Consider the following 72089-nt stretch of genomic DNA (forward strand, 5'->3'; position numbering starts at 1 on the left):
CTGTCACAAATTAAAATTCCGAGATGGTAGAAAGTTTACCCATAACACAAGGATTCCAAATATCAAGTTTCGTCGCAAATGGGCAATTCTAAGGCTATTTTTGAAGCGATTTACAGTTTCGCTGTGAAACCGTCTCAATTTCATTCAAATGCTCATAACTCAACGAAAATTCGAAACGAATACATGGTCATGATCCTCATAATACCAATTAGCCATTTACAATGTCAATTTCTCAAGGCAAAGTCATTTGGGGGAAAAGCCCCAAATTTTCGACTAATTAGGGTCGAAAACCCTAATTTTGTCGATCCCATTTGATCAAATACGGAAGATAAACGCAAGATTGATACACATACCTCGATTAGTCATGGTAAATGCAAGCTTTTAGATCAAATTTTGACGGAAATGGTTGGAATTTGAGAGAGAAATTGAGGAATTATGTTTCGAATAAATGAAATGAACCCTCTGTTTCATCGGGTTTTTATGCAGAAAAGACGCGCCCAGGAAGAGACGCAGCAGGTGCTGTGCCTCTTCCAAGGGACGCAGCTCTTGCTGCGCCTCTTCCTCAGCCTCCCTTCATACGAATTTTCGAAAATTCGTTATGAGTTCGTTATTTTGTGGGCCCATCTTTGGTGCGCCTCTTCCTTGATGCCATATCGCATATTTGGTCCGTTTGACGTATATTCTTCGCCCGGATACACATATTCCAAGCCAACATCAAATTATCTGTGATACCCGCCCTTTTAGGGACCCTTTGACCAGTATTGACTGACCTTGGGAGCGGGAATAGTTCTTAGAAGTGCGTGCCAAAACCATCTTGGGTTACGAGTTATGAGTGGTACTCGATAGAGTAGAGGCTACTCGATCGAGTAGCGTGGTTACTCGATCGATTAGGGGGTCACTCGATCGAGTATGTGGGGTACTCGATCGAGTATCGGGTTTTCAGCAAGGGTTTTTAATCGCGTTTTGTTAAATCCGCAAATCATTTCCGCCCCTTTCCTTCTATCCTTTGGTCGCCTCTTTCCCTTCCCTTCACCATAAAACCTCCATGGAAGCCCTTTTGAAGGCCCTTGTGCCTTAGGAGAGCATAGCTTGAGTCGGGTAGCGGTCTTTTGTCGGGTTTCTCCTTGTAAGGTATGTTGTCATCATCATCCATATTCTTGTCTTTGCAATTAGGGTTTGCTTGATAGTAATAGATGATTGTGTTGTGGTTATAGGCTTTGCTTGATTGCTGGATATGTCATGTGTTGGCATGGATTGGTTGCAATTGCTTAAAGGTAGGTTCGCCTACTCAGTTTCTGTAGATAGTCTAGTGTGTCGATCGTTGTGTTGTTGTTGTGGTGTTTGTGTGGCAGCGTGTATACGGTTGTTGATTGATTCAGACGGTTGTTGATGTTGTATTGTGATTGTGATTGTTTGTCTCTGGTTCTCGAGATGCGTTCTCGGCTGAGTGGAGTCACTTGCGGGAGTGGCATCACGCCCTAGTTTCGCCCTTCGTGGAACCCGCCACGGAAGGGGATGTGCACATTAATGGGACAGGGTTATCGCTCGGTATGATGAGCGGGGATTTGGTGGGTACGGCTGCGGTCCCCCACTGGCAGGGCTGGTCCAGTGGACAGTCGAAGACGGAGATTGATCGGTGTGGGTGTGCTTGTGTGTGGCTGATTATGTTGTATTGTATTGTTAGGTGTTGTTGGCTTTGTTGTATCTTATCTCAGTACTGACCTTGTGTGGTTGTCTTGTTGTTTTATGTGTCTGCCGTGATCCCTTATGGTGAGCAGTCAGTCTTAGAAGGTGTTGATATCGTTGATAGCTGAAGTCCGGGCAGGGATGAGTCTTCACGAGATTTGATAGTTATAGCAAGTAGTCTTGAGTTGTATCTTTTATATCATCAGTTGGTTTTAAATCACTTGTAATATAACATAATAGTTCTTTTATCGACATTTGATTATTGCTGTCCTCGGGTAACCGAGATGGTAATGCCCTTATATGCTAAGGAAGGCCTAGTTAAGGCTCCTCTGGATATGGGGGTGTTACAAAGTGGTATCAGAGCGGCGATTTTGGAACCTGTAACAAATGAACTTAATGAACGTAGTGAGTCTAATAAAATGAACCTGGTGTATGTATAATGGGAGCCCCGCTGATGCTAGATTTTGGGTGAGTAGGCGCCCTCATTTCAAAGTCTTGGCCCCATGGTACTTAAGCCAGTCACAGGGTATGGGAATGTGGAGTTCTAGTGTGTGTGTATGTGACGCGTGTGCTAATTGTGTCGGAGCTACCTCTGGTTGAGTCTTTGTTAGAGTTAATAGGGGTGTGATAGCTGTATTTGGGTCGTGCATGGTAATCGTTGGTGGAATTAGTGAGTAAAGGTGGTGTTAATGCGTGGAAATGTGAAAGTGTATGCTATAATAGAAAAGTGAACATGTTGGTGTTGGCTTTAAGTTGATAATAACGGTAGCCATGTATGAGTTTATGAGCCCTACTGTAATTACAACGATGATAGTTATGGAATTGTTGAGTTATAATATGAAACATAGCATATAGTAATGCGTATATGCCTTGTTTATTGGTTGAAAATTTTTCCGCTGCGTGACAATTGCTTTGTGTAAGATGATTTTCTTATGATCGAATTTGGAACATGATAGATTAACTTGTTATGAAGAGTACGCATTTATATGCTATATAAAAGAATGAATTAATGTTAATCATATATTTCAAGTTGAAGTGAACACGAGCTTGGTAGTAATGTGGTAAAATGAGTTTAAGTGTAGTATGATGACGTGATTATGCTTATGAATGACTCGGTAGCAGGTAAACCGAGTTGGGTAATTAGTGTAGCGTAATGTGACATAAGCCTTGATTGTTGGGACGATATGATGTGCTTGAGTAATAATAGTAATACGTGAACGAGTATGATAACTAGTGGCGGATTCCGAACTTAATTTGGACTCGACACGTGATGTTGTTTTTGCAGGAATCTTCAAGTTACTTCGTATTTCTGACCGAGTACTTAACTATACTTGACCGAGTGCGAGTGCTTACTAGACCGAGTAGACCTCACTTGATCTAGTTAGGAAGCTATGACGTCGGGATGTGGAAAAATTTCTGCAGATACTCGACGAAATAGCTCCTACTCGATCGAGTAGGGTGGTACTCGATCGAGTACCATAGACACTCGATCGAGTAGGTTACTGTACAGTGATTCTTACGGGTTTCTTAAAACCCCTATCCTTTCTAATCCCTCTCATTCTTTCTCCTTTATTCGAACCCTAGGCTCTAAGATTCCTCTCAAAAGCTCTTCTCATCTTGTGTTGGTAGTGATTCTTGGGGTTGTTTTGCTTGTTTATTTTCGTTCTTTTACTCTCTTACTCAATCAAGGTATGATCTTTCCTCTATTTACATGTTTTATTGCTTTAAATTTGTTGGAATGAAGGTGTAATCTGAAAATTTTCGATTCATATGAACAAATTATTGCTTTTAAATTGTTGTAATATGATTCACATGCTTTATTTCTATGAATGTTGGTGATTAATTGCTGTAAAATAGGCTAGAAATTGCCAATTTGGGGGCCGAATTTCTAGGGTTTACAAAAATCAAAATCGATTTAGGGATGTTTTTACATGTTATATGATGAAATTGAGTACTATACATTGTTTATATCATGTTGAGGAATGAATTTTGATGATTTTCACCTTGAAAGTTGCCTTAAAACTCCGTCTTAAAAGTGCCCCAAATTGAAATTTGTCTTCCATATTTGAAATTTGATGTTGGATATGAATGTTTAGGTAAGGGATAAGCTTCTATATGATAGTAGTGATGTTGATCGATGGGGAATATGTCAAAATTGTTACAGCTGTAAAGACCGTCTGACAAGCCTAATTGAATTGTTTAGTGTCTAATAGCGAAAGTTGATGATGATGTGTTCTAAATTACTTTTCTATGAGCATGAACAAGAACCTCACATGTTATTAAGAGTGTGTATGGAGTAACATTGCATCATGCTAGGATGTTAGAATTGGTTGGGTATGTGTGTTCACCATGATAAACTTTTCACAACTAGTGAACATGAGTAGCTATAAACTGAATGTGCATATCAAGTTTGGGAAGTACTGGTGAAAGTGTGTACTTAGTTTTGCATCCAAGTTCAATTGCGTGAATTGTATGCTTTACGTGTTTATACAAGTTTGTGTAAATCATATGCTGAAACAGATGCCGAGACCGAACGTAGGGACCCGTCAGAGTAAACGGGGGAGGGTGACACAGCCTGAGATTGGGGAGGGGAGTGGACCCGTGGTACCCGCGGTACCGGAGTACCCTTTAGTAGTGTTTGTAGATTTCAAACAAAGAGAGCGTTTTGTAGCTTTGCAAAAACGCAAAATGAGGCCGACGAGGTGTGTAGACACTACACTTTTGGAGGATTTGGGAATAGAGACGGATGTCCGTCACATATTCGAGACTTTGGGTTTTACGGGGTTGTATAGGCTGAGGAAACATTCCTACCCTTTTCTTACCTTGGAGTTTATGAGCTCCTTTAGCTATGACCCAGCTGCCCAGACCGTTGAGTTTCGGTTGATGAACACCAGTTTCTTGCTTTCTATGGACCAATTTGCTTCTCACCTTGGGTTGGCCAAGCCTCCCAAGGATTCTATCACTGATATCCCAGCTGAGTGCGGTGTTTGCCGCCTAATGCCTTGTCTGACCGGAAAACCAGCCCCTACCTCAAGCAACATGCTGATTAATGATGTTCAGCATGTCACATTGAGGATCTTTCTTCGTTCTCTCTCGAACCTTCTTTACGATAGACCGGATATCAGTAAACTGAACAACCATGAGGTGTTGCTTCTAATGTCCAACCTCAACCTGGAGCGGGCCAGGAAAGTGGTCTTTAATGCTCCTGTCATCGTCTGCGCTAGCCTTGCTTTGATGGCTACTGCCTCTTCCCGGTACCTGAGTTGTGGCGCTATCGCCACTCAGTTGGCTGAAAAGCTAACCTCCTTTGAGGCTTCTGCGGAGTATGTGCCTCTGGCTACACCGGTGCCTACGATGGACCGTGACTACTATCTCGACCTGAAATGGTTGAGGACTTAAGCCGACGGTAGCCTAGCCTGGAGAGTGTGGGGGATGAGTTGGATGGGGATTCCGGCTCCTGAGCACCTTCCACCGATCGAGCCGTTAGAGCCGGTGGTGACAGCAGTTGACTCCGACGAGGAGGAGGAGGATGATGACGTGCCCCGCCAGTTGCAGATCTACCTCATTGATGACGCGATTCTAGAGGTGATGCCCGAGCCAAAGAAGGGGGAGAACGCGGCGGTAAGGGAGGAGAGACCCAGGTTGCGGAGGGGACCCCGTCGAGTGAGGGAGAGGACCGCGGAGACTAGGCCACGGCCGGTAGCACCACAGCAGCAGCAGCATCCTTTTCCGTGCTGCCCTTACCTCGACACCCCGGAGACGCGATCTAGCTACTTGGCAGAGAGAGTGTCATCTACTTTGACACTCAGGAATATGCACGAGATGGCGTACACTCAGAGGATAGGGACCGAGGGACCGCATCCGGTTTGGTGGAGTGGAGTTGGGGACTATAGTGGGGTTTTCCACTCCTACGGGGTGGATCAGTCGACGTAGGGGACGCCTCAGTCCTTTGCTTACGGTGTCTTGACCCCATGGTACGTGAGTCCGGGAGCCGGAGCAGGAGTTGGTGCGGGCATTGGTTCATCGGGGGCGGGTACGTCGGGAGGAGATGGTGGAGGAGATGAGTTGATGGTTGAGCAGCAGCAGCAGCAGGAGGAGTGATGCTCCTAGTGTCTATCTTTGTTTATGGTCATTGGTATTAGATGTTGGTAGTGTTGTTAGATATTGGTAGTTGTTTTCGTCGAAACTTTGATCATGGACTTGTATTGTTGGCCATAAGGCCGGATTTGCTAGTTAACATTGTTGCAGGATTGATTTTGGGGGTCGGGAAGTCATCCCGACTCAAGTTATATGACGGCTATGTATATAAATGTGTTGGTTTATGACAGGTTTTCCAAGCATTTTGGCCTGTAGATACTCGACAGAGTACCCCGTACTCGATCGAGTAGCTACAGGAAAGAAATAAATGAAGCATTCTGATCTCTGGGCTACTCGATCGAGTAGCCAAGACACTTGATCGAGTAGCGGGCCACTCGATCGAGTACCACTATATACTCGATCGAGTAGCACTGTTACAGGAACATTTGAAAAATAAAAATTGTTTAATTGTTATATAACTACAAGTTGGATGTCTAACGTGGTTATTAGTGAGTAGTAACATGTTTGGACCGTTCATTTCATATGATTGGAAGTCGTGCCTAGTTTTAAAGGCGTATTTGCGTCGAATAGTGGAGTTATAATTATTCTAATTGCATTCATGTTACATCCGTTTTGTCTACAAGTTATATTTCACCGAATTCGATATACATACAAATGCAAATGATATACCTATACATGCTTGGCGGTGACTAATTGTTTGAATGGGGTCGTATACATCTTTATGATTGACTAGTTGTACGAGTAATATGAGTAATGTCAACGATAAATAACATGGTTTTGATTTATGTTACTCTGCAAGTAATAGGTAATATGAGTGGTAATTTGGTGGTGAACTTCGGGGACGAAGTTCCTTTTTAGAGGGGAAGAGTAATGTCGCAAAATAAAAAGGCTGATTTTGAAATTATGTTGTTGTTCGTTTAAAATGTTTTGTCGTTTATTTACAAAATTTTCTATTGCTTCAGTCACATTGCTTGTATGAAGTTTGTAATCGGTTACTTTAGTTCGTTGAGTAATTCATGCGTTGAAGTGAAAGTTGATTGTGTGTTTTAAAAGACGGTCATAAAGAGACAGTTGTGGTGCCATGTGTTGTAATGAAATCGCGTTGTTGAGCCACATGGGGGTATGGTCACGCGACATGTTGATATGAGATGTGTTTCGCGTTGTTGGTTGTTGCTAAGTGAAAGAGCAAGTTCGTGGTGTGTGGAGTATTTCGAGTAATATCTTGTAAGAGCTGACCTATATAGAGTGACAGTTGATGATGATGATATAGGGAAAGGGTATTTCGGGGGAATAGTGACCTGTGTCGAAGAATAGCGATGTTGTTGAGTTCTCGTGTCTTGTGCTTTGAGTTAGGTGAGTTGAACTTTGGGGACGAAGTTCTTTTTAAGGGGGGAAGACTGTGATACCCGCCCTTTTAGGGACCCTTTGACCAGCATTGACTGACCTTGGGAGCGGGAATAGTAGAGGCTACTCGATCGAGTAGCGTGGTTACTCGATCGAGTAGGGGGTCACTCGATCGAGTATGTGGGGTACTCGATCGAGTATCGGGTTTTCAGCAAGGGTTTTTAATCGCGTTTTGTTAAATCCGCAAATCATTTCCGCCTCTTTCCTTCTATCCTTTGGTCGCCTCTTTCCCTTCCCTTCACCATAAAACCTCCATGTAAACCCTTTTGAAGGCCCTTGTGCCTTAGGAGAGCATAGTTTGAGTCGGGTAGCGGTCTTTTGTCGGGTTTCTCCTTGTAAGGTATGTTGTCATCATCATCCATATTCTTGTCTTTGCAATTAGGGTTTGCTTGATAGTAATAGATGATTGTGTTGTGGTTATAGGCTTTGCTTGATTGCTGGATATGTCATGTGTTGGCATGGATTGGTTGCAGTTGCTTAAAGGTAGGTTCGCCTACTCAGTTTCTGTAGATAGTCTAGTGTGTCGATCGTTGTGTCGTTGTTGTGGTGTTTGTGTGGCAGCGTGTATACGGTTGTTGATTGATTCAGACGGTTGTTGATGTTGTATTGTGATTGTGATTGTTTGTTTCTGGTTCTCGAGATGCGTTCTCGGCTGAGTGGAGTCACTTGCGGGAGTGGTTTCACGCCCTAGTTTCGCCCTTCGTGGAACCCGCCACGGAAGGAGATGTGCACATTAATGGGACAGGGTTATCGCTCGGTATGATGAGCGGGGATTTGGTGGGTACGGCTGCGGTCCCCCACTGGCAGGGCTGGTCCAGTGGACAGTCGGAGACGGAGATTGATCGGTGTGGGTGTGCTTGTGTGTGGCTGATTATGTTGTATTGTATTGTTAGGTGTTGTTGGCTTTGTTGTATCTTATCTCAGTACTGACCTTGTGTGGTTGTCTTGTTGTTTTATGTGTCTGCCGTGATCCCTTATGGTGAGCAGTCAGTCTTAGCAGGTGTTGATATCGTTGATAGCTGGAGTCCGGGCAGGGATGAGTCTTCACGAGATTTGATAGTTATAGCAAGTAGTCTTGAGTTGTATCTTTTATATCATCAGTTCGTTTTAAATCACTTGTAATATAACATAATAGTTCTTTTATCGACATTTGATTATTGCTGTCCTCGGGTAACCGAGATGGTAATGCCCTTATATGCTAAGGAAGGCCTAGTTAAGGCTCCTCTGGATATGGGGGTGTTACATTATCGCCTTATTTTTATCCAAGACCTAGCTTGTCACAATGAGCGTTCCTTCTTTGGCAGGTATTTCGACACACCTCTATTCTGTTCCCCCAGCGAGAGTACACGGATAGACACTCCCTCTTGAGACACGGAGATCAGTTCCCTATTATGTTCCCCTAGGGAGAGTACACGGATAGACAATCCCTCTCAAGACATGGAGATCAGTTCCCGATTATGTTCCCCCAGCGAGAGTTCACGACCGACAGTCATTCCCTCTCGAAACATGGAGATCAACATCTGTTGGAGCTTGTGTCCTCCACAAATTAGTGTGATAACATTTGTAAATCTCTTACAGGTTCACAAGGGTATACTTCGTATATTTAATCAATTGATTAACATTTACCTAATAACGGTTGGCTTGCTAGAAAGTTTGACGTTATTATCATACAGATGGCGGTGATCAACTGGTCCCTAAAGGTCACACCTATAGGATGTGTTTGAGAAATGTGGTTATAGAAATATAATCACATTGATGCCCAAAATGACTAAAAAGTTAGTCAATGTGTTGATGAGATAATTATTTAATAAAATTAAATAATATTAAGTTGAGACGAATTAACTGTCAATTCGTAAATTAAATATAATAAGTTATATTTAATTAAATATATATAATGTTAGCTTGACGAATTAATGTTAATTCGTAATTAAATATAATCAGTTGTATTTAATATCAACAAGATGAATGTGTCATAGTGGTAATAGTGAGGGTACACAAACCAAGAGGTCATGGGTTCGATCCTCACTAGATGACAATTCAACATATTTTATATATTTTTGGAAAGACCAAAAATAAGGAGAATAATCTCCTTATTTGGTCGATTAGGCCGAAAATTAGGAGAGATTTATTCTTTCCTAATTGACTCCTAATTTCGGCTACTATAAGAAAGAAAGGGTGAGAATTCTTCTACCCTAATTCTTTTCTTTGACCTTGCCTCCTCTCTCATCAGAAAAACACAAAAACAACTAAATTTTACGAAAATTTTAGATCAATTTCTAGCATAATCAAAGGGCATATCTCATATCGTCTTGGGTGCAACTAATAGGCGAATATCAATTTTGATATTGTTCTTAGGCCAATTTTGCTAGGACCGAAGGTTAATTCTAAATCCTTTATACTTTGTTTATGTATTTTGTTTATGACCATTGATCATCATTGTTAAACTCGTTATAATCCTTCTAGTTTAAGGGAAGTATACAGATTATTTCCCACAAGTGGTATCAGAGCACTAGGCCACGATTTTAATCTTGATGATTTTCATAAATTTGTATGTGAACAATGAGAATTTTCGAAAAAAAAAAAATTTAGGGTTTCGAATTTTTGGTTCAGCAAAAATTTTTTTTGTGTGCCGATTTGTTTTTTTTTATCTCTGCCGTTTTTTTTTTGTTCTTTTAGTTTGATGATATTTTTCCATTTTATTTTTCATATTATAGTTTATAATCAGTTAAAATTATCATATGAAGAATTGGTAGTTTTTGATTTAATGCAGATTAAGTTAAAATTAAATGGAATCGTCATGTTTATGATAAAAAGATTGTTTTTGCTATATAGTTTTTGGCATATAAATTAATCATGTTTATTATTTCATATGCTAAATCATGTTCTAATAGCAAAGGTAAACAATTTAGTCATCAAATCTTGTTTTAGGGCATATTGCCGCAAAAGAAAAAAAAAAAAAAAAGGAGGCCGTTTTTAGGGTTTGCCGTATAAAAAAAAAAATATATATTTTTGTTTTTTTTGGTAAACCGAGAAAGGAAAAAAAGGAAAGTTTTTTTTTGCCTTATTGTCGAAAGAAAAAGATATGGAAAGTTTTTTTTTCCTTGTTTTTCCTAATTGCCGTATAAAAAAAAATAAAAGGGCTGTTATTTTTTTCAGCCGTGTGGGGCTGATATTATAAAAAAAAAAATTTATTGTTTATTTTCAGCCGAGACCAATTTTAATTGGTTTTTTTTTTTTTTTTTGGCCAATTAGTTATTGTGAATCGGTTCACAATTTAAAGATATCGAGTTATTTTAAAGCGGTTTAAAATTTAGACGGATAGAATTCATATTACAAGTTTAATATGGATTAAGTATGAAATTAATGTGATTAAATTGCGGAATTGTCACTTAATTTAATTTAAATAGGTGGTTTTGATAAATTAATCAACATAATTAATGTATTGTGTTATGTATGTTTAATTTATTTTAGTTGATGCTTTTAATTTTGTTGAATGAATCGGATGAATGAATTTTATTTACGTATTTATTTTTGCAATCGGTTGTAATTTGTAATACTTAGTGTGGCCTTAGTCAAATTATGTTTTCGTAATGAAGGAAACATGATTTTTTATGTAATTATGAGATCTCGAATCTCCTTTTATTTTAGTTTTGGGTTTTGAAATTAGAATGTAATAAATAGGTCAATTATGTAATTTTATTTATTGTAATTTCAAAGAAGACTAAAGATGGAGATTGGAGCTCACTCCCGCTACATGGATCAAGATGGAACATCAAGACAAGCTTCTCGAGTCCAAGGATGGATTCCAAACTTGTATTTATTGTTCATTTTGATAGGATAGGCCACACTAGGACTTTTACTTTTTTTTTACGTTTTTCATTTTATTGCTTTTCATTCACATGTTAGTTTATGCATCATATTCCGCCTAAAACCAAACCACCTACTACTAAAATGCATGAAAATTGACTCATATAGGTTGTATGTTAGTTTTCATGGACATGCAGATGTCACAGTCTATAAGCCATCACCTTAGTTTATTCATTCTCGCATGCTAGATTATAGTTCACTTAAAATGAATTAAAATAAAGTTGATGGGATCTTCCTCTAAAATGGAAATTGAGATTAGTCTTTATAAGGGCAAACATCTATGAATCCCTTCTTCGTCGGTAGGCCTAATATGACCCCTTCTACGTTGGGTAAGTAGTTGTGTTGACTTAGTTTACCTCAACATCATAGTCCGAAGAGTTTCTCGTGATTATGATGGACTAAAGATAGTATTTACAGAAATTTATCGACCAAGAATTCTAACGGTAGAATTAGCTAAAAGGTTAGCTTATCAATTTACAGAGAATTGAGTCTTGGGGTCATTTATATAATTCTTAAGGGAGGTCAATTGTATAAATGTTTTGAGTCTTCGCGTTATGACATTAGTTCATTAGACTTAAAATCAAAACGATGCACATGCTTATTACTTTTATTCTTCTTTCGCAGTGTAGAACACATTTATTATCAATAATACTGTTACAACAAATGGCTGGAAATAACGCAATCCCAATGCCTAGTGCCACACTAGATCGTTCATCCTGGCTAAAAGTGTTCATGGACCAAATGAATCAGTCCACGCGACTGAAGAATGATGGGTCCAACTTTGCGGATCGGGAGGCGGCACTACGGAATCTTCGCCATTTGCGACGGTAAGCTCAAGTATTTAACTGAGCCAATACCGGTCAACCCAGGCCCAAATGCAGGAGTCAACGAGTCACTCGCTTATAGTGACTTCGTTATGGAAGCGGGTGCGATAAAGAACGTACTCATCTTTACAATGGAAACCAATTTGCAGAGACGCTTCATTGCCCAAAGTGCAAACAAGATTTTCACTACGCTCACTAACGAGTTCTCAAAAGCACCGAGAATCGTTACATATGAGCATACCTGTCGCTTCTTTGATGCGAAACTCCAGGAGGGCCAACCAGTTAGCCCACACATTCTTCACATGATTGAGAATGTCGAGAAGCTGGAGACACTGAATTGTAGAATCAGTGAGAGCATTGTCATTGACCGAATGCTTCATTCTCTTCATGATGGTTTTGCCCTTTTCAGGGCGAACTACTACATGAATAACTTGAAAAAGAGTCCTCATGAGCTACACTCCCTTCTCGTACAGACCGAGAAGGATATGAAATTGAGTGGGAGCATGAAGCAGGATGTTCTCACGATTCACAACAAGAGTAAAGGTAAGGGCAAGGCTCATGGCGACCTAGCTGTAGGTAAGCCAAAGTTCAAGAAGCCAGGAAGCGGTAAGAGTGCGCCTGGTGAGACTAGTGGCTCACAGGGCAAGACAAAGAGCAAGGGCGGTGACATAGAGTGCCACCATTGTCACAAGACTGGACATTGGAGGAGGAACTGTCCCGTCTACCGTGAAGACATCAAGGCAGGCCGCGTCGTTCCTGTTGGTATGTCATCTTATATTCACATAATTGAGATTAACCATGCAAGTTTCGGAACTTGGGTACTAGATACTGGTTGTGGTTCTCATCTGTGTAATTATTTGCAGGGCCTAAAGAACATCATACCTCTCGAAAAAGGTGATGTGGACCTGCGAGTCGGGAATGGAGCACGAGTTGCTCGCGCTCGAAGGGGACATATGTAATCCAACTCCCTAGTGGTTTTGAGTTATCTTTAAATAACTGTTACTATGTACCCAGTTTATCTAAGAACATTATTTCTGTTTCCGTACTTGCTAAAGACGGTTTTACATTTTCAATAAAGGATAATAGTTGTATTTTCTCTTTTAATGAAATGATTTATGGCAAAGCAGTTTCCATGAATGGAATTTATATCTTAGATCAAACCACGGAAGTATTACACATGAATAATAAGAAATTAAAGGTTGGTGACAAAGATCAAACCTATCTATGGCATTGTCGAATGGGACACATAAATGGGAAACGCGTGAAGAAACTCGTCGATAATGGGACTATTCCCGCATTCGATTTTTCTACATATGGCACGTGTGAATCATGTCTCATTGGCAAGATGACTCGAATTTCCTTCAAAGGTGTTGGAATGCGCGCTAGTGACCTATTAGGACTCATACATACGGACGTATGTGGACCTATGTCAATTACCGCTAGAGATGGCTATAGATATTTTATCACTTTCACGGACGATTTAAGTAGATACGGATATGTCTACTTAATGAAGCATAAAAGTGAGTCCTTTGAGAAATTCAAGGAATACGAATAATAGGTACGTAACCAATCGGGTAGAAAGATTAAAGCACTCCGTTCAGATCGGGGTGGCGAATATCTTTCAAATGAGTTTGATCAACACCTGAAAGACTGTGGAATCATTTTGCAGTTAACTCCACCTGGAACACCTCAATTGAATGGTGTGTCCGAACAGACAAATCGAACCTTACTTGATATGGTTCGATCCATGATGAGTCACACGGTGGTGCCTGATTCATTATGGGGTTATGTTCTTTTGTCAGCCGCTCTTATACTTAACCGAAGTCCGTCTAAAGCTGTCGACAAGACTCCATATGAAATGTGGAAGGGAACAGTACCCAACTTGGCCTTTATTCGGGTTTGGGGCTGCGAGGCTTATGTCAAGTGGAGACACGAGGATAAGCTCGGCCCGCGATCGGTCAAGACATACTTTATAGGTTATCCAAAAGGAAGATTTGGTCATTACTTCTATTCGCCTACCGAACATCGAGTTTTTGTTGCGGCTAGTGAGACGTTCTTAGAGAAAGAATTTCTCGAGAACAAGTCGAGTAATAGAACCTTCGAGCTGTCGGAGATTCCAGAACCAACAACCGAGGAACGGATGGAGGAAGCTGTACCTCCAACTGATGATACGGTTAATATTCCTGAGGAACCTAGGAGGTCGGGTAGAGACTCTCATCCTCCGGACAGATACATTGGTATGGTCGAGGAGAATGACGTTTTACTTCTAGAAAGTAATGAACCCGCAACCTATAAAGGTGTTATGGCCTGTTCCGACTCAAAGCTATGGCTTGAAGCCATGCAATCCGAGATGGACTCCATGTATTAGAATAACGTATGGGATCTAGTTGATTTACCTAAAAAGGTAAAACCTCTACAGTGCAAATGGCTTTACAAAATAAAGCGTTCTGTAGACGCGCAACCGGATATCTATAAGGCACGACTTGTGGCAAAAGGTTTCACTCAAGTGCAAGGACTGCATTATGATGAAATTTTTGCACCTGTAGTCATGCTACGTTCCATTCGGATAATCTTAGCGATTGTCGCATTTCATGATTATGAGATTTGGCAAATGGATGTGAAAACCGCCTTCTTAAACGGTTATTTGGAGGAAGAGTTGTACATGGTGCAACCCGAAGGTTTCATAGATCCTGAACATCCTAAGAAAGTATGCAAGCTCAAGCGTTCCATTTATGGACTTAAGCAAGCTTCTCGGAGTTGGAATCATCGTTTCGACCAAGTGATAAAAGAGTATGGATTCATTCGATCGGTCGAAGAACCATGCTTATATATCAAGTCGAGTGGGAGCAAGATTGTATTCTTGATATTGTATGTCGATGACATACTCTTGATTGGGAATGACATTCCTCTCCTTTCTTCGGTTAAAGAATGGTTGAAGAACCATTTCCAGATGAAAGATCTGGGTGAGGCACAGCGCATTTTGGGAATCCGTATCTACCGAGATAGATCACGACGGACGTTATCACTTAGTCAGGAGTCTTATTTGGATAAGGTTCTTGAGAGGTTCAGCATGACCAACTCCAAGAAGGGGAACCTTCCTATGACGACTGGGATGCAGTTGAGCAAGTCTCAGTCACCCACGACTCCTAAAGGGATTGAGCACATGAGTCGTGTTCCTTATGCATCTGCAATAGGATCGATCATGTATAACATGATATGCACACGTCCAGACGTGGCATATGCATTGAGTATGACGAGTCGGTACCAAAAGACTCCAAGTGAAACACACTGGATAGCAGTAAAAAATATCCTCAAGTACCTACAGAGGACTAAGGATTGGGTATTGACTTATGGAGGCGATACTAAGCTATGCGCAACCGGTTACGCAGATGCTAGCTTCCAAACGGATCGAGATGATTTAAAATCTCAGTCCGGGTTCGTCTTCACTCTTAATGGTGCTGCGGTCAGCTGGAAGAGTTCCAAACAGAGTGTTGTAGCAGATTCTACTACTGAATCCGAGTACTATGCCGCTTCGGAGGCAACAAAGGAAGCGATATGGATGCGTCAATTCTTACAAGGGCTTTCGGTAGTTCCTAATTCGAATGACCCGATCACCATCTATTGTGACAATAGAGGTGCCATCTTCCAGGCTAAGGAGCCAAAGTCTAGCAACAAATCTAGACATGTACTTCGGAAAGCTCACCTGATCCGTGATTACGTGGAGCAAGAATAGATAGTGATTGACAAGATTGCGACGGATGATAACATCGCGGATCCTCTCACCAAACCGTTGAATTATGATAAGCATGTAGGGCATGTTAACTCCATGGGAATTAAACATGTTCCTGAGTTGTAGTACTTGATTATGGATTTGATACATTATCTTTTCATATACTATTTATAACTTCATCGTTTTATATATATAATATTTTGTTTTTCATGTGGATTGTACTGACAACATTGAACGCCACAAAGTGAACTGAATTACATTATATTTGTTTTGGTCCGTAATCGCCAATGTGAGCTGATAACTCCGGCTATTATATTGTGCAGTCGATTGATGGTGGGTTCAACGAACCATAAGTCAAACGGTTGACTGATCGATCACAGATGCGAGATTATCACGATACCTCGTAGGACAACTTTTTGTGACAACGTAATGGAGTCCTAAATGTTTAATAACATTCGGTGTCAGGTCGTGGGTAGGACATCTATTGTGTTCCTAGAGTCGATGTTTTTTACTATCAACTGTCTCTTGAGATTAAGGCAGTTTTTGGGTGACTTTGGTTTCGTTCTCACGGTCTACCGTAACTGGGGCTAAGTAGATTTTTTCTGGGTCATTTCATACTGTGCTTACATCTGCAGGATTCGAGTTGAGGAAAATATCCAACCCTTATCAGGTATAGTTATTTCTCAGGGCCACTCGAGGAGTTGTAACTGAAATGCATGGTCATGCTCGAATGTTTATTCGTTTATCAGTTAAGTTACTCTCTAGTCGGGGAAACCACTCTTGATATTGATCGCTTGTAAAATACGACCTTTGTGAATTCGGATTTGCAAATTGTTTTACATTGAGTGGGAGAAATTTTATAGGATATGAGAATCGGTTATCGCACATACATACACTTGTGAGGACAAATGGGAGTTTGTTGGAGCTTGTGTCCTCCACAAATTAGTGTGATAACATTTGTAAATCTCTTACAGGTTCACAAGGGTATACTTCGTATATTTAATCAATTGATTAACATTTACCTAATAACGGTTGGCTTGCTAGAAAGTTTGACGTTATTATCATACAGATGGCGGTGATCAACTGGTCCCTAAAGGTCACACCTATAGGATGTGTTTGAGAAATGTGGTTATAGAAATATAATCACATTGATGCCCAAAATGACTAAAAAGTTAGTCAATGTGTTGATGAGATAATTATTTAATAAAATTAAATAATATTAAGTTGAGACAATTAATTAATCTGTCAATTCGTAAATTAAATATAATAAGTTATATTTAATTAAATATATATAATGTTAGCTTGGACGAATTAATCTGTTAATTCGTAATTAAATATAATCAGTTGTATTTAATATCAACAAGATGAATGTGTCATAGTGGTAATAGTGAGGGTACACAAACCAAGAGGTCATGGGTTCGATCCTCACTAGATGACAATTCAACATATTTTATATATTTTTGGAAAGACCAAAAATAAGGAGAATAATCTCCTTATTTTGGTCGATTAGGCCGAAAATTAGGAGAGATTTATTCTTTCCTAATTGACTCTAATTTCGCTACTATAAGAAAGAAAGGGTGAGAATTCTTCTACCCTAATTCTTTTCTTTGACCTTGCCTCCTCTCTCATCAGAAAAACACAAAAACAACTAAATTTTACAGAAAATTTAAGATCGATTTCTAGCATAATCAAAGGGCATATCTCATATCGTCTTGGGTGCAACTAATAGGCGAATATCAATTTTGATATTGTTCTTAGGCCAATTTTGCTAGGACCGAAGGTTAATTCTAAATCCTTTATACTTTGTTTATGTATTTTGTTTATGACCATTGATCATCATTGTTAAACTCGTTATAATCCTTCTAGTTTAAGGGAAGTATACAGATTATTTCCCACAACATCGACCCCGAATCCTTCCGAAGTTTGTTTGAAGCCGAACACAAGCAGATTTCTCCCAGCAGTTCCAGACTGTGTCCTGCTGTCTTCTCCCAATATCGCGTTTTGTTTCCCCTGGAGTTTTCAAGGAATTTCAGGTATGGTCTCTTCTTATGGCTGGCGAGCCTCCTTACGTAGTCTAATGGACTTTAAACGACCCCCCGATAGTCGACAGACTCTAAAATGTTCCCGACGACAGGTCCTTGGCTCAGACCCCTTGAGCCGCCTCGCGTCGCCATAGTCGTCAGGTTGTAATCTTCGATTGACCTGATGGCTATACTTTGACTTTCGCCTTATCCAAGCCTCAGTCAAAGTGGGGGCTCTGTAGATACCTCATTTCTTCACCTCCCGCAAACCACCCGGTGATGATTGGGCCGCATGTTTGGTACGCGGAACGATTTGTGACAGTTCGTAAGTTTATCGTCGAGTGATCGCTCAAACACTTGTGTCTACCTCTTAATTGTTATCTACGTGCCGATACGGTTGTTTTGGCAGTAATTAGAGTACATTTGGAGTCCGGGTCATAAAACCGTCTTCATTTTCTGAAACCGAGTCAGAATGTTCTGGAATGTTCCGGATATTTCTATTCCATATTTTATAAATCTTTTAATCTTTGCCAAATAATTTTCCGTAATATTCACACAAAATATTAAGGAAAACAAGATAAATCCGTTATTCCATAACCAAAACACGGAAATCTTTCTTCCGCAGGAGGAAACCACTTGGGAAAGGACGCAGCAGGTGCTGCGCCTCTTCCCAAGTCCTTTTCTGCGTATTTTTTCGTATCTTTTCATATCTTTTCGAGATTCACTTCCAAAGTTTCTCCGAAAACCCTACTTCCTTCGTGTGATTAGTATAAATAGAGACCTTCGGTCTCACATATTTCTCACGCGAGTGTCCTCCCTTCTCTTCTCCCTTTGCATTCTAGACCACGTTCTTACTTTTTGGCGTCTACGTGCTTGAACTTTCGACCACGTAAGCTCGGATCTTTCTGAGTACCAGCCTCGTTTTGCATGACCAACCAATTTGACAAACTCCACAATAATCAACTTAATCAATCTGTTTAATTTCCTCTTACGAGGGCACTTTCGTCTACATTCGAGTCGAGCATCACTAAAACGTTAACTTAGTTCATCTCGTTTCGTCAAACATGTAAGTCTGAGGGTGTATAATCCCTATTTTATTATTGTTGTTTATTTTTTGTAATCATTAATGTAAGGTTTATGTCGAAAGTATTCTTAAAACCGATTTGTAAAACCACGTTTTAAACCCTTTTTACGAGTTACCGTAGAAGATGATGCCGAGAAAGGACGCAAAGAATCGCTGCGCCTCTTGAAGGGACGCAGCACTGCCGCGCCTCTTGAAGGGACGCAACACGCCGCGCCTCTTCGTGAGGCCGCAGATTCGCTTCCTTTCTTCTTCCTTCGTCCTTTGATGATTCGATTGTTTTATTTCTTTCTTCAATTGTTCATTGTTCATATGACGATTTAAGCATAATAATTCTAACATGTAATATATTCATCATTAACGTTTAATTCATCATAATTCTCGACTTAAATCCCTTATAATTCATATTTGCGGGTTTTCGTCATTAAAGTCAAATTCGGTTTTTTAGAGGTTCGATTCATCAATATTGAGTCTCTGGAATTCATCTTTGATATATTTCCCACCTTTTGTTCATCGTCACCATCATCAGTTCGTCATTAATAACCTATTTAACCTAATTAGTTAGTTAATTCATTAATTTGTTAATTAATCCTTATTAATCTTATAATTAGTTAGTCCTAATTAGTTTTGTTCCATGTTTATCGCTTTCATGACCATTAATCACATGTAAATAGCATATTAATCACTTTCATCCGAGTCAAATAGTATAATCAAGCATTAAATTCACCAATGAATATTAACGACTTGCAATTCCGGCTTCACAGCCAGAACTGAGCCAAGGAACAGACGCAGCAACTGCTGCGCCTCTTCCAAGGGACGCAGCTCTGCTGCGCCTGTTCCTGGTTGATTTCTTTCTCTGAACTCCTGTGTTGCCTTGACTTAATTACGTATTTAATTAACTATTATTCGTATTATCACCTTAATTTCTGTTCGTTAATTCATTTATTCCTTCTTTTCCAAATTATCCGTTTTAAAAGTATTTTCGACATAAATCAATTAACCCAATGTAATTATTGTAATTTTCTTTATTGTATTATTATTGTAATTTTCTTTATTATATTTCCTTGTATGCCTTCACATGTAATTGAACTTAAATCCCGACTTTGACATTAATTGTATGATAAATTAGTTGTTCACCGACTTAGTCTAATCTTCACATGCTAGGATTAAAACATTGGATGTTGCATTGCATGCATATAATCGACAATATATCGAGTATAGATGATTTTCCCTAATCATTAGTAGAGGCCGCTATCGAGGCGGGCGGGATTAGGTGTTCGATCAAAAGAGCTTCCGAATACGTACTCTCACCCCTTACTCCAGATCTCTTTAAACATCCGTGTTCATTGGCATCCACGAGAGTCATTCTAGACATAGAATGCTAAGGGTAACGAGTTCTTGGTGTTCATGTCACTACTTTGTGTCTTGACATGGCACGAGTATTCGAACGGTTTCCAATTTTCCACAATAAATTGGTGGCGACTCCACAAATGCAAACGCTTGTTCTCCCCCAAGCGTCGTCGTGGGCCCGCGCCCACAATAACGAATTCCCTCAAAAGTTAGGGTTTAAAAACTAGGGTAGATCTTTACTTACTAGGTGAAGGAGATGAAGAGGAAGTTGGGAAATCTTCTAATCCAAGCTTGAATCCCAAGTAGTAGGTGTTTGTGAGGGTTTAGAGAGAAGGGAGAGAGTTTGGAGAGATAAGGAGGAAGGTGGAAATGATTTTAGGGTTAGGGAAGAAAAGGGTTTAAATCTCGTACTCTGAAACGGCGTCACTAAACAACCCTAGTTTTTACCGTGTTTGGACAACAATTTTTTAAAAAAAACAGGCGATGGACTTATTCATACCGGCTCAATTTAGTAAATGGGCCACACGCAGACAAGAGAATTATAACGCGGGCTAGTCCTCCCAGCCCGCTGAAATAGTACGAGTAATCAAGTATCTACCGAAAGCCTATTAAGTACTTTATCTTTAGATCCAAGCTATTCATTAAAAATCCAAAATAACCCGGATCCCCAAACTCGATTGACCCGTTTGCCGGTTCTAAATGTTCTAACTAACCTAACTAGCCAGCACTAGTAGTGCACTACCTAAGCCAAATGTCAATTTGGCGCCAAAAACATTCAACATATGAAGTATGAACGCTCTCAAGTCTCAACTCTCAGGTTTTAAACCTTTTTCTGAGTCTTCTCCCTTTGTTTCGGGATCATCATCTTCTTATAGTTTCTATGATCTGACATTGTTTTTGCACAAACTACTTGATATTCGAAAAATCCCCTTGAAACAATTATGAGAATCGATCGAATTGAAGGTAGTTCCACTTTCATTTGAACTTAGGAAGCCATGATTGATTTTAATATTTCCTTTGCTAAAATATTAACTTTTCTTCTCTTCATTTGAATTTGCGAATGGTTTTATAGTGTATCGATACAGGATCTGGATTTTGCGTAATTTTGATTTTAAGCAACTTTATGAACTTGAATTTTGAATGTTGGAACTGTTGTAAGCCAATGGTCTGGTATTTAGATAGTGCATGCCACATGTTCGACGAAATTCCTCTGAGAGAAAACAGTATTATTTAAGGAAACTTTACCTTGATTTACTATGGTTAAAGAAAAGCTCAAGGTAGAACCCTTAGTTGATTATTGACGGAGATCATGGTGCTGAACTGAGTCGAGGCGCTGTATGTCGAATTCACCAGATAACAGATTGTTCGGGAATTTAATTTTATTGAAATCCTTCTTAAATTCTTAGAACTATAAGAAGGTGAAACTGTAGGATGCCTGACTGTTACCAACGAAAGGAAAAATAATGATCTTATCTGGATTGTCATCGTGTGTAATTGTATTTGTTATCATTGCCCTCAACTTGAATTGCTGTGCCGGCTGCCGGGACTGTAAGACTGTAATCAGTGTCTTAAAGAATCATTGCTAGCTACAAATGCACATATTTGTACATTGCGTTTTGTGCCTTGTAATATACGATGTACGGAGTATTAGTCTTTGCTCCTATGTCTATAGTTACTCTTATTAGTTTCAGAGGTCGCTATTTTTGATGCTTAGTGTTCCTTGAGCTTAAAAGTTCTGCAACTCACCCGGTGATTAGATAATTGTTAATAGCGGTTATTGAATTAAAGTGTGTCTTAACTTGTTAAAATTGGCAGAAAGTTTGTTTGATTACTAGAACCAGTATTTGGAATAACTTGAATGATTCATCTCTCAAATGCCTCTAAATCTCTAATGCAGGCCAGTCGTTTTTGATTCATGTAGTATATTAGAAACATCTGTGAACATGTTATACATTGGTAGCTCACTGGTAACTTCTATTTTACTAGTTCCTCATGGACTTCTTTCTGGACATGGCAGATCATAAACTGGAGAAGTAACTTGTGAAGTCCTGGGTTTCACAGCATCAAAAGGATCCAACTGCTTCCTTAATCGTCGTCTATAACCTACTCAAAATCGATTCGAGTTAAGTTCCATTTTTATTTTGTTGATAATGTTGTTGTCATTAATTTTCTAAATACAATATTTCACCCTTATCTTTGGTCAAGGGTATATGCCATTAGGGTCAATTACAGAGTTTTGGGAACGGGATTTTTTTTTTTTTGAGAATCAAGGGCGTTTCCTAAGGTTATACAGTCCAAATACATCAAAACCTTCTAACTGGATTCACAGGTACATGATCTTGTGGTCTGACACTATAAACCATTTGAAAGTAGGTACTATATCCGGTGAATATTTGCGTAAACAAAACCAGAAATTGTTTGGAAAAGAAAGAAACACGTATCATCTGGTTCCTTAGTCTTGAGGCTCATAGTCTCTGTGCTAAAATCCTCTGTCCCATATACCTGTGCACCATAAGAAATAGTTCTCATTATCATATCTAGCATCAGCTAAAACTTACTATGAAGGGGACAAACTTGAAATATTGAGCCTTGACATTGATTAAGAACGTACCTTCCAAGCATCATTACAGTCGCTTGAGGATTTGTTCCAGGTGATTCATAAAATGTAGATCCATCAATAACCCTTAAACCTTCGGTGCCAAGAACTTTATACTCCTTATCAACTACTCTGTTAACTTGACAGCCTCCATGATAGTGCCATATAGTCAACACCGTGTCTATACAAAATTGTTCCAAGGAAAATGCAGAGTTAAAATGCCTTGGCCGAAAATTTAGTGGTAAGTGAACTGCCATGCTCATAAGTGCTTGTATCGTCATGCCTGGAATGCGAAACTTCTGGAAAGGCTCTGATTCTATGACGCTTATTATGGTTTCCATTCCCATGACGCACTTTTGCACGTCCTCTGGATCTTGGAAGTAGTTGAATCTAACACTCGGGTTGTCGTTTGGGTTCAAGTTTGTCAGACGTAGATACCCTGAGGAGAGTGGTCTCGCAATCTTCTCTAGAATAACACCGCCACTGAAGGTTCCGTTTATGAGAGAATGCATGAACTCAGTTGCTCTCTGCATGCCATCTTGTGAAGTCAACACTTTATCCCCCTTGGGAGGTTGGTCACCCTACACATTTCAGCAATGACACTTATTCAACAACACCAGTTTTATTCAGGTTAAGAAGTCAAAGGGACTGCCAGTAAACAGTATCAGAAAATCAAAATGAAGCAAGATAAAAACAAACAAATCCAATAGAAATCAACGATAAAGGGAAACAAAGCCACCCAAACTCAATTTCAAGCATCTCGTTCCTCCTCCCGTACCTGATGAAATCTAGTTGCACCTTTTTTTCTCATATTAACTATAATAATGGTGGAAGGCTACTCCCTTGAATGTTATTTCATGTTCACATCTGGTGAAAAACATTTAATTCATAATTGTCTAAATGACAAGATAACATTCCAAGAATCTGAATGATGATGACAATGTGACATTATCTTTACCTTAATATGTGACTTGGATCAACATGTCATTATATTTTACCATACTATTCTCTAGGCCACGTTACACAATCTATCGAGTAACAATCACGTAGACTAACTTGTCTGACTAAAATTATTGACTGTTTTTTTCCCAGGATAAAGGTGGAACACAGAGCTGCACCGCCGGGTCTCTTGAGTGTACTTTATAGCCTCCAAACCACGTACACGGTTAGACACTGTCTTTACCAGTAAGTTATAGCACCCATGTTCCCTTAGCGTTTGAACCTGGGACTCGTGAGTTATTCATTCATGTTCTAATCTTACCACATGAGCCAACGCGTCTCAGCGCTAACTAATTGACTAATTGTTTGAATTCTTGCGGACACAACCTAACTTTATGTTCATTCCTAGGAACTTCATAATGTAGAACTACAGAGTAATGAGTCTTTGGCTCCACTAAAAATGAAAACATTCCGTCCGCCTTTAAAAAAATTAGCAAATCTGACTGACCTGGGAATCTGCCATGTGAGCAGCTGACGGAAGATTCTGCATGAAAGCACCAGTGGAGGTAGAGCCACTTGCTGCTTCAATGAAACTGTCATAATCAGTAATGCCAACAGCTTGGATAAGGGATGTCTCCACACCAGTCGGAGAAGGAACGAAAAGGGCATTCATGGGATTATCAGACATTCCTTGCCCAACCTGTGGCTGATCTACAACGACTTCAATGCCATGAAGCATAAGCTCAAGTGCCGGCCCAACCCCACTCAACATTAATAATTGAGGGCTTCCAAGTGCACCAGCTGATACTATCACCTCGTTCTTGGGTCCAGGTCGTATAAACGCTTTATGCAGGCCTCCATGTGAATCCTTGAACACAACACCGTAAGCTCTCGGTTTTCCCAACTCTGCATTAATTCCCATAATCAGAAAACTGATGTGAGTTCCTCTTATATCAGTATGTTTATACTGAAACAAGCTCTAGATGTATTCCATTTGCAAGTCTCATCTACTCGATGATCCCACCTATCTTTGCATCACCAAAAATCCTGCCGCCCCACCCCTCTTGCGGGGCTGCAAACCATCAAAACTGCCTCCTTCACCACCGATGCCCCCTCTTCTACCCCCAAAAACGAGTCCCACCCCTTGAAGCGCGCTTCCCCACCCCCACCTCGAAATCTCACCCCACCCCTGAACCTCCTACCCAGTCATTGTAAACCCTTATGCAAGGTTAGTGGTTTGGCGGTATGATGATGGGGAAGGTGGGAATGTGGGATGGTGGTTGGATAGTATGAAGATGGGGAGAAGGTGTGTAATGAGTGTAGTTAAGGGGAAGGGTAACAAAAATAAAAAATCTCATACCCCAGTAAGGCAGTGACCCAATCGTGGTGGTTCTTCCAAAAACGAGCACAAATAGCCTGTTGACACATCGAAAGTAGTTTTTTTGTTTCCTGAACTCAGCTTGGAGTTGGACAAGGAACCTGGGACTTAATGGTCTTTGCCTTTTGATCCATGTTTAGAGTGAATTAAAAAAAGTACTTTGTATATGATCTATTAATAACTGTAAGCAAATGGACAAAAACTTACTACGAAACTCATCATGAGTTTATAACTTCAATGTCTGTAAATGACAATTTAACTTTTCATCAGTACTGAAGCCTTGGTTTTATGTGATGAATGAAATGATATGCACACATAAATATATGTCTCACCTTTTCTACTGAGCAAGATCTTTTCAGCTGTTGCATAGAGATACACAGCAGTGCGGTAAGGATCTGCATACTCTAGCAAGTCAGCTGCTGAATGCCGGCGACCATGTCTATCAAAGATGGTCCCACCAAATTTCGTCCCACGCATGTGGTCATATGTAAACCCATTATAGGGTTGAACTCCAGCCTCAAGTAGTCCATTTTTTATAGCAGTTTGGAATTGTAGCATTGAGGGCGCAAATGCCACCTTGTCTTCTACCCACTCATATGACTGATTAACGAGCCCATAATCCCACCCTGCTCTAGCTATGTACTCTGCGGGGGCCCTGGTGTAGAATCCAGCATTGATTGAAGATCCTCCACCGAGAACACGGGCACGGGAACTGATCACCCCATCTTCTGAAACAAATCTTTGTGCTGGTGAAGTTGGTGAGACATTAGCTAGATTGACTGCAAATGAGCTTATGTCTTCTATATCCTTGTTTCCATAGGGGGATCCTCCTCTTTCTAGAAGTAAGACGGTCCCACCGTTGGAAAGAGTGGCGGTTAGTGAACAACCGGCTGTTCCTCCCCCTACAACTATGTAGTCAAAGTACCCCACTTTTGGAGCCAATGTTGCCGGCTTAACAAAGATGAAGTACGGAGCTGCAAGGAAGATAGCATGATAAAATGACTCAGAACCTTAGTTTTTGTTAATTTGTGAAAAATTTATAATATTTGGTTCAGGGGTTCTCATAATCACAAGAACCAAATGACTATACTTCTTGCACACTGATTATATTGTGTAGTTGATGAAAAGATGGGTCACGCAATAATTACTCTTATGCGGGTACTTATTTACCTTATTTGTGAATGCAGGTGTTGAATGACGAAAAAAGTACGAAGAAAAACACAAAAAAAAAGTACCTTTATCAGCTGAAGAAAATGGAGAAAAGATTGAAAACCCAAGAATATAAACCAAGACGATTCTGCAACCGTCATAGTCCATGAGCTAGTTATTTGTGCTGTTTGAGTAGAAGCTAGAAGCAACAAAATAGAATTGCCAACTGCTTGTCTTTTAAATACTTCAAATGTGATGCAAATGAAAAGTCTATGCAATTTCAGGTACAAAGATCTTTCTCTTAGCCTGCCTTATGTTTTTTTTATGTTAAACAAGAATTAGATAGTTGAACCTAAGCATATAAAGATTGCATAAATCACCAAAATATTATTACTAACCATGCTTTACTGCACTGGTGCTCCCCTTAGCTATTTATAATTTCTCAATGTGTGGCTCATTGAAAGAAAACTATTCAACGGTATATTATAGCTAAAGGCAGGAGGGTATTCATTAATGTTGGTTGTTAATTGTTAGATTGATTCACCAAAGCTTAGTTGTTGCAGTTTGGAAGTTGTCTCTGTTCAGCCTTGTCCTTTCTCGGGTTTTCTTCCGGCTTTCATTTCCAGTCAAGTCTTCCTCATGTAGTTTGCTCTTCTTCTTTTATGTGCAATAAAGTCGATGCTAAGAGGGACCGCACGTTTTGAACTTATGACCACTTTCACAACGAGTTTTTGACAATTGCTCGATGGCTCTTACGAGTGAGTAATCATCAAAAACTTTGTAAATTGCTAAGTGAATCTTGTATGAGACGGGCTCACATATGAGAATAACCCAAATACTTATGTCTTCCTCATTTAGTTACATGATCAATGGGTTGGTCTCACAATTTGTCTTACATAAGTTTTTGTATTTGTGGATTCATTATACATTGTGCTAACTCTTCTGTCAGTAATTGTTAACAGGTAAGTACAGCTGAAGAGAATTTAAGCACAAAATTATTGTGTTTCTAATACTACTACCAAATTCTCTGGAGTAGTCATGGGTTCGGCCTTCGTTGTGTTACCAAAGCCGTATTGGAAAATCGGAAACTCACGAGTTCTGATCCATAAGAATACCCATTTCAGGTCTCGTCAACTCCATGCAGTATAGCTGATGCCTGACAATCTGAACACGAAAATGCAGATCCCTGTAAGACATGTAAGTACATCATCAATTCAAGTTACATTGTCTCAAGTATAAAACTTAAGGTGTTTCTAAAGTTTCAATATTTGCTTTATAACTAATCAATACTTCCTCTATCTCACTCAATAGTTTACAATTAACTTTATTTTGAAGGAAATAAAGCAAACGTTTACTATTGACCGAAACTGAGTGAGTATTACATTACAACCATATTCCTTACACTTACTGAGTGGAATCCAAGTTGTCTGTTTTCCCAGTTTGTTTTTGTTGCACGACCCTTTTCTAAGCATTTATGATCAATTAATCTCACGGAAATTTAGAAAATATACTACACTACTTATAGTATTTCTGGAAAAAAAATGAAACTAGAAGGTGAGTATGTACAAATTTGGAGCTTGTGTACAAAGATTGACCTCTGTCTCCGTGGAGTGCACGTAATTAAATGAGACAATATAGCATTTAAATGCTGCACCTTATCTTATCAGTATCTAACCCCCTAAATTAATGAATACAAGCTTAAATGGAGTACGATTTTATGTTGCAACTACGCTATTTAATGTTAATTTCTTAGTAGTCATATAGTGTTGGACTGTTAATGTCCGGTTGCATGTACGGATGTGCCTAACCGTCTTACCCAAGACTTACTGAAATGAGACTCCGATTAGATACCGGAGCATGGACCATGTATGTAGCCATGTAGGTGTCTACATGTCTTCATGAGCGCATGTTGATGTGGTATTAATCAAGATTAGGTTGCGATAACAAAAACCGAGATTAAGACCAGAAAAAATTCTCAGTATCCATTTTGTGAGATGTGAGAGCCAAAAGAAATTGCATAACTATTGATTGTACATGCTTTGGAGACTCGACTCTTGAGCCTAATTGAAAGCTCAACCCACTAATATCAGATTAGTGGGGAAATGGTTTTCTGTCAGTGACTCACTTTCCCTTATGTTTCATCAATTGCCTAATTATGGTCTTATCGTACTCCATTATTTTACTTTTTGTTGGATTCTCAACACTTGTAACTTAATTGAAACATCTGCCTTTAAAAGTACTCCATTAGTGTATTATTTTAAAATCCTTCACAAAAAAATAAAAAAGATAACCAAATGATTCTGACGGATAAGCATCTCTTTTTTTTTGGTGTATACCGTTAGGTTTAGTCTGGATTCAAGTCGGGTAGGATCACTAGGGCATTAAAGCTCTCCCTCGTGAGTCGTGAATCATGAGTTATTACACTGATGTATTCCCAGGATTCGAACACGAGATCTCTGATTAAGCTAGATGAACATCTTTTAAAACACCTGTTTGAGGTTATAGGCTTCACCTTTGGCATACTGGTGTACAACAGAGAATCATTCTATTTTAATTTTGAGTTTGCTGCTTTGGTGCAGGAGTGCCACATAAGCCTTTGCCTTTTGCTTGTTGTCAGCTTCCGCAAGCCTTATCACAATGTTCACAAATTCACAAGGTTGGTTTGATTGTGTTATATCACTTATATGGTCTGTGGTCTGTGCCCTTTAGGCCTTCATCTTTTACTATTTTGAGTTTTTGTGATCTTTAATTTCTTCTCGCTTCGTGTAAGACCTCGCAAAAATTAAATAATTTTTTTTCCTCTCATGATTGTATCAATTAAGCTAGTTGACACTTGCTCGTAAAACATAAACGATGCAACCCAAACGCTAATAGTTCATGACTTCACATAAATCCGACCTAATGGTTAATTAGTACTTGGATATAAAGTCCTTAACATCCCTGACACAAAAATGGTGGATTGACCCACCCGTCAACCCGTAATCAAGGGTCTGAAAAAATGTGTCCTCGAAACAATTGAGTAATTGACTATACTAATACCGTAACTAAGATAACTCAAACCCAACTCAAGTAACCTATTTACAAGTCTATTTAGCGGGACTAATATGGATCGCGACTCGCGGCCCGTCTTTTGTCCCGACCTTTCTATTTTGGGTTGACACAATCACACCTCACATTGGATAAAGTCAGACAAATCAACAAATAAATAACGATTAATATAAAGGAAGGCTCGTGTGGAAATGGTGGCTTGACGTACAGATAACTTTCTGTAAACGTTATCATTCAGTAACGTATGATAGTGATAGCTCCCAGTCAAGATAAACACTACATTTATTAAAATTTGTCCATTATTCTGATCTTGTATTCAGCAAAAAAGTTGTACTTCACATAAACAACTAAATTTATCAACATCTTTTTTAAAAAAAAAAAAAAAAAAAAGCTGTACATTGGGTTGAGAGTTTCATTTTTTCTTGAAAAGCTGAGAAACTTGTAGTCACATCTTGATTATACTGATTAAGTGAATAGTAGTGCAAGAGTTAGAAAATGGGAAAAGGAGGAAAATCTCATGGAGATGGTCAAGGTGAACAAAACATGGCTGCTTGGCTGTTGGGTATTAATGATCTCAAAATCCAGCCTTTTGAGCTTCCTCCTCTTGGTATTCTTTATTCTTCTATATACAACTACAATAATATGTGTTAAGTGTGTTACTTATGTGGGGTCCTGCAGATTGCGGGATAGGGAGTCGGATGTACATAGCCTTACCTATGTGTTAACAGCACGGCGAGGTTGTTTACAAACAATTGTGGCTTGTACTTTTATGACCCCAAATAATTTTGGGATACCTTTTGATCTTGTGAATAGTTTTTTGTGTTTGTTGGTGATATTATGAGCTAATTAGTTGTATTTATCTTGTATGATTCTTTGAAGGACCCCATGATGTTAAAGTCAGTATGAAGGCTGTTGGTATTTGTGGAAGTGATGTTCACTATCTTAAGGTAAAGCCTTTTTCTATTCTTATGTTATCTTAATTCAATCTATGTTACTTAAACTCGGTTGGTATTAGATATAGTTATCAGACTCATCATTAGTATAATTCTTAGGCATGATGACCTGTTTGAATATGGGAATAATGGGGCGCGTCTTCAATTATAATTCTTATGTTAATCTTAATTCAATCTATGTTATTTTAAAGTGAAAATCGAAATGTTATGTCTCCCGACCTAAGTCTTCTAAGCAAAGTGTTGGATTAGTCATGCTCATGTATACATTCCATACCCATATTCTTGAGTGTCATGTCGGACACAAACATAAAGTATTAAGAAGACAAGAAATGTTGCAGTTTCATCAGTTTTGTTGTTTACTTCAATGGGATCAAGTGTTTATTTGTTATGTTTGTGTATATGTTTGTGTTGTGCAGCTTTATAATCATCAGAGAAATAAATGTAATGGGGTAAATGATTGCTTATTTTTTTTTTCTTTTTTTTTCTTGTTTATAGACCTTAAGGTGTGCAGATTTTGTGGTAAAAGAGCCTATGGTAATTGGGCATGAATGTGCTGGAATTATTGAAGAGGTGGGGAGTGATGTTAAGACATTAGTCCCTGGTGATCGAGTCGCTTTGGAGCCTGGGATCAGTTGTTGGCGTTGCGACCTCTGCAAAGACGGCCGCTACAATTTGTGCCCTGAGATGAAGTTCTTTGCTACCCCTCCTGTCCATGGCTCTCTTGCCAATCAGGTATATATATCTGGTCTTAGACCCAAATGACCTAACCCGTAATCATTCGACAGACCAAATATTAACACTGGAAGACAGACAGACAGACAATCCCAAACCTAAAAATCTAAAATGACCTGATCCAATGTGACCTAAAGTGCATTATATACCTCGATATGGAGCTGTTCACGAGCTTCAGGTCCACTGAACTTCGCCTGCAAAAGAAGCGGAACGGACAAATCCGCTAATCCGTCCCAAATCTGATAGCATGCTTGGTGGTGGGCTACAAAATCCATTGGGCTCGGCCAAAGCATGCATTTGATCCCTTGTACCCTGAAATGACCCGTTTTGTTAGCTTTACATGTAAAGCACGCTGCCTAATCACGAGTTTGATGATGCCTTGATAGTTATTTTATGGGGCTTAAGTAGAACTATGTTTGTAAACTATGTCAGGTGGTACATCCAGCAGATTTATGCTTCAAACTTCCTGACAATGTCAGTCTAGAGGAAGGAGCTATGTGCGAGCCACTGAGTGTTGGTGTTCATGCTTGTCGCCGCGCAAACATTGGTCCTGAGACCACTGCACTGGTGATGGGTGCTGGGCCTATTGGGTTGGTCACAATGCTAGCAGCTCGTGCTTTTGGAGCTCCAAGAATTGTCATCGTGGATGTGGATGATAGCCGCTTATCTGTTGCAAAGCAACTTGGAGCTGATGAGATTGTCAAAGTTTCAACCAGTCCACAGGTTTGCTACCTCGTCCTACTTTTTCATCTTTTTGGGTTCATAACCACGATGGCAATTGTCAGTACAATAAACGGAGAGATATCCGAACCTGGGACTAATTAATTATATCCATTAGTTCATTACTGCCTTTTGAACTACTTATACTAGGTTATCCGAAACTAGTCTATTTGTGTTGTTAGGATATGGGTAAGTCTCCGACTCTCCATGCCTTGCACTCTGCTACCTGGGTGGGGAAGTTCTTGAGACATCGAGGTCATAATGCTGTTGTTTGTATGTTAATTTCCGACAAATGGATGAAAGTGAAAGAAAGGCTTCATATATTCTAATCTTGGCAGATAAAATGTTAGCTTCTTTCAGACGGAATATATATTTGAGCAATAAAATGCCAATATGCCATATACTGTTGTAATTTCATGCCTTCATAAATCTGAAGGAGTCTACTTATGCAGGATCTGCCTGAAGAAGTTGCCCAGATTCAGAAAGCGATGGGAAGAGACGTCGATGTGACCTTTGATTGTGCAGGATTCAACAAAACCATGTCTACTGCACTTAGCGCTACTCGTGCAGGTGGCAAAGTGTGCCTTATTGGAATGGGACACGGTGTCATGACTGTCCCTCTTACACCTGCTGCAGCAAGGTATTTTAGCTACTGCGATCTTCTGATATTGTCCAAACTCCAAACTGATAACCATTACCCAGTGCTTCAACGGTGGCTAGGTAAATGGATCAAATATATGCGTTTTTCAGAAAAGTCGTAATGAAAATTGCATGGATAATTGAATGGCAGACTAATGTCTCACAATATAAGAAGCTAATTATAGGGGTTTAACTAGCCACTTTGGTCTAATGTGAATGGCAGGGAAGTTGATATAGTGGGGGTGTTTCGGTACAAGAACACATGGCCACTTTGTCTCGAGTTCTTGAGCAGTGGGAAGATTGATGTGAAGCCCCTTATAACACACAGGTTCGGGTTCTCGCAAAAGGAGGTAGAGGAAGCTTTTGAAACCAGTGCCCAAGGTGGCAATGCTATTAAAGTCATGTTTAATTTGTAAGATTGTCTTTTGAGAGATTTGATCTTCTCATATCTAGAACTTGGGTTGCTCTTGTTATGCGTAATTATGTGAAACAGAGTTGTTAGCGGCAAACTTTCATTGTATTTCTTTTGCTTATGTTCATAGAATTTGTAATAAAGCTGCTCATAGGATAGCTAAGTGTGCTTATTAGTGAATCCTTCTCTCTTTTGGGTAGCTCGCATGTTCTTTGTTAATTCACACAAATAGGATTATACATCCAGTTATACCCACAAGCATTGTACAACGAAGGTATAAGAATTCGAGCTTATATGTATTTTTTCTGGGTTAATTCAAAGTTGATGTTTTTAATATGTAAATGGATGAGTTCAATACTTTCTAATAAAGCTCATATTATTTAACATAAAGCTCTGATATTTTATCACAAAGCTCAGATTCTACACTGTACAACATATACAATTGGTTGTATAATCCATGAATTGATTCATTCATCATGTCAGTGGGTCAATTCATGGATTATACAACTAGTGTTGTAGATTGAATACAAATTCTACAATAAACAAGGCACAAATAATAACGGAAATAAAACGATACAAAAGACGGTTTATCACACCCAATCGAATCACGCTAAACGCGCTTTCCTTAGAGTATTTCGACCCTATAGCCTTTGGGTTACGAAATCTCAGAGGATAAAACGATTCCTTTGCTTTAAGGCAAAGCGAAACAAAGAACAAATAAACAATATGAGTTTTCTTTTGCTTTGTAAGACGTCAAAATACAAAATTGCAAATGTTTTTGTTGTTTTACACATTCTTAGTATATATATCCATGTGTGTGAAAACAAACACCAACATAATCTAACAAAAGGATAAGGATGTTCCTTTTCATATTAACCAATGAAAACAAAGAACAACCGCCAAAAACCAATTCACTGAATGTAGCTTCCGCGAAAGACAAACCCAACCTCGGTAGGGGTTACCATCACCGATCGGGGACGTAGCCATTTTTACGAGAAATAATTCCTTGGCAATTCACAATTTTCTAAGTGTTATCCCCGAGTATATAACCCCGATAGGGGACGCAATATAACTCGTTCATACTTAGAAAACACGTCTTTTATACATGATAAAATCATTTATCATTACCTTATCCACTTGAACCATGAACTCGATAATTCCGATTATATGAGTGTACACTCCGTACTCCCCGACTCACATTATATCGATTTCGAGCTCAAACCGATTTTGACATGAAAACCCGAATACACTTAAATGTCTTTGTGATCAAAATCACCAACATTCCTCCCCCATTTAAGTGTATCCCTTGTTCCCAAATAAAACAACAAAACAACAAATCTATGCGTAAATGAAAGTGTCCCAAGGATTGAACTTCCACATTAGTACATTACACATTTCAAATATTCGAGAATCAAGGTGTCCCACGGATTGAACCTTTCAACCCATATTGAATACATGAAGATAATATACACATAGACTCAAACAACTCTTAAAGTTACAAACTTGACACTATTGACCGCCTTGTGTCCATATCCTTTCATGAGAGTATAGGAGGCCAAGTCCAAGCCTCTTGAAGCGGCTACACTTCACGCTCACATAGGTGAATCTTTCATCGTGCACCCGCAAAATGCACTTTATCAAAGATTACATTAAGAAGTCTTATAACTTCAACCTCTTGTCATGCAGGTCATGCACATACCTTTCGGGATTATAATACATGTGCTTCAATCTTTCATAATAAGCCTTCCACATTGAACTTAGCCTCTAAAATTTGTTAGAGGGAAGTTGGGTATCTCATCACAAAGATCTAGATGGACTTTAAACCCATCCCGATATCCGACTTGTTAACCAAGTCCCTAGTAGATCTTTTACGCAAAATGATCCACTAGATATAAGATCTTATAAAACAACGAAGATCACTTTATTTATGATAGTAAATAAATCCGTATTCTTATAATAATCCGGTGTCGCGATCACCGTAAACACATGACTATAAACTTAGTCAAATCACCATCACTACCATAAACACAAGTGACATTGGCCACAAATTTAAAATAAACTCGTAGATCACTTTACCTAGCAACTTAGCCTCTTTATCAAGAAGCTAAAGCTAATCGATACTACAAAATGCAACTCCAATGTCAATTAAAACATTTATAGCAAATTCGCTCCTTAGAAGCCCATAAACCAATGGTACCTCCCCAAGCAAGAATGCATTACCGTCGTAAAAAAGAACCATCTACATTGGCAATTCAATTTGCATATACTACTCCTTCTAAACCAAAGGAAAATACCAACATAGGACAAACCATAATCCATGGCTTTCTTATATACTTTCTCACCCGCCTAATAGTTAGCTAAAGATGAGGACTAGTTTAACTAGCATACATACTCAGCTTTAAACCGCAAAAACAATCAAGCTTTTGTGAAATACCCAAGTCATGACACCACTTTCACCATTGGATAAAAGCATCATACTCGCCCTATAGGAGTATTAACCCGAGAATAATAATTATACTCTCACCCTTGATCCTAATACAAGAATCATGTTACCTCCCCCATGTCCTTCATAGAAGAACATGATAACAAAACCACCTTTTACAAGGCAAAATCACCTTTGGTTTATCAGAGATCGACTTGTCATTAACCCTACAACAAATAACAATTGCATAACAAGACTTGTCAATAGTTGTTACATACAATGCTATTGATTTATCTCTTACATGGCTAAACCACCATGACTTCATAATCTCACCATGGTCATCACAAACCATCATGCCTGAGATTATACGGTAAAATCAATTATACAAGCAAACTTTAAATGCTTTACACGAGATATTGACATGTTAAAAAAAAACATAACAAAAATCAGTTAGCATAGTAACAACATTATTAAATAACTGATCAAATATCCATTGATCAAAACAGTACATCATAATACTGCTTTTATTAAATAATCAATCAAAACTCCTTTGATCATAACAATATAATCCATAAATATTCCATTACAAGTTCCTCTCACATTAATATCCAATGTGAGATTTAACAACTTGAACATTTATGACATTAGAAGAGTGAGTTTTTAACTTCTCTCCGAACAAACCAAGCTACCTCAGGAACCAAATACCGGCCCTCAGTACCGCTCTAAAACAATCAATACACCAATATTTGATTTATATCAAGCTACATATATATATGTACCTATATGTTACCGCTCAATATCCATATTTTCGTGTATTAAATACATTCAAGAGAGTTTACATAAAATACTCATCCCACTTCACATGACTCATTTCATACATTATATAAAACCATATAAAAGAACTTATGAAAACAGTACTAGTAAATACTAGAAAACAAGCATAGTGAAAACACTACAAACTCCATATGAATAAATTATCAATCATCAAATATAAAAAGTTACTTAGCTAAAACATAGCCAACACACATCACAACTCATAATCAATTTTAACATGATTATTAAAACATTTGATGATCAAACATCTTAAATAAAACGTTAATCATTATTCATGTGAGCATAAAGTTATATGCACATTAATCGCAACAACAACAATGATCATTTCTAAAACAATTGATCAAACAAACATACTTAATATGATATATTACATACATGATCAATTAACAAAGCATGAACCATGGATATTAAAACCAACTATCTACCAACCAATAGTATAATTACTATTACTAACAATGTCATCGATACACATTCAAGGGATGGACAATTCACTTGTTTCTTTGGAACATCCATGACTGACAAAGAAAAACCATTTTCATCTTCACTTAACCCATTGTCATGAAAACAATTATACTTGTCTCATTTTGATGAACACACAATATCTTGCACCAAGGTCAAAATTATTCCATTTATCATGATGACACTAAACATTGAAATTTAATATTCAATAAATAAAACTAGTATCATAGCAATTAAAATATCATCAAAAGAATCATGTAGATGTGCCAAAAATTCCATGATAAACATTGAAAAAATCATATACCACATAATTTCTATCAACAAGTACTCCTGCTATCTTTATGCATTGCCATTAATCATATGACAGAACAAACACCAAGAATGCATTAATTATCACTTGATATATTAGCATCATAAAATATCAACAGTCACGTAAATCAAATTAGTTTACTTATCTTGTGATGTCAAAACTTGATCTTGCCCACATATATGAAAACAAAGCGAGGATGATTTTGACTCATCAGTTTCATCTTCCTTTGAACCCCAAATCATAGTACGATAATAGCAGTCCACTTGAATATACAAGAATTCACAAACCAAATACTCGAAGACCGCAAATATGTCCTGAATTTGCGTACTGATTCATTGCAAACGACCCAAAATGTCCTTTAAATTATCATGTCTTTTGCATACCGACATAAGCAGGTACTCACGCATAACTTACATAAATTGTAGTTACTCCCATGTTGAGTTCCTGATATCATCATGTCAAACCATCCAAACAAAATTCGGGAACCGCCTCCCAACTTCTCAAGTTTTTGTTCCAACATTGGTATCTCTTATACCGATCCCGTCATTATTACAAAACGAAAATACTCTAAGAATGTTGTAGATTGAATACAAATTCTACAATAAACAAGGCACAAATAATAACGGAAATGAAACGATACAAAAGACGGTTTATCACACCCAATCGAATCACGCTAAACGCGCTTTCCTTAGAGTATTTCGACCCTATAGCCTTTGGGTTACACGAAATCTCTGTAGGATAAGACGATTCCTTTGTCTAAGGCAAGAATAAAGAACAAATAAACAATATGAGTTTTCTTTTGCTTTGTAAGACGTCAAAATACAAAATTGCAAATGTTTTTGTTGTTTTACACATTCTTAGTATATATATCCATGTGTGTGAAAACAAACACCAACATAATCTAACAAAAGGATAAGGATGTTCCTTTTCATATTAACCAATGAAAACAAAGAACCGCCAAAAACCAATTCACTGAATGTAGCTTCCGCGAAAGACAAACCCAACCCCGGTAGGGGTTACCATCACCGATCGGGGACGTAGCCATTTTTACGAGAAATAATTCCTTGGCAATTCACAATTTTCTAAGTGTTATCCCCGAGTATATAACCCCGATAGGGGACGCAATATAACTCGTTCATACTTAGAAAACACGTCTTTTATACATGATAAAATCATTTATCATTACCTTATCCACTTGAACCATGAACTCGATAATTCCGATTATATGAGTGTACACTCCGTACTCCCCGACTCACATTATATCGATTTCGAGCTCAAACCGATTTTGACATGAAAACCCGAATACACTTAAATGTCTTTGTGATCAAAATCACCAACAACTAGTTGTACCAGTTGTACGGTATAGAATCCGAACTTTGTTATAAAGTATCCGAGCTTTATATACAACTGGATGTATAATCCTATTTATGTCATTCGGTTGATCCACTAAATTAGGGTCACAACTAGACCTATCAAAATCTAACTTGACCCATAAGCCCGCCCTGCCAAGATCCGGAGATTTCGACCCGCAACCTGTTCAACCTAAAGTGAAATGGCCCGTTAATTTAGAGGTCGAAACCAAGTCCGAACGGGTCGATCCGTTGGGTCAAATATAAACTAAGAATTTATTAAAATATTTATATTTATACGGATTATATAATAAAATAAGATTTAAAGTAACTTAATTTCTATAATTGTTTTAATATAATTAGTGTAAATGTTGAATATGATTAAAATATTAATACTAAATATGTGTTTATTTTTATTTAAAAACATTTTTTCGATTTAAAAATGTATTAAATAAAGGTATTAGAAACAATTTTGTATTCGTATTTTGACTCTAGTCCGATCTATATTTAACTGGCCCGTATTTGAGTTGATTCATATGACCAGACTCAAACCGATCGGCTTGATCCATTTAACAGATCTAGTCACAACTCACAACATATCTCATGATCCTCATCCTTGTCGGGTTTTTTCAACATAAGTCCACAATCCATATCCTCGACAAAACTCACTTGCTAATCATCTCCATACTCAGTCTCTAATATTGACCCGACCGAGGAACTCGATCTGACCCGCCCGAAACCCGAGCCGATACAATCCGAAATTTGGTTGAACCGAAACCGAACCGACCCGACTCGAACCGATCCGCTAACTGATAGCAGCCTTATTTTTTTCAACCCGAACCCGACCTCAACCAACTCGACCCGACCTGTGACCCGATATTTTCTCAACCCGATAATGAACTAGCTTAATAATGGTTTAAATAACACCAAATTGATATTCATCTTAATTATTTTCACTTACAACTACAATCAATACACTTACCCATTGTTTAAACATAAAATTAGCATCTAAAACTAAATATATAAAGATAAAAATATACGCTGATAACCTGATTCGACACTAACCGGATAACGACCCGACCCGACTTGCCACACGTTCATGACCCGACTCGAGACGACCCGACATGAACCAAACCGACCCGGACCCGTCACTGACCTGAGATAACCCGAACCCGGTATGATCCAACCCGTAACCGACCCGAGTGACCCGATTGCCAACTCTACCCGATAGGGCCTATCATTTGCGACATAACCCCCTCCTCGGACTCCTACTCATAAACCCTCCTTGAACCAAAGGGGAACATATAAAATGTTGTATTTTTGCCTGAACTTGGCAATCCAGAAAACCAAAGTTGTATACTCCATAGCTTGTTGAGGGATTGCCTATAATACTCTTCTCTTCGATTTCTAGGTACCCTTTTTACCCTTTTGTTTTTCTCATTCCTTATTTCTTACTGTATTTTACTGCTAATCTCATTTTTGTATTCATTTGTTTACCTTTTATATTCTTCAAAGCTAAACAAATGATTGGGACAATGAGAGTAGCAAATTAATGTAAAATAAAATCAGCAATCAATATTGAATTTTGGAATGTGGGTGTTTCTCAAACTTTTCTTATACATATGATAGAACTATAAAGATTGAATCTTGGAATGATTCATCTACTTATAGTACTACTGTACTTCTAATCTGTTAATTTTAATTGGGTTTATTTTTATGTAAGATACGAGTACTTTTTTTTTTTTTGGTTATAAATTCAACTTGAGGAGGTTTCAGATTACTTGATTTATTTTTAGAAATTATGGTTTGGGAATTGTGATTCTTTAGTTGGGAAATCATCAACACTTGATTGTAGAAATGTACGCTGTAGATGTTATTATAACTTGGGTCATTCGGAAATAGTCTCTTTGTGTTGCTAACACGAGGGTAAGGCTACCTACATACGACCCCCCTTACCCCGCAATTTGCGGGAGCCATTGAGGCACTAGGTAATGTTGTTGTTGTAGCTGTTATTATAACTTGTACTTTCAAATTTTGGAATAATTTTTTTTTTGTTCTTTGGGTGTAAACCAGGGGGTTCACTATCGACAATAGTGATTAATACCTTCGCCACTCCTGCTCTCCAAAATTTGACGGCTGGCCAAGAAGTTTTGGTGTACGAATAGAGTTCAATGTGAAAAATGGATGCATTTTTTTCACAAGTAATTAAGTGATTTTGTGCCTCGGCCAAGAAATCTATAGAACTGACCGCCGTTGAAAGCCGAATTGAAAGCTCAAGGCGAAGTTGATGAGTAGTGCTCATCGACTTCTCTTTAAGGAACTTGTCCAGCTCACTAAAGAACAAGATCTCCGAAAGGGAAAAGCCCTTCACGCGAAAATCATCAGGACTGACTCATTCTCTAATGTATACTTAGCCAATTGTATAGTTAATCTGTATGCGAAATGTGGTCAACTAGCGAAAGCAAGGCTTGCTTTTGATAATATTCAAAACAAAGATGAGGTTTCTTGGAGCTCCATCATCAATGCATATGCGCAGAGAGGTGGACCAAATTCTTATGTTTTTGTTATGGATTTGTTCAAGCAAATGCGGGTTGAGAATTATATTCCGAGTTCCCATTCTTTTGCTGGGGTTTTCAGGACGGTGTCAAATTTAGACGGTGGTTGGGTCGGGAAACAGGTTCATTCATTGGCTATAAAGACGGATCATTGTGAAGATGTGGTAGTTGGAAGCTCTATTCTAAACATGTATTGTAGGTCAGGTCTCATTTCCGATGCACGTCGCATGTTTGATAGAATGCCGGAGAGAAATTCAGTGTCGTGGGCTACTATGCTTTCTGGGTATGCATCGTGTGGTATGGCTGAAGAAACTGTGGGACTATTTAAGTTGATTGTGGGGAGTGATGAGGAAAAGGCTTACCAATTTTTCTTGACTAGTGTGCTAAGCGCCTTTGCTAGGCCAGAGTTGCTGGATGCTGGAAGAGGAATTCATTGCTTTGCTGTTAAATCTGGGGTAGTATTGATCCCAGAAGTCAGAAATGCCCTTCTTACTATGTATATGAAATGTGGGGGAATGGAAAATGCCCTTCAAGTGTTTTCGATGTCTACTGATAAGAATCCTATCATGTGGTCAGCGGTTGTCACCGGCCTCGCTCAGGTTGGGAACTCTAAGAGAGCTCTGGAGTTGTTTTCAAATATGCACTTTTCTGGGATCAGCCCTAGTGAATTTACATTTGTGGGAGTGATTAATGCTTGCAGTGATATTTGTGCTATTAGGGAAGGAAAACAGGTACATTCTTATGCCGTAAAAATGGGATTTGGAATGCAACTTTATATTATGTCTTCTCTGGTAGATATGTATGCAAAAAGTGGCTGTGTTGCTGATGCTAGGAAAGGTTTTGATTGTTTGCGTGAACCCGATGTCGTTTTGTGGACATCAATGATAGCAGGATATATACAAAACGGAGACAACGAAGAAGCTTTGAGTTTGTACGCTAGAATGGAGGAAGCGGGTATTTCACCAAATGACTTGACTCTAGCTAGTGTCTTAAAAGGTTGTTCAAGCCTAGCTGCTTTAGAGCAAGGAAAGCAAATTCATGCCCATGCTATTAAGTACGGGCTCACTAAAGAAGTTACAGTCGGGAGTTCTTTAACATCTATGTATGCAAAATGTGGATGCATCGACGAGGGTAGAATGGTCTTTCAGAGGATGACCACAAAGGATGTAGTTTCATGGAATGTTATGATATCTGGCCTTGCTCAAAATGGTTGCAGTGAAAAAGCTCTAGAGCTATTTGAGGAGATGAGATTGTTGGGTGTCAAGCCCGACAATGTCACTTTTGTAAATATACTCTCGGCATGTAGCCACATGGGATTAGTCGAAAAAGGGTGGGATTACTTCAGGATGATTTCTCGAGAATTTGGTTTAGAACCTGGATTAGAGCATTATGCATGCATGGTTGATGCTTATAGCCGAGCCGGTAGGCTGACTGAAGCTAAACAATTCATCGAATCGGCAACTATTGATCATGGAATGTGCCTTTGGAGAATCTTATTAGGTGCATGTCGAAATTATCACCATTACGAACTAGGGGCTTATGCAGGAGAGAAATTAATGGAGCTCAGGTCACAAGAATCATCGGCTTATGTCTTGTTGTCAAGAATTTACGTGGCACTAGGGAGACCAGATGATGCAGAAAGGATTATGAGACTGATGAGAGTTCGAAGGATAGGGAAGGAGCCGGGTTGTAGTTGGATTGAGCTGAAAAATCATGTTCATGTGTTTGTTGTCGGGGATCAGAAGCATCCCGAGGTAGGGAATGTACGGAGCTGGTTACGGATCTTAACTAGACAAATGATAGATGAAGGTTATAAACCTGCTTATGATTTGATTCTAACTACTTAAAATCCGGAAGCTGGAGGATTTTTTCAGACTTACATTCAAAGCCCTGGTAATTTTCTACCCTAGGCTTCTATTATTGTATAAGATGACATATATTCAACTTATTTTGGTTATATTTCCTAGAGGGTAGCCCTGTAAGTAGGCTTGACAAACGGGTACAGGTGAAGGCACTTTGTGCATGTCATGCATTTCGTGCCAAGTTGGAATGGATGGCGCTATTTTGGGTTGTTCTGCGTGTGTGTTATTATCAAGTCATACGAGTGATACACCTGGTTTTCTTTGTGAATCACTTGCCTTATGGTTTCGTGCAGCGTTACCATTTACATTGTTGGTGATACATCTGGGTTGGGATATCAATTCTGATGTTGATTCGTGGCGGTTGGAGATGCTCTGAGTAAGTCTCAGGGGAAATTCTGCCTATCTCCTTGTTCCTTGGTGGTTAATTTTTCAATTATCATAAACTGTGTCGGAAATTAGACTTAAATTAGTTACAAAGGCCCAGTATTCAGCCGAAACTTAAGACAGATAAAATGTGACCATTTTACGATAAAAAAGTTGCCACCCTTTTATTGTTAGAAAGTAACTTTTTTATCATTGAATGGTCACTTTTATTATAAAATAAAATGGGGACATTTTTTCCGTCTTAAGTTGAGACCGTCTGAAATGAGAATGTGTGAATAAAGAATAAGGAGCTAATAAGTAATAAGTACTCTAGTTGATTCTTCTCTTGTTGTGTAATGTGTATCACCCATTTTCAGTTAGTGGAACACATAGTAAACAAATGTGTCCACACATTTTTGCCACTATAAACAAAATTATTTTTCTGAAAATATATATTATTCCTTTACCTTCTCATCACATTCTAACTAAGGACCTTGAAAGAGTAATGGCATACTCCTTCAAAATAAGATACCCATGTTCATGTACCAAAATTCCTACTAAAACCTCACCCGCTTTACCAATCCCATATCCAACATTACAACCGAAAGTATGTAAAACCCGTATATTAGCCGTATCATCATCATCTTCATCAAAGCCGGAAACCCAAGAAATCTCCATTTCTTCAACCACCAAAGAAGCTCAACAGTTAATTAAACCAAGTGCTTATGATGTCAAGTTTAAGACCATGGGAGGTTGCAAGCTCGGTATTTCGAGATATCCTGACTTTGAGTACAATGCCGAGGGCGGGTTTGGGAGTGGAAGTGGGTCTGTCAAGGATGACACAGATGGTGAAATGGTTTGGGTTAGTTTTGATGTGGGTAAGCTTTATATACCTTCATTAACTAGTGGAACAACCAAGTTTTTGGGGTTACCGTTGCCGCCTTTTTTGAGGATTGATATTGTGCCAGAAATCTTGGAGGGGAGTATCTATAAGGACTCTGGCAAGGTTAGTGTGCATCACAAAATGCTACGTACTACTTTTATGTATTTGAAACTAGTTGTATGCACTCTATGCAGTCCAACCGAAAGTCTTAAGATAAAGTTCATGAGACGCTCTCATCACTGGTGGAGTTAGGGGGCTAGCGCCTAGCAGGGGTTGTAAATTTCGAGGTTTTAGTTAAAAATTTCGAAATTTTCGAGTTATCATAATACCATTACTCGTTTGCCCTCATTGAGATATTCGTTCTTTCTAAGTGCAAATCCTGGCTCCGCCATTGGCTCTCATAATATTCTTAATTTCTTATCATGAGACTAATCCAAAGAAATCAAAATAGGGTATTAATTCTTTGAGTTAGCGAGTTAATATGGGCAGAGTTTAGGGTTAAAAATAAGTAGTGAGTCGATAAATTCTGAGACCATAGTATTATTGAATTATTTAGATTCTTAGTTATTGGCTTATTTACTTTATTTATACGTTTACAGGTCGATCTTGCATTTAAGGCGAAATTCTGGTTTTCGATTGGGACAATCTATAAAGCTCCGCCATTGTTAGTGACAACGAATTTGACATCGGAAGGATCAGAAGGAGAAATCAGAAAAGGGAGAGGAAAGAGGATGGACAAGAATGGCGAGTGCCAGTTAGTCGGAGTGGCGAGGGTGGATCCGATTAATGATATCTTAATGGACACTTTCCTTAGCCTTCCTACTGAATGTCTTGCTCTGTTGAATGCTACTCTCTCTTTAGAATAGCATTATTGCAACTATTCAGTATCTGTTTATTTTCTTTGCATACAAATTTAACAAGCATAGAATTATTTTTTCAAAAAATAAGATTAGGAAACATGGTGATTGGTGATGTATAGAAAGAAGTTTATACCAAATACGGAGTATTGATCTGTCATATACGGTGTTTATTTTGTGACATACGGAATGTTTATTGATCACCTTAGCAGGTTCAAAGATAGATCAATCCGACAAAATAGCAGGTACACAATAAGAACCTGAACTTAACTGCAGCAAGAGGTATGATGAGTTCCAATTTGTGACCAAGAACATCAACAATAGAGTTTCTCGGGCGTGTCCCATCTCCAGCATTGTTTACTGCTTGATTGTTGACCCAAAGACTACCAAAGCTAGCATATATGTAGAATCTGAGGAAGGTAAATCAGATAGATCCATGCCGCTTTCATCCGCGAGGATGTTTATAGGTTGATTTCGATTAACCTAGTTTTCTTTCCTTAGCAAAAAAAAAAAAAAAAAAAAAAAAAAAAAAAAAAAAAAAAAAATCGTACTGTAGTTTGATCAGAGAGTACGCACTAACAGCAAATTATTCTCACTATTGCAACGTACAAGAAAAAACAAGATCATGTAGGAAGTATCACAGAAAAAATCTTCGTATTCTGTACACAGGTGTGCTTTACATTTTGCTTACGGTGTCTTGCAAAGATGATCATCCGAAGCCTACCCTTGCTGAGCTTCTGTACATTGAGGTGTAATCTGAGATTTTCCGTTTCCTGCTAATCTTGTTTATATGTGCATTGTAGCATTCCTTGAAACAAACAGCACATCAGTAAAAAATTGAAAATTCAAAAAGGCCGTTGATTATAAAACGAGAAGACGATGTACAATCACTCACTTGTTGCAAAAGTGTCTTAGAGGTTTTCGAGACATTGATAGCAGTGATTGAAATATCCTGCAAACTGAAAAGTCACTCAAAAGCAAGCCTCTGGGTTCCAACCAATGAAGCATATTGGCCATCTTGGGACAGCAATTCAGAGTGCGTCCCAAGTTCTGTAATCCTGCCATCGGAACAAAGTGCGATTTGATGGGCATTTTGTACGGTGCTTAACCGATGAGCTATTACCAATGTCGTTCTTCCATTCATGAGATGGTTTAAAGCATCCTGTACCAGACGCTCACTAACAGTGTCTAAGGCACTTGTTGCCTGAAAGAAACATTGTTTCCCGAAAATAAGTTACAGGGAAAATTGAAATGAATGCTTTATTTCCAGCAATTATTTTCTCCTGGGCAACAGGGATCATATAAAAAGGCAAATTCCTAAATTTATAGATAAACATTATGTAATAAAAGATAATCAGTTCACTTTCAGAGTTTCCTCAAGGTCCAGAGACAATCTAACTGAGCGAGCTGGAGCAGTCGATATGTTTGTAAATTTGAAGCTAGGAGGAATCTCTGACCTCTAATGCTTTCTAAAATTATAAAAATATTAGTTTTTGAAATTGAAGTACTTAAAAATTTGGAGGTGGAGCTGTACAGGCAGAACAAAAAGGCAGGGTAGAAATGTTGTCACATGTGTAGTAAGTAACTGAGTCATGGCCATGGAAAATAGGGCTTGAATAAAGGCTAAAATGGTTGCTAGTATTTACTTCAAAAGAAGAAGAAAAAAAGCCTATGAATTAAACGAGTAACAAGTACCTCATCAAGAATCAAAACCGGCGCATTCTTCAGAAGTGCCCTGGCAATAGCAACTCTCTGCAGCAAATAGTCAGTAGTCACAAGTTAGCCTTTCCATCTTATATGAACTCTGACTAAAATTCATCGACTTGTAACGTATGATGTATACCTGCCTTTGTCCCCCGCTAAGTAGACCTCCACGCTCACCTACTAGTGTGTCATAGCCCTATAAACATATGAAAATTAGCAAACATGAGAATATCATGGATAAGTGACTTGACTCATACGGAGTATATTCATATGAGATGAACCTGTGGCAGTGAGATGATGAAGTCATGCGCATTTGCAGCTTTTGCTGCTTTCACTATGTCATCCTTGGATACATTACTGTCAGGGAGACCATATGCAATGTTTTCTGCAACAGACACTGAAAAGAGCACTGGATCCTGCACAACCGTTTTTTTAACTTGTTTATAGTAAAGGGATGAACATAAGACAGAAATGAGGTGTTATTCAAATGCCGGCTTATCTAATGCAAACAAAATCAAAGTGAACAAATGACAGGGATTGTCTCATCTTCAGCAAGACTGCAAGAGTAACCACAAAATTCTTGCTAGGTTTCTCATCATACTATAGTAGGATTCTTAACCGTAGACTCAAATTGCAATAACATCAAACAACATTGCCCCAGTGCCTAAAAGGCTCCTGTCTATGACTTTATGGAATATATCGTCAACTGACTGCTACTTCGCAATATAAGAAGCACTTACAAATTAGCACGTCAATTTGCTTTATTGGAATAAAGCTAAACAAAGACCAATAAAAGTAACGGAGAACAAATCAAGGGTGTGATAATTGTGAGACTTCTGAGCATCTGTGAGCTAGTTTAGCACATAAGATATCAAATAGTTGTACTACTGGGTCTCGTACTCATGACCTGCACCCGTCAACATCAAAAAGCCCTTACGGATCCCTTAACAGTTAACACCGATAAAAAAAGGTTATAACTCACACCTGATTCACTATGGAGACAGCTTGTGCCCATTCAGTTTTATCAAATGTCCTAACATCTTCTCCAGCAACAGTTATACGACCAGTAGTTGGCTGTACAATATTTTGTGAATTGGTTACGTCATGGTTCATACGATGACTTCCAGTTTAAATGAAGGAGAATATATTGACAAAGTGAAAAACACAGTACCTCGTAAAATCGTGCCAACAACTGGACAATAGTACTTTTTCCTGCACCACTTGAGCCCACAAGTGCAGTTATAGTTCCACTGTTTAATGTAAGGTTAAGACCTTTAAGGACTTCGACATCTGGCCTCAAAGGATAACAAAAGTGCACATCTGCAGAGAGAGATACAACATTATCAAATATTCAAATGTACTAAATGACATCCATAGTAGAAACAACTTACGAGCTTTTTTCATAAACATACGATGACGACGATGACATTATCCTAGTATCTATGGGCTCCCACCTATTGGAGATAAGGGGGTCTGAACTCTGATGTGCACAACATTCCCTTAGGTATAATTGAAAAAATAGAGAGGTTATTTCCCTATATTTCATAATAAAGGATGCACAAACATCTAGCGAGTCATTTTCCTTATTCCATCATGCTCCATCTCAAAAACTAGTGAATCTATTGGGAATGGAAATAAATTTTTTCAAAGAAAAGTAAAAAGACTGACAAAGTCTTATATCTAAACAGTGAAAGTCTTATCCTAATCATTAGTATGACAAAAGGCTGACTGCCAAAAGAACTTAACTACAAAAGGTTTTCAATGATTCTTCACGAGAGAAAACTGAGAGCCACTGTCGAGTTTAGAAAAATGTTGTTTAGTAACCAGTACTCTACATGACTGTAACAAAGACCATGTTGCTTCTTCTTACAGTATTCAAGCCCATTATTAATGAGACGTCCGGGTGTGTCACTTACACAAACACGGGCTAGAAAAAGGAATGCCCACAACCAGTCATCTTAATCTAGCTCTCACACTTATCCTGTTGAACACAGTGCTAAACTCAAACTAATTACCTTAAAATAAAAATCAAATCACCATCTTCATTCTCCAAAAAAAAAAAACACAGCATGCGACAATTGAAACGGAGATGTAGACTTACCTTCAATGCAAATGTCACCAGACCAAGCTAGGCTCGACACGTCACTTGATGACCCCAAGTTTGACATGTAATGCAGGTTATTAAATCGATGGTGCTCGTCAAATCCATTGACAGTAAATAATTTAAATTTTTCATCTTCCGCGTCCTTTGGTCGAATCTGTTTTCGTAAACCATAGGCAAGAGCTTCATCGATTTCTGAACCAGATAGTATAGAATTTATCCTCTCAATAGCAGCAAAAGCACCACGAAGATCTCCAATTGTATATACCAAGCCTTGAACCTGCATATCATAAATATGATGATTGGCTCATGGGAGATTATTTAATGAAAGTGCTAAAGTAATAGCAACAACTTGTTTTTTTTTTCGAGGGAAATAGTAACAACTTGTTAGTACTCAATAATGGAACTCACAGCAAAAGTGAGGGTAAAGGTGTATCCTATAAAAGAAACCACGGTTCCAACAGCGAGTTCACCCTGCACATTTCATTTAACAGCAAGTTAGAAAAATTTATCGGAAAGAAAGAGAGGAAAAGCCACTTCTACATGTACTTCATTATGCCAAGATACACTACATTCTCAAAAAATACAAGTGCCAGGAAATAAGAACGCTGGAAACAAATATGCATATGGTCTTGTCATTCACTAGTATTGTGGTTATTTCCAAAAGACGTTTCCTACCTGTTTTTATCATAAATTCCTTCAATAGATATAACGCACTTGCTTATTTAAAAATATTACTCTTAGTCATCATAGTTTCAAACAATTCCTCTTTGTTAGAAGTTTAGAACTACCTCTATAGGGTGAATCTAATTTTTACCTTTTTTTGTCTTTGTTTTTGATGATTTATCTTATCAACAATAACTCTAATGGTTTGTTGTTTACAAAGGTCTTGACAGCTGACCAGCTGAGCACCCCAATTTACTCCCCCCAAAATGAATTTGCTACTCCTGCCCACACCAAGCAAGAAGAAAATTACGGTGCGACTCAAGAGGGACATAATTGACTCGCTGTCCTGAATCAAATGCCAAATAAGACCTTCACCCATTACGAAATGACACAAATGATGGGTTACAAATCACGAATGAGTAACACAAGTCGAAGTTACTCTCTCTATACCATTTATAATGTCCTGAGGTAAAGTTGGAGGTTAGGCGATGTTGACTCTTGATTATTATTATTTTAGAGGTAACAATAGTTACTATTTTTTGAAAACTATAATATGAGAATAGTTTTCCTAAATCAAACATGACAAATTTTACTTCGTACTCTGTTTATCTATACTATATTTGGAGAAACTAATGCTCAAAGATGACATCGGCCGAGTGGCAAATTCAAATGGAGCATGAGGACAATCACTTGGGATGGAGGTACAAATTGAAAGAGTTTAAGCACTATCTGAAAAGAAAGAGAGAAACCACTGTATAAAAATATTTAGATTAACATACATGCACATGTAAAACTGAGAATCAAATCATATTAATAGGAATGCTGAGTGTTGATGAACCCTCACCGCTTTAACTTTGCTCCCTCCAAGGCAATACAATGTCAATAACGACACATAAACAGCAACACGTGTCAATGATTCGTTGATCGATTTGTATGTTCCCAGCTTAATGCCACTACCTTGATATGAAAGAATCTGGCATTTCAAACAATAAGTGTCTCAACTAAACATCCTACAGAAACAAAAAGTTGTTTTTGAGTCCTACAAGCAAATGCAAAGGGGCTACTGCCTTATGCTTACGGGAAAGCTTAACGACTACCCTACTGCTGTAGAGAAACTAGAGTAACTGGATACAGATTACAGCATTTGATTTGGCTCAATATACTTCACTTTACAGTCAGAGTTTGCAACTTTGTCATTCATTCATTTAGTTTCGTCGGATATATGCAATCATCTTAAATATGACAAACCAGCTTACCTGGCTGGCGAAAGCTGACAATTGACGCTTTTCACCGCCGAAGGATCTCACCTAAGGTATTATATAAGAGAATGTAATTAGTACAACAAAGTTGGGTGGTGCCTGTCACCCCATAGGCAAAATAGTGCGTACACTTTCAAAATCAAAGACCTAGGTGACGATTGGCAATATAAATAAGATTGTAAAAAGTATTTGATGTACAAATATTGTTGAGTTCTCACCGTGCGGATTGCAGATACTGTTTCAGATACGCTGTCGGACATTGACGACTGTGCCAACCCATGAGCTTTAAAGATTGGCATTGTAGATCGCTTGTATACGGCTATTATAAAAGTGAGATAACAGATAGAAACAGATCAGGATCTCACAATTTATAAGCCTGTCAATGAATTAAAAAAATGTTTTAAGATGCAAGTGAATGACTAGCAATTCAGGTTGTACGATATGACCAGAACACTAAACTACGATGGTTAAAACAAACGAGATACATAAGTGGGTGCACACATCAAGCCATGTGAGGAAAAAAGGGATTCAGTTAGTCGTCGTCTGTTACAAAATGGGGAAAAATTGAAGGTTCAAAGATCAGCTTTACTACAAGAGGCGAACGACAGAGAAAAAAATAATGATGCCTCACATTTTATGATGTAATGCTATGTACTAATCAGTATTCATGCTCTTATAACAGTGATAAAAGTTATTGTCATTTAAAGAAGATAGAATAGTACAGGATGAAGAATTAACACAGCTCAATAAATCCTTGTCACTTTCGAAAAGTTGCTTCACAATTCTCACACAGGATTGGGAGAGTCACATTTGTATATGGAAAAGAAATACAATGATTCATAAAAAGAAAAATTACCGACTGAGACAGAGACAGCAAGCATCAGTAAACCCAGAACTGGTGCCAGTTGCGGTGAAAGAACAAACAGGATGCATACAGTACCAACAACCTGAGCAGAATGATTATATAATATCCTTAAGTAAGTATTAAAAATAGATAGGGACTGAAAGCAATACAGAAAGAAGCACATATTCCAAGTAAAAGTTCCACAAAGATCTGTGAAAACCGACGATTAATTACAACTTGTCCACTCAATTATTACAAGGAATCTATTTCATTACATCTATCGTTAATAATTTTCCTTTTTTTGAGATGTTGCTATCCTATGACCAGCATGGGGAAACAGGGAACAGGTCATGTACCACCTCAATTAATGAAACCAGCTATAAGTTACACCTTAAGCATAAAGCCATAAAATTGGATCCTATTTAATAAAGAGTAACTTGCCTCTGAGACTGCTCTGAATCCCCTGTCCCTTGATACATTGTCACTGACAATGCCTTGAACAGAACCCAAATCAGAGGTCAATAATCCAGTCAGCTCACCAACCTAAAGTTAGGAAACCAGAAATGGTGTATCAAACAGAAAATAACATTCTGATCAAAAAACAGAACTTTGTGCAGCAGTCAAAAAGAAAAAAAAGGAATAAAAAAGAAAAAAAAAAATTAGTATAACAACCCAAATGAAGCTAATTCTAGAAGTAAGGCTTTTACTTTCTATTAAGAAGTGCATGAAAATTCACCAAATCAAATTCACTAATCACTATGAAATGTGGCTTACAAAAAAAGGGAAAAAAAAGTCAACTATAAAATGTGCTTTTCAAAACACTGTTGCAAGGTTATGTGATTGCTTCGGTTTACGGAATGGATATAAGTTCATTGTATGCTACTAAATTCAATATTTCAAATATAAAGCACTCTGACGTCTTAGTTTTAAACAAACTTCGTTACCATACGGGATGATGTAATTTGAGTATGAGCCAACTGAACCCCTAACCACGAATGCCACCATGTTTTGACAATTTTAGTATTCAAAAACCAAAGCAATCTTAATATTATAATCTTCAACATGCTTCAGTCTGAAAAGCCTCAGCAAACTCCAAGTTTCACTTTTTTAGGTAAAAGTAAACATATATATTTATTAAAAAAAATTACAGGCATTATAACAAGGGTATGAATAGAGATGAACAGCACCCAGAACAAGTGTGAAAACATAGATAACATAAGAATCCAAAACATCAAACTGCCAAAGCCTACTAGCACTCCGAGTGGAGTCATAGACGAACTATGAACAACATTTTATAGATTTTGCAAACATGAGGAATTTTAAATAATTATCCAAAATGGCCTATGTCATCATGAATTTACCAGAATATGGTGTCCTTCAATAAATACTCTACTTAATTAAACTAATAAAAATAACTAGAAAGTCCAGAATATGAAAACTAGATCAAGTACCTTGTATCTGTCAAAAAAGTCCATCTGCAGACAGCAAAAGAAAGCAAAATCAGAATCCCGAACTAGTAATACTGAATGATTAATGTCTCGGGTAGAACAAACTTAAAATAAAAATAAAAAGTAAAATAAAAGCATACTGAGCTAGTAATATGAGCTTTGGTTACAACATAATTTGCATCTAAAATCATGTTGGCTTTATAAAACTTAAAATAATGTCTCTGGTAGAACAAACTTAAAATAAAAATAAAAAATAAAAAATAAAAAATAAAATAAAAGCATACTGAGCTAGTAATATGAGCTTTGGTTACAACATAATTTGCATCTAAAATCATGTTGGCTTTATAAATGCATGTAGTTCTTAACACATCTAGATGCATTTGGACTGAGAGGGATTCAATCATCTTCGTCAACATTTCCCTATAGAGTATAAGAGGGGGTAGTTTATAGAGTTTCTCTATAGGAAAAGGCCATGCTTCGAATGATGCAGTTACCCTAAATCATGGCAATCTAGTCCCTTTGACTAGTCTAGCTTGAAGATCAGCTTTGATCGATGATAACCTAAATATAAATTACTCTGCTAGAGGAAAAATGTTGTATAGGACCTAGTTCAAAATTTCTGGTACAATAGGCAGTCTCAAGAGCTTCTTATGTAATTTGTAAATCCCCAACGCACTACTTCCTTTTCCCTCACGCAGAGAGCACCTTATGCTTCGACTAATTTGTGTTGACTAGCACAGTTTTGATTAAAGCGTAAGGAAATCACAACGTTCTGGCAATACAATTACTCATTCTACGTTCTTCGACAAATGCACTATATATCAAAGCAAGTTTACTTCTGAACTGTACATCCAAACCAAATACCCAAACATGTCAAAGACATTAATTGCTTTTTCCTGTGTATTGAAACAGCAGATATAACAAATCCTATAAATTCAAACTGCATCAAGCTAAAAAAAACCTTACTATGCAACACTGTTAATCCTTCCTTTGCGCTTGCAACGTTAGAATTAATTCGTTGTCCTTCGTTTAAAGAGGAACAAGAAAGTTTCAATAGCTACTACATAACATAATATTCAGACAGAATAGTTTCAAAAATACATATAAACCAACAGTCCATCATTACCTTTTGAATGAGCATCCTCTTGAATATCTGAGCTCTTAAAACAGACATAACCTTCTCCCATATTTTACTCATGTTTATGACAAAAATCAGAGTAAAAACTGGCTCTAATGCATACAAAACTGCAATTTTGCTCATTAATTTCCACAAAGGCTCAGGTCTTGTTCCTGTAAGTACCTCAAAAAATTTACCTGCATAAACAATGACCAATAAGAAGGAGAGCCTTGGCGCATCGGTTAAGGTGTTGCTTTGTGACCGTGAGGTCACGGGTTCAAGTCCTTGGAGCAGCCTCTTGCCAAAATGGCAAGGGAAGGCTTGCCCTTATTACACCTTTGTGGTGGGACCCTTCCCCGGACCCTCGCCTAGCGGGGACGCCATCGTGCACCGGGCTGCCCTTTTAAACAATGACCAATAAGCCAGTGGAAATGAGGCATAGCACGCATAGAGGGGCAAAGTAGTAGTCACTTTAAAACCTATATAACACAATCACGAAGACAAACACACGAGTGGCTAATTCTAGACCTAACTCTTGATTAGGACGAAGCCACGACATAAGCCTTTTCCTTGAGTAACTAATCTTGCAAATGAAGATACATCCTTGTTTCCTTTAACCTAAAATCCGTTTGAGTTTCCACTTAACATGTTTTAGCTTTCATATCAAAGAATGTTAAAGCTAAAACCAGGCTATCAAATAAACAAAAATGATTAAATATCATCGATTTCTTTAACTATGTCCACATGAATTAACAATCCTTCCAAGTTCCAACAATTATCCACCTTCATTTTGGTTTGTGTTTATCGGTTTATAGTTTATACCGCTGTACATGCAAGGAAGCAAGAGAAGCAAAGGTGCTGGCATCCTTTTCCTCTTATATCTATCCTCCACTCTTTCCCAGAGTGAAACAATCTCATTGACATACTTACCAATCTCACATTGATCTTCCACTTTCTCACCGTCTTTTGCAAACCAAGCAACACCATTAACTAACAACTAATGTTGTGGCACTATGCGGAGACTAACTTAAAAGTGAGTCCATCATCGCTAATATTAAGATCACCAAACTCCACTACTTCTACACACAAACGAAAACTACATATTTAGATCAACATACTTAATAGTTAATACTGTCATTTCAATGGAGTCAAATGACTCATTTTTCTTTAGTTCTTTATTACAGTACTAGTTCTCTATCACAATCATGTAAACTAAAATCACTCACTAAATTTGACGTTTTCATATTGTAAATTAACCGTCATTCAAGGCAATTCTCTCTGTCTCTATCTGAGAAAACGAGCATACAATAGCATAACCGTCATTCAATGCAATTCTCGATGCTAAAACACAACTGAATCCAAATTAGAAACTTTAAAGTACACAAGGTATACCTGAAAAGAGAGGCATACAGAGAGTAAAATGACTCACTAAATTAGAAATTTCCTTTCTATTACGAAAAAACCGTCAATCAATCAAGCAATTCTCTATGCTCAGATTAGGTTATATCCGAAACCGGCTCTATCCGAAAAGAAAGGCATACAATTGAATAACAGTCATTCGATGCAATTCTCGACACAGTAACGAAAATCGAAGTATACCTGAAAAGAGAGGCATACTAAGAGTACAAATAGTACCACCAAAAAGAGCTCCAACACATAAACCAATCCTCCATTTATGCTCAAGCAACAAACTACACATTAACCCCCAACTTATCGCATTTTCCTCCTCACCGCTCTCGCTTTGAAACTCCTCGAGCTTCGGGTCCGGTTCAGGGTCGGATGCCGCGTAATCAGATGCCGGACCCGACACGTAAGCGGAAGCCGACGTTCTTGGAACGAGAATCGGGCGCGCGGTGGTTCGGATGGCGAGGTTACGGCGGAGGTTTGGAGAGGAGAGAGGAATTGGGCGGGAGTAACATGAATGGCGGGAAATGGAGGTGAATGGTGATGACGTGGAGGAAAGAGAGTGTGTGAGGGTTAGAGTTAGAGACGCCATTGTTGGGAGCTTTCGTGTTTTGGTGGAAGTTTGGTGGGTAAGGCCTGGTTTTTTTGTTAATTTCCCTGTTACGGGTATTCTCACGAACAGTACAAATTCTCGTTTAAGACGGATAGAGTACTCGTCTTAACTCTTAAGTAAGATTTAGGTCCGGTTCTTTTCGCTTTTTAGAAATTTGAATTGAATGGAATGAATCAATTGAAACGAATCAATTGAATGAGTGAGCGAATTGAATTGAATGAATAGAGCTAAAAGTTTGGTAGAATTTGAAATTTGAACTAAACTAAACTAAATAGAAATTTGCATCTTGAACTAAGCTGATTGAAGCTGAATTCAACTGAAATAATATTAATATTAATATTAATATTAATATTAATATTAATATTAATATTAATATTAATACTAAATATAATAATAATAATTATTATTATTATTATTATTATTAGAAGAAGAAGAAGATTATTATTATTATTATTATTATTATTATTATTATTATTATTATTATTATTATTATTATTATTATTAATAATTATTATTTGAATGATTAACTAGGTAGTCACTATAAACCACGGTTCACCATCAATCTAATTAGGTGAAATAATGGAGCACCGATTTGCTAGATTGATATTCAAAGTCTAGCCGTTTATCATCCTAATTTGACTGATTAAGTAGTCATCACGAAGCACCAACAATCCTAATTTAATTAATTAGATAAATAAAAATCGACAGTTCCTAATTTCATCTTTAACAAATAAATAAAATTTGGTTGATTAATTAAAAATCAGCAAATAATGTTAATAATTGATAACAAGTAAATTAATTTATTGTTTGATAAATTAGAATCCATCTTGTAAGTTTTAAGTCATTTGAACAATTAAATTAAGTTTTAGGGAAAAATATTGATTTAAGAGTTCACTTGGTTCAGTTTTAGGTGAAAAGGGTACAAAATAGAACGTTATGAAAAAGTGTATGTGAACGAGTAAAGTTCGTATATGAAAAAGGTATTAATAATATTAATATTAAAATTAACAATGTTATTAATAATATTATTATTAATTAATATTCATATTCATATTAATAATAATAATAGTAATAGTATTAATTATATTAATATGAATATTATTTATTTTAATAACCATAATATTCATAATAATAGCAATAATGAGGATGATTAATTAATAATAAATTACTAATGATGATGATTATAATAAATAATAATAATTATTATTATTAAAAAATAATATCAATAATAATAATAATAATAATACAAGTTTCGGTTTATTAAAAAATAATAATAATAATAATAATAATAATAATAAATAAAAAAATAAAAAATAATATTAATATTAATAAAAACTATTGAGTTTAAGATTCGCAAAATTGAAATTGGCTAAATTTAGTGGAGCTGAACAAAAGTGAGTGAGAATTTGAATTGAATGGAGCCGAGTGAATCGAATCAATCGAATCGAATAGAATTTGAACTCAATCGAGTGAACTAAACTTAATAGAGGCATAGAAAGTGATTTGAATCAAGTGGTGAAAATAAGCCAGAAAGAACAATGCCTTACTCCATGAAAAGAATGCCTTCTTGAATTGTGATAAGTTGCTTATTACTATAACAGGCAAACAATTACTTGATTGAAAAACATGATACGAACCGAGGAGTTTATATTTTAGCCTATTTATATGAGTCAAACATGATACGAACTGAGGAGTTTATATTTTAGCCTATTTATATGAGTCAATACGAAATCGACATAAAATTTAAATGGATCGAATAAGAGTTGGAGTCGTACGACACAAACACGACACAAATCACTCATTTAATCTAAATGGTTGAAATCAAGTTGGGTTGATATGTTAACTCAATTAACCCATATGACCTTATTTATATAGAGAGCTAGACCAAGTTAATGAAATATCCAAACGATATGTCAAAATCCTACATTTTTATTAGACTAACGCATCACAATAAAACAAGGGAAGTATTAGTTTTGTTTTTCACACTTTGATTAAGTTATCTTCGACGTGAAAGGGTTTGAACATGTCATTTGGGTTAACCTGGTCATTTTTGTTAAACAAGTCATTCAGGTTAAATGTGTTAGCTAGGTTCAGCACTTGAGTAAGATAAATTGAGCTATTTAAAAAATAAATGGGTTAAACAAGTCAAGGTGAGTTATAAGAAAGTTAAATGGGTTGGGTTAGGGTTCTTTGTTTAAATAAATGGGTTGGATTAGGGTTAAGGACTAGATGAACCATTTATATGTGACACAAACACGAACCCGACACGCCACTACCTGTTTATGAGGTCTACTTCTTACTTAAAAAAGTTAAACCTAGTTTACTTTGTTGAATCTTATTTATGTTACTCATTTCACTTTCGTTTAACGATATTAATTTTGACCAATAATAGTCACTTCTATAATAGAGATTACGTGGTTTTTTTTTTGAATTATTATTTTACATATTGCTATATGAAGAAGTTAGATTTAAAGTTGTGCATTGTTTCGATTTTAATATACTATATAAAACCAGCGTAGAATCCGTGTAAAGTTGCACGGGTATGCATAAATAGATAATAGATATAAATGAGTTTCAAATTTTAGTTATAAACTTGTAGTAGTTTGAATGTACAACATCTTATATAAAAATTGTAACACCCCGGCTCAAACCGGGTCGGGAGCGGTTACTTATGATAGCTCACCAGGCTGTGTACACGAGTCCTTTATAGCGCATTTTGTCCTCACTCACGCGCATCCCGGGAACCTTCCCATGAGGTCACCCATCCTAAGCCTACTCCCAGTGTAATACCCGCCCTTTTAGGGACCCTTTGACCAGCATTGACTGACCTTGGGAGCGGGAATAGTTCTTAGAAGTGCGTGCCAAAGCCATCTTGGGTTACGAGTTATGGGTGGTACTCGATAGAGTAGAGGCTACTCGATCGAGTAGCGTGGTCACTCGATCGAGTATGTGTGGTACTCGATCGAGTATCGGGTTTTCAGCGAGGGTTTTTAATCGCGTTTTGTTAAATCCGCAAATCATTTCCGCCTCATTCCTTCTATCCTCTAGTCACCCATTTCCCTTCCGTTCACCATAAAACCTCCATGGAAGCCTTTTGAAGGTCCTTGTGCCTTAGGAGAGCATAGCTTGAGTCGGGTAGCGGTCTTTTGCCGGGTTTCTCCTCATAGGTATGTCGTCTTCATCATCCATATCCTTGTCTTTGCAGTTAGGGTTTGCTTGATAGTAATAGATGGTTGTGTTGTGGTTATAGGCTTTGCTTGATTGCTGGATATGTCATATGTTGGCATGGATTGGTTGCAGTTGCTTAAAGGTAGGTTCGCCTACTCAGTTTCTGTAGATAGTCTAGTGTGTGTCGATTGTTGTGTCGTTGTTGATTGGTTCAGACGGTTGTTGATGTTGTATTGTGATTCTTTGATTGTTTGTCTCGGTTCTCGAGATGCGTTCTCCGAGTGGAGTCACTTGCGGGAGTGGCTTCACGCCCTAGTTTCGCCCTTCGTGGAACCCGCCACGGAAAGGGATGTGCACATTAATGGGACAGGGTTATCGCTCGGTATGATGAGCGGGGATTTGGTGGGTACGGTGCGGTCCCCCCAGCGGTGGCTGGTCTAGTGGACGGTCGGCATGATCGGAGATTGATCGGTGTGGGTGTGCTTGTGTGTGATTGATTGTGTTGTGTTGTATTGTTAGGTGTTGTTGGCATTGTTGTATCTTATCTCGATCTTGACCTTGTGTGGTTGTCTTGTTGTTTTATGTGTCCGCCGTGATCCCTTATGGTGAGCAAATTGTCTTAGCAGTGTTGATATCGTTGATAGTGGAGTCCGGCGGGGATGAGTCTTCACGAGATTTGATAGTTATAGCGAGTAGTTTTTGGGTTGTATCGTTTATTTCATCAGTTGGTTTTAAATCACTTGTAATATAACATAATGGTTCTTTTATCGACATTTGATTATTACTGTCCTCGGGCAACTGAGATGGTAATGCCCTTATATGCTAAGGAAGGCCTAGTTAAGGCTCCTCTGGATATGGGGGTGTTACAAAGTGGTATCAGAGCGACGATTTTGGAACCTGTAACAAATGAACTTAATGAACTTAGCGAGTCTAATAAAATGAACCTGGTGTATGTATAATGGGAGCCCCAACTGATGCTAGATTTTGGGTGAGTAGGCGCCCTCATTTCAAAATCTTGGCCTCATAGTACTTAAGCCAGTCACAGGGTATGGGAATGTGGAGTCCGTGTGTATATATGTGATGTATATGTTAGTTATGTCGGAATTATTTGAGGTTGAATCTTTGCTAACGTAAAGATGGGTTAGTTGCATTTGGAGGGTGCTTAGTGAAGTATTGGCATGATTAGTGGGCTTATACGATGATTATGAGGAACGTGGCAAGGGTATAGATGATAGAGTGGTAAAAATGTGGAAGTGTATACTATAGTATGAATAGTAATCGTGTTGGTATTTGCTTCAGGATAACGGTATAGTTATAGAATTGTTGAGTTATAATATGAAACATAGCATATAGTAATGCATATAAGCCTTGTTTATTGGTTGAAATTTTTCCGCTGCGTGACAAACGATTTATGTAAGATGATTTGCTTATGATTGGATTTGGAATATGATAGTTTAATTTGTTATGTAGAGTATACATTATATTTTTATGACATGTGAAAGAACGAATTAATGTTAATTATATGTTTCATGTTGATGTGAACACGAGTTTGGTAGTAATGCGGTAAGATAAGTTTAAGTAAGGTATGATAACGTGATTATGCTTATGAATGACTCGGTAAGCGAGTGTAAACCGAGTTGGGTAATTTGTTGTAGCATAGTATGGCATAAGCCTTAATTGTTGAGACGATATGGTAAGCTTGAGTAATAATGGTAATGCGTGAGTAAGTGTGATGACTAGTGGCGAATTCCGAACTCAGTTTGGAATCGACATGCGGTATTGTTTTTGCAGGAATCTTCGATTTATCTCGTATTTCTGACCGAGTACTTAACTATACTTGACCGAGTGCGAGTGCGTACTAGACCGAGTAGACCTCACTCGATCTAGTTAGGAAGCTATGACGTCGGGATGTGGAAAAAAATTTCTGCAGATACTCGACGAAATAGCTCCTACTCGATCGAGTAGGGTGGTACTCGATCGAGTACCATAGACACTCGATCGAGTAGGCTACAGTACAGAGCCACTTACGGGTTTCTTAAAACCCCTATTCTTCCTTAGAACCCTAATCCTATATTCCTCTCAAAAGCTTCCTCATCTCTTGTGGTTGTGGTGACTAGTTTGGGTTAATTACTTGTTAGTTTTGTTCTTTTACTTGCCTATTTAATCAAGGTATGATCTTTCCTCTATTTACATGCTTTTATTGCTTTAAATTTGTTGGAATGAAGGTGTAATCTGAAATTTTCGATTCATGTGGATAGATTATTGCTTTTAATTGTTGTAATATGATTCACATGCCTTCTTTTCTTGATTGTTGGTGATTAATTGCTGTAAAATAGATTAGAAATCACGAAATTTGGGGGCCGAAATTTCTAGGGTTACGAAATCAAAAATTTATTTTGGTTGTTTTACATTGATTAGATGATGGAATTGAGTGCTATACATTATATATATCATGTTGAAGGATGAGTTTTGATGATTTTCACCTTAAAAGTGGCCTTAAAACTCCGTCTTAAAAGTGCCCCAAATTGAAATTCGTCTTCTATATTTGAAATTTGGTGATGAATATGAATGTTTAGGTAAGGGATAAACTTCAATATGATAGTGGTAATGTTAATTGATGGGGAATATGTCAAAATTGTTACAATTTTGTAGAGAGACCGTCGACAAGCCTAATTGAATTGTTTTGTGTCTAATAACGAAAGTTGATGATGATATGTTCTAAATTACTTTTCTATGAGCATGTACAAGTACCTTACATGTTATTAAAAGTGTGTATGGAGTAACATTGAATCATGCTAGGATGTTAGAATTGGTTGGGTATATGTGTTCACCATGATAAACTTTTCACAACTATTGAACATGAGTGGCTATAAACTGAGTTTGCATATCAAATTGGGAATTCGTTGGTGACGTGTGTACTTAGCTTCGCATTCAAAGTTCAAATGTATGAATTATGTGCTTCACATGCCTATACAAATTTGTTTAAGTTATATCTTCAAACAGATCCGAGACCGAACGTAGGGACCGTCGAGTAAACGGGGAAGGGTGACATGACTGAGATTGGGGAAGGAGTGGACTGTGGTACCCGTGTACCGGAATACCCTTCAGTAGTGTTTGTAGATTTCAAACAAAGAGAGCGTTTTGTAGCTTTGCAAAAACGCAAAATGAGACCAACGAGGTGTGTGGATACCACACTTCTGACTGAGTTGGGAATAGAGACGGATGTCCGTCACATATTTGAGACCTTGGGCTTTACGGGTTTGTATAGGCTGAGGAAACACTCCTACCCTTTTCTTACCTTGGAGTTTATGAGCTCCTTTAGCTATGACCCATTTTGCCCTGGACCGTTGAGTTTCGGTTGATGAATACCATTTCTTGCTTACTATGGACTTTTTGCTTCTCACCTTGGGTTGGCCAAGCCTCCCAAGGATTCTATCACCGATATTCTGCCGAGTGCGGTGTCGCCGCCTAATGCCTTGTCTGACCGAAAAGCCGGCTCCCACCTCAAGCAACATGCTGATTAATGACGTTCAGCATGTTACATTGAGGATCTTTCTTCGTTCTCTTTCGAACCTCCTTTATGATAGACCTTATATCAGTAAGCTGAACAACCATAAGGTGTTGCTTTTGATGTCTTACTTGAACCCGGAGCGGGCCAGGAAGGTGGTCTTCAATGCTCCTGCCATCGTCTGCGCTAGCCTTGCTTTGATGGCTACTGCCTCTTCCCGGTACCTGAGTTGTGGCGCTATCGCCACTCGGTTAGCTGAAAAGCTAACCTCCTTTGAGGCTTCTGCGGAGTATGTGCCTCTAGCTACACCGGTGCCTACGATGGACCGTGACTACTACCTCGACCTGAAATGGTTGAGAACTTTGGCCGACGGTAGCCTAGCCTGGAGAGTGTGGGGGATGAGTTGGATGGGGATCCCGGCTCCTGAGCACCTTCCACCGACCGAGCCGTTAGAGCCGGTGGTGACAGCTGTTGACTCCGACGAGGAGGAGGAGGATGATGACGTGCCCCGCCAGTTGCAGACCTATCTCATCGATGACGTGATTCTCCAGGTGATGCCCGAGCCGAAAAAAGGGGAGAACGCGGCGGTCAGGGAGGAGAGGCCCAGGTTGGGGAGAGGACCCCGTAGAGTGAGAGAGAGGACCGCTGAGACCAGACCACGGCCGGTAGCACCACCACAGCAGCACCCTTTCCCGTGCTACCCTTACCTCGACACCCCGGAGACGCGATCGAGCTACTTAGCAGAGAGAGTGTCATCTACCTTGACACTCCGGAACATGCATGAGATGGCGTACTCTCAGGGAATTGGGACCGAGGGACCGCATCCGGTTTGGTGGAGTGGAGTCGGGGACTACAGTGGGGTTTTCCACTCTTACGGAGTGGATCAGTCAGCTTGGGGGACGCCTCAGTCCTTTCCCTATGGTAGTTTGACCCCATGGCACGTAGGTCCGGGAGATGGAGCGGGAGTTGATGCAGGGATCGGGTCATCGGGAGCGGGCACCTCGGGAGGTGATGGTGGTGGTGATGAGGTGATGGAGGAGGAGCAGCAGCAGCAGCAGGAGTGATACTCCTATTTCTTTATCTTTGTTATGATTGTTGGTCTTGGATGTTGGTAGTTGTTGGTTGTTAGAACCTTTTATTTTCGGATTTGTATGCTTGGCCATAAGGCCGGATTTACTACTTGACTTTGTTGCAGGATTTTCTGAGTCGGGAGGTCATTCTGACTCAAGTTATGTGACGATTTTGTATATATACGTGTGGTTATGGCAGGTTTCCCAAAAATTTCGACCTATAGGTACTCGACAGAGTACCCTGTACTCGATCGAGTAGCTATATGTGTGGCAGAAAAGAGACATTCTGATCTCAGGGCTACTCGATCGAGTAGCCAAGACACTCGATCGAGCAGCACGACACTCGATCGAGCAGCACGACACTCGATCGAGTACCACTACTTACTCGATCGAGTAGCACTGTTACAGGAACTTTTCGTAAATTAAAATTGTTTAATTGTTATATACTCGTAATTGCAAGTTTGGTGTCTAACGTGGTTATTAGTGAGTAGTAACATGTTCGGACCGTTCAATTCATATGTTGGAAGCCGTGCCTAGTTTTAAAGGCGTATTTGCTTCGAGTAGTGGAGTTGTAATTATTCTAATTGCATTAATTTTACATCCGTTTAGTCTGCAAGTTATATTTCACCGAATTCAATATATATATACAAATTCCAATGATACGCTTAACATGCTTTCTCGACGGCGGCTAGTTCTTCGGATGAGCTGTGTATGTTTTTCTAATTTAATGAGAATATAATTAGTGAGTAATGTCCGTAATAAATAATATGGTTTTAATTTATGACATGATACAAGTAATAGGTAATATGTGTGGTAATTTGGTGGTGAACTTCGGGGACGAAGTTCCTTTTTAGAGGGGAAGAGTAATGTCGCAAAATAAAAAGGCTGATTTTGAGACTATGTTGTTGTTCGTTTATAATGTCTTGTTGATTATTTGCAAAGTTTTCTTTTACCGTGGTTACTTTGATTGTATGAAGTGAAAATTGGTTACTTTAGTTCGTCGAGTAATTCATACGTTGAAGTGAAAATTGATAGCATGTTTAAAAGTTGGTCGTAAAGAGATAGTTGTGGTGCAATGTGTCGTAGTAGAATTGCGTTGTTGAGTAACATAGTGGTATAGTCGTGCGGCATGAAGTTGATATGAGATATGTTTCGTATTGATAGTTGTTACTAGTGAATGGAGTAGTCCCGTAATATGACGGGCGATAGTTGTTGGTGTTGGTTTGCATTGCAAGGTCAGTGTTTTAGACGATGGTTTGTAAGAGCCGATATACATATACATATACTTAGTACGTTAGATAATGATGATGATGACATGGGGGATGGCGTTTCAAGAGAGTAGGTGACTTGTGTCGAAAGAGTGGTGAGATCGTTGTTCCCGTGTCTTGTGTGTTGAGGTAGGTGAGTTGAACTTCGGGGACGAAGTTCTTTTTAAGGGGGGAAGACTGTAATACCCGCCCTTTTAGGGACCCTTTGACCAGCATTGACTAACCTTGGGAGCGGGAATAGTTCTTAGAAGTGCGTGCCAAAGTCATCTTGGGTTACGAGTTATGGGTGGTACTCGATAAAGTAGAGGCTACTCGATCGAGTAGCGTGGTTACTCGATCGAGTAGGGGGTCACTCGATCGAGTATGTGTGGTACTCGATCGAGTATCGGGTTTTCAGCGAGGGTTTTTAATCGCGTTTTGTTAAATCCGCAAATCATTTCCGCCTCATTCCTTCTATCCTCTAGTCGCCCCTTTCCCTTCCGTTCACCATAAAACCTCGATGGAAGCCTTTTGAAGGTCCTTGTGCCTTAGGAGAGCATAGCTTGAGTCGGGTAGCGGTCTTTTGCCGGGTTTCTCCTCATAGGTATGTCGTCATCATCATCCATATCCTTGTCTTTGCAGTTAGGGTTTGTTTGATAGTAATAGATGGTTGTGTTGTGGTTATAGGCTTTGCTTGATTGCTGGATATGTCATATGTTGGCATGGATTGGTTGCAGTTGCTTAAAGGTAGGTTCGCCTACTCAGTTTATGTAGATAGTCTAGTGTGTGTCGATTGTTGTGTCGTTGTTGATTGGTTCAGACGGTTGTTGATGTTGTATTGTGATTGCTGATTGTTTGTTTCTGGTTCTCGAGATGCGTTCTCGGCTGAGTGGAGTCACTTGCGGGAGTGGCTTCACGCCCTAGTTTCGCCCTTCGTGGAACCCGCCACGGAAGGGGATGTGCACATTAATGGGACAGGGTTATCGCTCGGTATGATGAGCGGGGATTTGGTGGGTACGGCTGCGGTCCCCCACTGGCAGGGTTGGTCCAGTGGACAGTCGATGACGGAGATTGATCGGTGTGGGTGTGCTTGTGTGTGACTGATTGTGTTGTGTTGTATTGTTAGGTATTGTTGGCATTGTTGTATCTTATCTCAGTACTGACCTTGTGTGGTTGTCTTGTTGTTTTATGTGTCTGCCGTGATCCCTTATGGTGGGCAGTCTGTCTTAGCAGGTGTTGATATCGTTGATAGCTGGAGTCCGGGCAGGGATGAGTCTTCACGAGATTTGATAGTTATAGCGAGTAGTTTTTGGGTTGTATCGTTTATTTCATCAGTTGGTTTTAAATCACTTGTAATATAACATAATAGTTCTTTTATCGACATTTGATTATTACTGTCCTCGGGCAACCGAGAAGGTAATGCCCTTATATGCTAAGGAAGGCCTAGTTAAGGCTCCTCTGGATATGGGGGTGTTACACCCAGTCCCAGCCAAACACGCTTAACTTTGTGTTCTTTCGCATGGATTACCATAAAAGAAAGTGCACTTTGTTTATATGAATAATACTTTCAATCCCTTTAAGCCTTAGTCCTTTAAGCCTATCAATGGACCTCTTCAATTACCGTGGGGTGTTACAAAAATGATCTATAATATATGGAAAATATGTACTTAAAAAAGAACCCAAATAAATATACATCGTTTTACATGATTTTTCAGTGAGGAAAAGTATGCACTTTATTATAGGTACAGTGGAGAATTTATAGACCAATATCAAAGTGATCACTTTGTTAACAATTAAGCTCAGCAATCACTTTGTTAGCAATTAAGCTCGAGCAAAGGACTCTGGATTATGGATATGATAAACTTCTTTATAAACTCGTAGTGTACAATCTGCAAAAAAAGAAAAGGAGAAAGCATTGGTATTATCCTGTCTTAAACATAATTTGAGTTCTATTGTGCTAAACATAGGTAGTTAATCATTCGGACTCAGACTCCTTGAAGTTTACCACAATATCCTTTTGTTAAAGGATTATCTCCATAAAGAAGTACATAATTTTTCTTATTTAAAGAATAAAAATAACAAAATATAAGGAGTCAAAATATCGAGATAATTTTCAACTTGGTGTACAAATTAATAATTCGTAATTTCCAGCTTGATTTAAACTAATATTAGGAATATATAAAATATTCATTGTCAATAATAGCTGCCGTTCCATCTAAAAATTCAATACATAAGCACTGTTACATATACCAAAAATTTAATTTGATAGCCAATATTTAAAATTACAAATATTAACATGTCAAAATAATCATACAGTGATGTATACCACATAGTCAGAGCCTCTTCCCTCACTTGCTTAGCGAATCAAATGCGCTTGCTGCTTGTTTAGCGAATCTCGTAACTTATCGGATCGGAAATAAGGAACATATTTTGTAACAACCTTAATTTAAAGCTCGTATACAATATAAATAAATATATAAAATTTGTAATGTGCACAATGCAAATTAGTAAAATCATTAAACCATTATAACCACCAATTAGTCAATCTACCAAGCTTTTGCCACTGGAATAACATGTGATTCAAGATCGCCAATTTGGTTTTAGACTCGGATTGGAACTTATTACTCATAACAAACTCTCATATTTTTATAACATTATAGCCCCTTCGACTATGACGCATTATCCTTTTGGTTCATTATGACGCACATTGATGAAGTAACAATTATTTTATAACCCAGAAAAAATGTTCCAATTTCACCAACTAAACAATTTTTTCTTTCCTAGATTTGAAAAAGCTCGATAAAAAAATCACTACTCACCAGTAAAAAGAAGTACTCCACATTTCAAAGAAATGTTTCCATTTTGCTACTGCAAACTCGTGATCTAAATATTACTCCATTTACTATTAAAGTCCCGTTTTTTTGGATTTAAGTTCACTTCAAATCTTATAAGTTTAGTTCAGTTCAGATTCTATAAGTTATGTTTAGAAAAATTCAGATCCTATAAGTTTAGTTAAGAAAAGTTAAGAAACTTTAAGTTAACTTATACGGAGTATTAGACTATTTATGCTAAAATTTGTTAATTAAAATTAACACAATTTATAAAATAAGGTAATCTTACATCGTAAGACAGTCCACATTTATATATATAAACAAAATCTTCATTTAATGTTAATAATTAAGTTATTTTTTTATATAATAGGATTGTCTCACATTGTGAGACCGACTTACATACCAATATACCATGCATTATTTAGTTACATATCATACATTATTTACTTACGTGTCATACATTAAGTTATGCCTTCAACCTAGAGTGATGATCATTTTATAATTATGAAAATGAAGACCCATATAACCATTATAGGCTTTTGTAAACAACGCTAATCTTTGGGTTAGATATATGTACAACTATATTTACCGGGTTGCGAAACGTCGCCGACATTTTATAACGAATCGTCGACGTTTTTTTTTAAAAAAAGACGACTCTACCCTTGCTCTCTCTATCTTTCAATACTCCATTGCTCTCTTTCACTCTCTAACTCTCCCGTACAATAACCCATCACCAACGCTTCCACCGCCATTGCATCACCACCGCAACCACCAAAGCACCTCCACCACCACCGCAACAACACCACAGACGACGGCTGCACCTCCACCAACCACCACAGCACCTCCCTCGTTTCAATCAAGTAAGTCGTTTTTTTTTTAAATTAGTTTAGATTTAATTGTATAATTTGATTAGAATTAGGCTAGTAATGTATGTTTGTGTTGAATTGAATGAATTCCCGTTTCAATTTCCTTATGCATACTATCAATTCTCGTTTCAAGTTCCTTATTCTTCTTCATTTTGTTCTTATTAATGTCGGCTTTGTTCTTCTTGTTGTTGTTAATGTTGTTTGTTGTTTGTTGTTGTTGTTGTTGTTATAGTTGTTTGTTGTCCATGGATCTGTTGTTGTTGTTGTTGTTGATGTAGTTGTAATTAACATCGTTTCCACCAAATTCCTCAAATGAATCCTGTTATAACACAAAATTAATAATGATTACATGCTAAAATATGTTAAAATTTCTAAAACTTACGAAAAAAAGTAAATAAAATGAAGGAAAAACAATTTCATAGTCTGAACCAGGAGCGGACTTTGAAACTCAAAGTCCATCACCATGACAGACGTGCAAACTCAACGTCCAAACCATGCATGGACGTGAATAGTACACGTCCCTCCCCATGATGGACTTTGAGTTTCAAAGTCTGTCCATGGTGGACATTGAAATTCAAAGTCCCTGTCCATGACGGACTTTGAATGTACATGTCCTAGTCCATGAGGGACTTTGAGTTTGCACGTCCATCACCATGGGGGACTTTGAGTTTGCACGTCCGTCACCATGGGGGACTTTGAGTTTGCACGTCCATATACACGACTACAACTATTTTCGACGGGTTTGGGCGTGTTTGTTACATTCATCCTAATTCTATGAAGACTTAACATGTAATTCAATATATCAACTTAACATCTAATTCAATTATCATACTAAATCGATTGAAATGAAAATAGATTGTGTAATTACGTACCTCAGATTCGTTGTTAGCATTTGATGTGGATTGCTCGTTGTTTGACATTGAATCGTTGTTTTGTTGATGTCGAGTTAGAACATCCCTTTTTTTTTCTTTTTTTTTAGTGTTTTTTGCTTGGGAGAGAATTGGGTAGAGAGAGGAAGAGGAAGGGTAGGAGGCGTCTTTTTTTATGAAAAGCGTCGACGATTTGTTATAAAACGTCGACGACGTTTTATAGCCCCCTATATTTATAAGGACAAATATTTGGTAAGGAAAATAAAGATGAATAAGAAAGAGATGAAAAAGAGGATATGATGAATTTAGATGATTAATAAAATAATACGTGAAGAAAATAATGCATATAAAGTGAAAGTATTTTATTATCCTATTTTGTGTTTCACACAATTTATTTTTATTTATTTTTTTGTGAATTTTATCTCTAAAAAGTAAAGATAATAATAATTAATTTTATTAAATTAAGTTAAATTAATTTTAAGTTAAGTCTGGATCTTATAAGTTCAATTCATAAAAATTCATCTTCTATAAGTATAGTTCATATTCTATAAGTTAAGTTCAGAAACGTTTAAATCTTATTAAGTTCAGTTCAGATCATATATGTTCATAAAAGTTAAGATCTTATAAGTCCAAAAGAACAGGACCTAATGCTTGACAAGTTTACCTTGGCCATGACCTATTTGGCCTCGACTGAGCTTCGTCTATCGGGTTTGAGAACGTGAAAATACCGAGGATGAAACAACTATTCTTACACTTGGTGGAGTCGTCATTCAAACTAGAGTCATCCGAATATCCTGATGACATTTCCTTTGCGGTCGTTGGTTCTATGATTTTCATGGTCGGTGGCTCCTTTCCAGTTAATAGAGACAACTCATATCATTGATCTTCGATACCTTTTTAACCAAATAACCCCAATAAAATAACTTATAGAGTTATATTAACCACAACCTTTCCATATAAGGGAGTGAAAGTCTTTTGTATATGATCTTACAATGTTTTATTGTAAAATGTTTTACAAAATACTTGTCCTTAAGTAAGATAGTACTCCCTCCATACCAGACCAATGGTAACATTGACCGTTTTGCCACTATTCATGGTCGTAGGGAATCTGCGATATTATTCTTAATCTATAAGACAAAATATAGTCATGTGAGATCTTGTTTGATTTATCGTCATGAATGCTACAAGAATATCAAATTTTTATAATTTTTAATAATGTGTAACAAAAGATATTTACGTTTCAAAATGTGCCTCGACAAGTGTGAAAAAGTCAATGTTACCATTGGTGTGGTATGGAGGGAGTATCATATATATGGAATTAGAACGACGATCAAATATGGTAAAATTCCCTTTTGCGACAATTGTAAATTACGACATGCTAAATGTAACCATTTTACGATTACAATTACGACAAGCTAAATGTAACCATTTTACGATTAATATTAACTATTTAAATGATTACTTTATGACAATAAACTGGTGATATATTAACAGTCGCTTTTTATCACAAAATATTCTCTACGTTATCATAAAACTGTCACTTTTCAATCGTTGTAACAAACGATTGTCACCAACTCACCATCTCAATACTCCCCTCACCACACGTTCATACCATCTCAAATTGAGGTCCAAAAAATCCCAAATCAACAAAAACCCAAATCTCCAAACTCAAAAATCAATCAATTACAAACACACAATTTCACTAACAAAACTCAAACATCTTACCACTAATACAACACCACTTGTCACTTCCTCCAACAATCCTTCCCAAATCTATTCTGATCTCACCACGTGTCACTCAATCATTCATCCTACGATTTTCTTCACATTTCCCGAAATATTTTGTTGTTCTTCCGAATAATTATTATTCCCTCAATTTTCTCTTTCCTAAAATGTAATGATTTTTGCCGCCATTGATTTCTTTTCTTGATCTCCATCTTCATCCATTTTTGTTTTTAATTTTTTTTTTCAGATGGGTTTTTATCATTGGCTGTTGTTAATTTCGTTTCCTTTTTTCGTCATTATTGTTGATGCTCTTCAAGCTAGTGAAGGTGATGCTGATCCAATCTACAGGTTTCATATCGCTTCTATTTTAGTATTCTTTCCGTCTCAGTCATTTATTTCTATTTTTTTAATTCTTTGTAAACAATATTTTATTTTAGTAATTTTTAGCTAGCTTAATCCCTCCGTCCCAGTCAATTGTTTATTTATTCCGTATTTTATTATCTGTGAGCGGTATTTTTGTTCAAGGTAAATAAATGACGGGGACGGAAGTGAGTAATTAGTTTTCAGCTTGCTTAATTACCTTGTTTGATTTCATTAATGTTTGGATTAGTTAGGGTTTGTGTTGGCTAATCTCTTTCGGTAGTTATTTATTGAAATAATTGGTTACATCTGAAATTTGTTGTTCTAGATCGTTAGCTTGATTGATTGTATTTTTAATTTTGTCAGCCAAGTTATTATTCCATTCATTAAATGAGATATAATATTAGTAGCGGAATCAGGATTTGTTGTTATGGGGCGAAAAATTTATGAATAGGCAAACTATTAATGGAATAAGGTGAATTTAAAAAAAGTCGGAAATTTTCACAAAATTTCAAATTTTTAGTTGTCTGAGACGGTCGCCCTTGCTAGCCTTGAGTTCCGCCAGAGTATAACATGAAGTTGGGTTTTTTTATTTGGGTCAACACATGAAGTTGTTTTGTGGTAACTGGTAAGCATACTACGGTCTTATATGAATGTTTGTCACGGGATTAACTTCCAGGGGTGTCGATTTTTAATGAATAGATGTGATGATTCGATTACAGGATGTGGAGTTGCCAATTATCATGATTATGGTGTGTTAATGTAATC

At 37.9% G+C, this 72089-nt stretch overlaps 6 protein-coding genes across 7 annotated transcripts in view; 4 read left to right on the top strand and 2 right to left on the bottom strand.

Moving 5' to 3' along the window:
* Window positions 1-21880: 21880 nt before the first annotated feature.
* LOC141617981 (protein HOTHEAD-like) lies at window positions 21881-26333 on the bottom strand. The gene is made up of 5 exons (XM_074435108.1): window positions 26210-26333; window positions 25307-25948; window positions 24105-24502; window positions 22673-23238; window positions 21881-22563 (listed from the first exon to the last, which is right to left on the bottom strand). The coding sequence occupies exons 1-5, from the start codon at window positions 26289-26291 to the stop codon at window positions 22527-22529; spliced, it is 1725 nt and encodes a 574-aa protein (XP_074291209.1). The 5' UTR covers window positions 26292-26333; the 3' UTR covers window positions 21881-22526.
* A 3156-nt stretch (window positions 26334-29489) lies between these two features.
* LOC141617982 (sorbitol dehydrogenase) lies at window positions 29490-32969 on the top strand. The gene is made up of 6 exons (XM_074435109.1): window positions 29490-29778; window positions 30051-30118; window positions 30620-30856; window positions 31289-31579; window positions 32029-32216; window positions 32439-32969. Exons 1-6 carry the CDS (start codon window positions 29667-29669, stop codon window positions 32629-32631), a joined length of 1089 nt encoding a protein of 362 aa, XP_074291210.1. The 5' UTR covers window positions 29490-29666; the 3' UTR covers window positions 32632-32969.
* Window positions 32970-39223: 6254 nt separating this feature from the next.
* LOC141617985 (pentatricopeptide repeat-containing protein At2g33680) lies at window positions 39224-44374 on the top strand. Its single transcript, XM_074435112.1, has 4 exons — window positions 39224-39412; window positions 40075-42449; window positions 42712-42794; window positions 44264-44374. The coding sequence occupies exon 2, from the start codon at window positions 40289-40291 to the stop codon at window positions 42401-42403; it is 2115 nt and encodes a 704-aa protein (XP_074291213.1). The 5' UTR covers window positions 39224-39412; window positions 40075-40288; the 3' UTR covers window positions 42404-42449; window positions 42712-42794; window positions 44264-44374.
* Window positions 43150-44724, top strand: LOC141617986 (uncharacterized). The gene is made up of 2 exons (XM_074435113.1): window positions 43150-43787; window positions 44264-44724. The coding sequence occupies exons 1-2, from the start codon at window positions 43182-43184 to the stop codon at window positions 44528-44530; spliced, it is 873 nt and encodes a 290-aa protein (XP_074291214.1). The 5' UTR covers window positions 43150-43181; the 3' UTR covers window positions 44531-44724.
* A 348-nt stretch (window positions 44725-45072) lies between these two features.
* LOC141617983 (ABC transporter B family member 28) lies at window positions 45073-55762 on the bottom strand. 2 transcript variants are annotated; one of them, XM_074435110.1, is made up of 17 exons: window positions 55260-55762; window positions 53670-53857; window positions 52547-52570; window positions 51537-51638; window positions 51108-51198; window positions 50470-50570; window positions 50249-50299; window positions 49837-49965; window positions 48738-48800; window positions 48327-48606; window positions 47397-47545; window positions 47210-47299; window positions 46507-46641; window positions 46365-46421; window positions 46217-46273; window positions 45417-45725; window positions 45073-45329 (listed from the first exon to the last, which is right to left on the bottom strand). In XM_074435110.1, the coding sequence occupies exons 1-16, from the start codon at window positions 55654-55656 to the stop codon at window positions 45489-45491; spliced, it is 2151 nt and encodes a 716-aa protein (XP_074291211.1). In that variant the 5' UTR covers window positions 55657-55762; the 3' UTR covers window positions 45073-45329; window positions 45417-45488. The 2 variants fall into 2 exon arrangements, with proteins under 2 accessions (XP_074291211.1, XP_074291212.1); XM_074435111.1 differs by lacking the exon at window positions 55260-55762 and adding an exon at window positions 55053-55064.
* Window positions 55763-71049: 15287 nt separating this feature from the next.
* The window catches only part of LOC141617987 (uncharacterized), a 4857-nt gene continuing 3817 nt past the window's right edge, over window positions 71050-72089 (top strand). Inside the window, exon 1 of the mRNA XM_074435114.1 lies at window positions 71050-71309. Coding sequence (XP_074291215.1) covers window positions 71209-71309 — 101 coding nt within the window. The 5' untranslated portion in view covers window positions 71050-71208. The remainder of the gene's footprint in view (window positions 71310-72089) is intronic.

This window comes from Silene latifolia, chromosome X, assembly GCF_048544455.1.
Source record: "Silene latifolia isolate original U9 population chromosome X, ASM4854445v1, whole genome shotgun sequence".
Taxonomy (NCBI): Eukaryota; Viridiplantae; Streptophyta; class Magnoliopsida; order Caryophyllales; family Caryophyllaceae; genus Silene; species Silene latifolia.

What these genes read in the sequence shown, in the direction of transcription:
- LOC141617986 (XM_074435113.1), top strand. Translation starts at nt 43,182, where the DNA reads ATGTGTCCACACATTTTTGCCACTATAAACAAAATTATTTTTCTGAAA. An exon ending in TCTATAAGGACTCTGGCAAG is followed by an intron (nt 43,788 to 44,263) that starts GTTAGTGTGCAT and finishes ATACGTTTACAG; the next exon opens with GTCGATCTTGCATTTAAGGC.
- LOC141617983 (XM_074435110.1), bottom strand. Translation starts at nt 55,656, where the DNA reads ATGGCGTCTCTAACTCTAACCCTCACACACTCTCTTTCCTCCACGTCA. An exon ending in CCTTTACCCTCACTTTTGCT is followed by an intron (nt 48,607 to 48,737) that starts GTGAGTTCCATT and finishes TATGATATGCAG; the next exon opens with GTTCAAGGCTTGGTATATAC. An exon ending in CGGTTTTGATTCTTGATGAG is followed by an intron (nt 45,726 to 46,216) that starts GTACTTGTTACT and finishes TGTTTCTTTCAG; the next exon opens with GCAACAAGTGCCTTAGACAC.
- LOC141617981 (XM_074435108.1), bottom strand. Translation starts at nt 26,291, where the DNA reads ATGGACTATGACGGTTGCAGAATCGTCTTGGTTTATATTCTTGGGTTT. An exon ending in ATTTTCTTCAGCTGATAAAG is followed by an intron (nt 25,949 to 26,209) that starts GTACTTTTTTTT and finishes TCTTCCTTGCAG; the next exon opens with CTCCGTACTTCATCTTTGTT. An exon ending in GATCTTGCTCAGTAGAAAAG is followed by an intron (nt 24,503 to 25,306) that starts GTGAGACATATA and finishes GAATTAATGCAG; the next exon opens with AGTTGGGAAAACCGAGAGCT.
- LOC141617985 (XM_074435112.1), top strand. Translation starts at nt 40,289, where the DNA reads ATGAGTAGTGCTCATCGACTTCTCTTTAAGGAACTTGTCCAGCTCACT.
- LOC141617982 (XM_074435109.1), top strand. Translation starts at nt 29,667, where the DNA reads ATGGGAAAAGGAGGAAAATCTCATGGAGATGGTCAAGGTGAACAAAAC. An exon ending in TTTTGAGCTTCCTCCTCTTG is followed by an intron (nt 29,779 to 30,050) that starts GTATTCTTTATT and finishes GATTCTTTGAAG; the next exon opens with GACCCCATGATGTTAAAGTC. An exon ending in GTGATGTTCACTATCTTAAG is followed by an intron (nt 30,119 to 30,619) that starts GTAAAGCCTTTT and finishes TCTTGTTTATAG; the next exon opens with ACCTTAAGGTGTGCAGATTT.